This window comes from Melanotaenia boesemani, chromosome 21 (genome assembly GCF_017639745.1).
Source record: "Melanotaenia boesemani isolate fMelBoe1 chromosome 21, fMelBoe1.pri, whole genome shotgun sequence".
Lineage (NCBI taxonomy): Eukaryota > Metazoa > Chordata > Actinopteri > Atheriniformes > Melanotaeniidae > Melanotaenia > Melanotaenia boesemani.
Window position 1 is genome coordinate 25,002,521 of NC_055702.1, and position 63,255 is coordinate 25,065,775.

Sequence of the window (63,255 nt, forward strand, 5' to 3'; positions counted from 1 at the left end):
TTGACTATTTCTTCTTTCCTAATGTAATGACATTTATTTCTCCATAAAAATTTTAATATAGTATCATTAATTTTCTTAATTGTAATCTTGGAGACAGGCAAAGATGACGCTGAGTAGATCAGGCTAGAGAGACCCTCCATTTTTGACAAAAGTACTCTTCCAAATAGTGAGATGTCTCTCCTTAACCAACTATTCAATACTGATTTACAGTTTTTTAGCCTTCTGCACAAAATGAAGATCTTGACTTATGGTCTTGTCCTTAAAAATAGTAACACCCAAATATTTAACCTCTGCTTCAACACTGATGTTATATAAGGATCGCAGTGGCAAGTTAAGCAATGTCAGTAATTCACATTTATTTAGGTTAAATTTCAAGCCTGAGCTAACTGAAAATTGGCTTACAACCTCTAATGCAATAGGGATTTGTTTTTCATTGTTTAGAAACAGGGTTGTATCATCCGCTAGTTGACAGATTTTAATATGTTTATCCATCACTGTAATACCTTCCATGTCACTCCTCTGAACCAGAAGAGATAATATTTCTGCAACAAGAATAAACAATAAAGGGGAACATCTGCATCCTTGACATATACCTTTCTCAATACTGAACCTACAACAAGTAGTTACCAAAAGTGACTGAGTGTTTAAATCTTTGTATAGAATTGCAACTGACTTAATAAATTTCCCACAAAATCCAAAATGTTTCAGGGTTTCAAGAATGAAGAAATGCTCCACAGAATTGAATGCTTTATAGAAATCTAAAAACAGAATGAGCCCTCTTGTATCAGTTCCTTGTACTCTATTAAATCCAAGACTAATCTAATATTGTTATGTATTGATCTTCCCTTTAGAAAGCCAAATTGAGATTCTCCAATTAAAGCTGGGAGACCTTTTATAAGTCTGGCAGCAATAGTTCCCGAGGACATTTTATAATCTGTATTTAACAAAGTTATTGGTCTCAAATGATCTAATATCTTACCGTCTTTACCGGATTTAGGGATTAAGGTGATAAGACCTTGTTTCATACTTGCTGTCAGTTCCTCATTTTCAACACATTCTTGAATAACTTTTAAAAGGATTCCTCTTACATCACCCCAGAAATGCTGATAAAAGTTAGTTGTAAGACAGTCTGTTCCTGGGCTTTTGTTTAGGGTCATTCTGCTAATAGTTGCATCTAATTCTTCAATCATGAAGTCCGCTTCACAGGATTCTTTAAAGGATGTGTCAATTTCAGGAATAGACTCTGCAATTTGGTTGAATAACGAATCGTTACCATTCAACTTAACACTAGAACCATAGAGGGTAGAGTTAAAACGGTAAATCTCCCTTTCAGTCTCTTGGGGATCATTACTGTTCTGTTAATCATGAGATGAGTTACTGATTTTCTTTGCTGTCTGCTCTTTTCAAGACTACAGAAATACAACAAATTTTTCCCCCTCTTCTAGCCATCTTGCTTTGGATCTAATGAAGGCACCTCTTGCTTTATCCAGATAAAGGCTATCCAACTTTTTTTGCAGATGCATTAGTTTAGTTTTATTTTGGTCATTATTATCTAGTGAACTACATCATTGAATAATTTCCTGAAGTATCCTGCTTTCCTCCTCTCTTCTTTTCCCCTGAAGTTCTTTGCTGAAATTAATGGAGAACTCCCTAATTTTGTATTCAATAATCTATAATAGTAATCCATAAAAATAATCTATTTATATAGTTTCCGATTGTCTCATCATTTCCAAAGAGCTTGATCATTTCCCAAATTTTTTCACAATAGTCTTCATTAGTCAGTAGATTTGCATTAAATTTCCAGTAGCTCTTGTTAGTGTATATTCTTTAGGAAGGTTCTAGTAAAACAGTGATCTGAGAGCAGTGCTTTAGAAATGGTTGCAGTTGAAACATGTCTGGATATTTCAGAACTCACAAGCCAATAATCGATTCTAGATTTATTGCTACCATTTGGTTTGAACAATGTGTATTCCTTTTTATCTGGGTTTATGCTTTATCTCCATAAAGTTACAAATAATATCATTATATTTTGCTCTACCCATTCTTGAGGGCCATCTATCATCTATTCATAGATAGATAGATAGATAGATAGATAGATAGATAGATAGATAGATAGATAGATAGATAGATAGATAGATAGATAAATAGATAGATAGATAGATAGATAGATAGATAGATAGATAGATAGATAGATAGATAGATAAATAGATAGATCACATTTGAATAGTATATATTTTTATTTTCTCATATCATGTTTTATGTAGGAATATGATGTATATGATATGATATTCCCATTTATCATACAATAAAGTGCAGAGAAAAGTCAGCAGGTGAGGCAAACAGTACTCTGCCTCACCTCAAGGGGGCGCACTCACACACAAACATGGTGTGTGAGTGTTGCCAACTTAGCAACCTGTTTTTGTTTGTTTTTTTAAAGCGACTAGCGACAAATTTAGCGACTTTTTCAGTATTGGAGACTTTTGTAGACTGACGTATATGAAAGTAGTTTAATCTTCTCAGTGAGGAGTGGGTGCTGCTGCGCAGGCCCCTTCCCTGTCCTAAAGCAATCAGAAGAGGCTTCTGGCAGCAGCAGCAGCTGCATTCAGAGCAGGAGATGATCACCTGTTTCATGACCAGGCTGAAAATGAAATATTCAAAGCTGGTGCAGGATAATTTCGCGCTGGCTTACCGTCAGATATTAATGTCTATTAATGAAGAGTGTGGAGGAAAACAAGTGTTGTGAAATGTTGCAGCCTCCTTATTAGAAAACAACCTACACTTAATAAAATTAAAGTAGAATAAAAGAAAATATTAACCAAAGAATTTGTTTTATTTTTAGTAGTTTTGGCTTTTTAAACATTTTTAGCTTGTCCTTTCGTCCATTTTTGCCTTTCCCATGACATTCCTCTCCACAGCAGCCTCCATCTACCAGGCTATTATGCACATTAGATGATCATCAGCCATGACCCAGACAAGATAAATGACACGTTTAGAAGCTTCTATAAAACATTATATGAATCACAGATTAATCCAACAGATGAACATATTGAACAATTTTTAAACAACATTAATCTACCAAAACTAAAAAATGAAAATAAAATAAATTTAGATGCACCTATTACTGTAGATGAACTCCACGAAGCTCTCCAACATATGCCCAACAATAAAGCCCCGGGTCCAGATGGTTACTCAGCAGAATTTTACAAGGAATTCTGGACAACGCTAGCTCCTACATTTTATAATATGTTGTTAGAAATACAGGAAAAACAAAAAATACCGCAAAATATGAACTTAGCTAATATAACACTATTGCTAAAACCAGGCAAAGACCCCACACTTCCATGCAGTTACCGTCCCATATCTTTAATAAATCTAGACCTGAAAATAATTAGTAAAGCTCTTGCCAGAAGGATAGAAAAAATAACCCCTCTTATAATACATCCGGACCAGACAGGTTTTATAAAAGGTCGACATTCATCTACTAACATGCGTAGACTAATTAACCTCATAGATTACTCTACTTTACATAATCTAGAATCCACAATCATTTCTCTAGATGCAGAAAAAGCCTTCAACAGGGTAAACTGGAAGTTTCTATTTGCAACACTAGACAAATTTGGGTTTGGGCCTTCTTTCATAGAGAGGATTAAAATATTATATAATAACCCAAATGCATGTGTGAAAACCAACGATCAAACTTCTCCAAGCTTCCGCTTACAGAGAGGCACCAGACAGGGCTGCCCACTCTCCCCCTCACTTTTTGCCATTTTCATAGAGCCGTTAGCAGCTGCTATTAGACAAAATATAGAAATTAAAGGAATCCAGGGCAAAAATATAGAACATAAAATAAGTCTTTATGCAGATGATGTATTACTCTTCCTTCAGAACTCACAAACATCACTCTCTCAGACAATCACGGTTATTAATAAGTTCTCATCAATATCTGATTATTCTATTAACTGGGCTAAGACTACAGCCATGTCCATCAACTGTGACCTACAAAACATCCCTAATATCAAAATACAGACAGGAAACATTAGATATTTAGGTATAAATATTTCCCCCAGATTATCAGATTTAACCAAATTAAACTATGTTCAGCTACTAAAAACAATAGAAGATGATCTCTTACGGTGGAGGCGCTTACCCATCTCACTAATGGGGAGAGTTGCCACCATTAAGATGATGATCCTACCTAAAGTTAATTACTTATTTTCAATGATACCCACTAAACCCTCCACCAGTTGGTTTAAATCTCTGGACTCTTTCATATCCAAGTTTCTTTGGAAAAACAAGCCGTCACGTATCAGTCTTAAAACCTTACAGCAGACTAAAGATAGAGGAGGACTGGACTTACCAAACTTTAATCACTACTTTATAGCTAACAGGCTGCAGTACATCTCCAAGTGGCTCAAACCCAGTTATCTGGATGAGCCGTGGCTAGATGTGGAGCAGGCTTTGTGTGAGGACTTAGTCATCTCTGACCTGCCGTTCATCAGCTCAACCATTAAACCATATAAGTGCTTTAAAAGCCTTAACATCTGTTTTTCCTTAATGGCTTGGTGGGAATTCTGTAAGATAACCAGATCTTCCCTCTTTCCATGTAGACTTACACCCATCTGGAACAACCCTGACATCCTGCAGAACAAAAAGATGATAAACTTCACTCAATGGAAGACTAAAGGAATACAACAGTTAGGACAGATAATAGAAAATGGAAACTTGGTATCTTTCAGCACAATAATCTCACAGTATGGAATCATTAGTAATAAATTCTTAGAGTACCACCAACTAAAATCAATTATATATAAGAAGTATACCCCTGTACAGTTAGACTTGCAGCTTCCTGTCAGAATAGCAGAATTCTTGAATCTTAATACTCCAAAATTATTATCAAAAATATATAGATTACTTGCAAAGCTAGAAGACAGGATATCTCTCCCAACTTCAAAATGGGAAGATGATTTATCTAATAACTTTGATCAGAAAAGATGGTCACAAATATGTTTAAACACGTTTAAAATGACTCAGAATTCAAATATACAACTAATACAATTCAAAATTCTCCATAGAACCCATTATACAGGACACAGGATGTTCAGGATGGGCCTTTCACCAACAGATATCTGCCCACACTGCTCTGAGAACACTTCTGATAGCTACATCCATGCGCTGTGGTCCTGCACACCTGTCCAAAGGTTCTGGATTAAGGTGTGTGAAGATCTCTCAAAATGGTTTAAAACCAGTTTTTCTGCAAACCCCACACTTTGCCTACTGGGCGACCTGGGTGACACCAACATAGGAATACACTCCATAAACTTGGTCCTCGCAGTCTTATGCATCGCAAAGAAAACTATTCTTGTGAACTGGAAAGATAAGAATAATTTGTCTATCCAGCAGTTTAGAAATCTCCTGTTAGATCACATCAGCATTGAGACAATGTCTGCCTCCTCCAGGAACCAATCAGATGACTTTCATTCCCTCTGGTCCCCTGTGACTGGCTACATCACTTAATGTAGGTGGAGGATTGCGGCTTCGCTGGGATGACGGTGGATGTGGGTGGGGGGTCCCTGGTGGCTTCGGGTCTCCGGTTGTCTCCTGGGTGGGGATCTCGGCTGCTCCACTGTTGGGTCGGCTGGGGGTTCCGATCTGGGCGGGCGGCATTGGGTGGGCTCCGGGGTGGGGCCGCCTCGTGGCGGTGGGGGGTGGCTGCCGGGGTGCCTGGGTCGGTGTCCGTCGGCCCCTGGCCGGGTGGCCAGTCAGGCCCGGGGTGGGCTGGGTGGGGGCCCCGGGCTCTGGGGCGTCGGGTCTCCCCCCTCTCCTGGGGGTGGGGGGGTCTGCCGCTGCTGGGGGGGGCTGGGCCCGTCCGGATGTGCTGTGCCGGGGGCTGGTTGGTCCGTGCCCTGGTGCTTGGTCGCAGCCCCAGAACCTGGGTGGGGGTGTGTGTGTATATAGGTGGGTGTGTGTGTGTGTGTCTGTAGGTATGCTTGTGTGTGGGTGGGTGTAGAGGGATGTGTGTGCTGTACGTGTGTGTAGGTGTGTATGAAGGTCTGGGTGTGTGCGTCTATGTGTGTGTGTGTGAGGGGTGTGCGGGTGTATATGTGGAGGTCTATGTGGGATGTATGTGTGTGTGTGAAGGTGTGTATATGTGAGTGGGTGAATGTGGAGGTCGATGTGTGTGTGGAGGAGTGAAGGTGTGGGTGAAGGCGTGAGTATGTATGGAGGTGTTTGTGTGTATATGCAGGTATGTATGTGAGTGTGTGTGTAGTGGTGTATGTGTATGGAGGGGTATGAGAGTGTGTGTGTATGTGGGCGTGTGTGTATGAAAGTTTCCATGTGTGTGTATGGAGGCACCGGTGTGTGTGTTTATAGGTATGTGCCTGAGGTGTGTGTGTGGAGGTATGTGCACGTTTCGAGGTGTTTGTGTATAGAGGTGTGTGAGAGGGTGTGTGAGTGGCTGGAGGGAAAAAAAAAAAAAAAAAAGGGTGTGTATGTTTGCAGGGGTTAGGACGTGTCCTCTGGGGGGCGCCCTGGCCGGGTGTCGGGGGCGTGGGCCTGGGGTTCCCTTCCTTCGCCTCGCCCCCCTCCCACTCAGAAAGAGGAAAGTGGCCCCTTGGGCTGGTGGCTGGCCCCTGGGGGGGTTCGTGGCGTGCCTGGGTTGGGTGGCTGCTCCGGGCCTGTGACGCCCTTCGGGGCCGGCGGAGAACGGGCTGGCGGGTCGTCTTCCAGGGGGGAGGTTTACTCCCCTCTGGACCTACATCTCCTGACCCCTCCCCCCCCCCACTCTTCACTACATACACAGGTAGGGCTGTGGGAGGTGTGCTTGTTGTGCTGGGCGGGGCAGGGGGGGTCATCATAGTGGCCCCATGGCTTCGCCAAGCGGCAGCATGCCTCCCAGCTTTTAATTCCACTTAGTCACTGAGCACAAATAACATTTGCAACATACAAACACGTTTTGGGGGGCGGAACATGCGAGGTCAGGTGGGTGGGACTGCTCAGGTGGCCCCACCCCCTCCTCAATGCAGTTACTGCCCCCCAATTTTAACTCTTTTAATTGCAAACAGCACATAATATATTCCCTCACTGGTGGGGGAGGGAAGGGGGATGGGGTCTTTAAGCGCCCCTTTCTCCATGGATGGCCCGGGGGCGGGGCGGGCCGGGTGGCCTGTCACATTGGCCTGGGGCGTGGGCGGGCTGTCCCGGGGGATTCTGGCTGCTGGCCCTGGGGGGAAGGTGCTGTTTTGGGGGTGGGGAGTGGGGGGCTGGGGCGGGGTGGGGGGGTGGGGGCCTGGCTCATGTCTCCTCGCCTCCTGGCTGAGGCTGTCCCCCCGGGACATAAGGTGGTGGGAGGATGATGGTGAAAGGATGGTGTTTGTGTGGGAGGAAGGTGTATGTGAGGGAGGATGGTGTATGGGTAGGAGAATGGTGTGAGGATGGGTAGTGGAAGGATAGTGTGTGTGTGTGTGGGAGGATGGGGTATGTGTGGGAGGATGAATGGTGGAAGGATGATGTATGTGTGGGAGGATGGGGTATGTGTGGGAGGATGGATGGTGGAAGGATGGTGTGTGTGTGGGAGGATGGATGGTGTATGAGAGGGAGGATGGTGTATGTGTAGGAGAATGGTGTATGTGTGGGAGGATGGGTAGTGGAAGGATAGTGTGTGTGTGGGTGGGAGAATGGGGTATGTGAAGGTGGATGTATGGTGTAGAAGAGGGAGGATGGTGTATGTGTGGGAGAATGGTGTATGTGTGGGAGGATGGGTAGTGGAAGGATAGTGTGTGTGTGTGTGTGGGAGGATGGGGTATGTGAAGGTGGATGTATGGTGTATGAGAGGGAGGATGGTGTATGTGTGGGAGGACGAATGGTGGAAGGATGATGTATGTGTGGGAGGATGGGGTATGTGTGGGAGAATGTATGGTGGAAGGATGGTGTGTGTGTGGGAGGATGGATGGTGGAAGGATGGTGTGTGTGTGGGAGGAAAGAGTATGTGAGGGATGGATGGTGTATGCGTGGGAGGATGAATGGAGGAGTGGAAGGAGAGTGTGTGTGTGTGTGTTTGTGTGTGTGTGTGTGGGAGGATGGGGTATGTGAAGGTGGATGTATGGTGTATGAGAGGGAGGATGGTGTATGTGTGGGAGGACGAATGGTGGAAGGATGATGTATGTGTGGGAGGATGGGGTATGTGTGGGAGAATGTATGGTGGAAGGATGGTGTGTGTGTGGGAGGATGGATGGTGGAAGGATGGTGTGTGTGTGGGAGGAAAGAGTATGTGAGGGATGGATGGTGTATGCGTGGGAGGATGAATGGAGGAGTGGAAGGAGAGTGTGTGTGTGTGTGTTTGTTTGTGTGTGTGTTGGTCTGGGGGGGGGCAGGATTAGTTCTCGGGGTGTGCGGCTGGGCACTGGGGTGTGGGGCTGGCCTCTGGCGGTGGCCGTCTGGGCGGGCCGGGTCCCCCCGGGAGGCGTGCTGGCCCTCGGTCTGTGGGGGTGGGGGGTGTCCCTGCGCTCCTGGGCCCGGGCCCTCTGCCCCGTCTGTCCCGGGCGGCCGGTGCTCGGGGGGGGTTGGGGACTGCTGGCCTCGGCCTGCCGGGGCCGGTGCCCTGTGTCCGCGGGGGGGCTCCTGCTGGGGTCTCCTGCTGCTGTCTTCCTGGGCGGGCGAGTGGTCGTCTCTGTGGACCGGTCGGGGTCTGTTACCTACGGGGGGGCTGGTGGCCTGGGTCTCGGGACCGCTGGCCTGACTCTGGCCTCTGTTCAGGTGAGGTGGCATCTGCATGATCACTCTGCATGGTCACTCCTTCCTGAACGTCTCCACTCCGTATATTCGGTATGTTGACACAGTCTCTGCGTCGCCGTGTAGCCGAGTCCTCCAGCACATCCACACAGGTTTCTCTGCGCGTGTTCTTGAATACAGCAGTTTCACTTATATCTATTATGACTTCAATATACCTTTTCTCTCTATTTTCTCTCTATTCTTATAATTATTCTTAAAATTTTATTATTATTTCTGTTATTATTATTATTATTATTATTATTACTCTTATTATTATTATTATTACTATTATTATTATTATTATTATTATTATTATTGTGATTATTATTATTGTTACTATTATCAACTAGTTGTGTAATGACCTACTGGCTAGGATGATCTTAGCTATATATGTTGTAAGTAGTATGGATTACATGGTCTTTTGTATGATGTCTGAAGTCCCCACCTGCACTCCCCACACCCTTTCTGTCCCTCTCCCTCCCCTCCCTCTTCTCTCTCCCTTCTTTTCTCTCTCTCTCTCTCTGTCCCCTCCGGTCGAGTCCAGCATTAAGAGTTTGATTTAATAAAGTTTTTCATATCATCAAGAGGGACTTTATACATGTAGTATAAATCCCTGCTTGATAGAGTAAAATTGCCCGGCACCAGACGGCAGCCAGACATTCACTCTGTTTGCAACGATGCTGGACAAGACAGGTGAAAAAAAAAAAAAAAAAAAAAAAGATGATGTCTTTTACTGATTTCTAGTAACTTTTAGGACAGCCAGTAGCTACTTTTCTCACTGAAGAGTTAGTAACACTGGGTGTGTGAGTGTAAATGAAAGAGGAATGCTGATAGGATATGAAGCATTACCAGTAGTTGCATGCTGTTGAATGAATACTGAAATAAGATGTTCTTTTCAGTTCTTAAAATTGTATATCAGTGCCTCACCAACCATAAACTTCACCGCACGTCACTGAATATATATATATATATATATATATATATATATATATATATACCAGAATCTTATATTAGCAATTACTATTAAATACGCTAAATCATTTGTTCTGAGTCGTAATTACATGTGCGAAACTTGGACCAAAACGGACAAAAATGCTTGATCAAAGTGGGTACCGGTCCAAGACGGCGGCACTACGGCTCGTCAGGGCTAGTAGCAGTATTGACAATCGCGGGGACTTCCGGCAATATGGTGAAGCGGGTACATGCGAGGTCCTGAGCTCCGTTCACGAAGCCCAAATTAGACTCTAAAACCACCCTTAACAAACTACTGTGCCCTTAAGGAAGACCCGTACAACTACACCGACACATAGTAAGTGATAAAAAGAAGTTGTGAAGAATGTTAACAGCGATAGAAAGTGACTTTCCGCCCTTGAAGAGTGCTAATGCTAATATAGCCTCCAAACTAGAGATGCACAACTACGCCACATCAGTTAAGGCTACCGGCAGCACTGTAACCCCGATGGACACCTCGAAAAATGCCAGAAGACAGTTGAATACAACCCCATCGAAACTTCCACCTGCTAAATAACAGGCGACTGAGACTGAGGTGTCCCTAGCTGCTGTTTTAACTGCAATCCAAAATCTGGATAGCAAAGTGGATGATTTTGGTTGAAAGTAAGCTCAGAAATGTTTGCCCGCGTCACGCAGCGAATCGAACAAAACTCACTTGGTATTGCTGAATGCAAATCTAAAACGGAAGGCCTCGAGCAAGAGATCATTACTGTTCAAAAAGAAAACAACGACCTGAAAGAAAGACTCCTGGAAGCAGAGAGATATAAACGCAGATGGAACCTAAGACTATCAGGTCTCAGGGAACAAGATGCCGAACAACTCAGAGAAAATGTGGAAAATCTTCTTTCATAGATCGCATCTCACTGGACAGACCATATCCAGGTCGTGGTCAATACAGTCCACCGTGTGGGAAGGAAGGAGGACGGAAGGAGTCGTCAAGTCATCTTGCAGTTCACGCGCAGACACCACAGAGACACGGTCTGGAAAATGACGAAGAACTCGTCGGTGTGCAAAGAACAAGGCCTCCGTTTTACCCAAGATTTCATCAAAGAAGAAGGACAAGCGCGAGAGGAATTGTGGCCAAAAATAAAAAGCGCCAGAGCCCAGGGGAAGGTGGCCTTCTACAGAGGTCATGTCGCAGTTATAGATGGTTGTGTGATCAAAAGCTCACCCCCCTTCTGATACAGTGATGTCGTTCTTGGGTAGGATTTAAGCTCTCCACCTCAGAACCCACATAGTATATAGTAACATAGAGTGGGTATACATTAAAATTCTGCTCATACTTTGAAATAACTTTAATGTTCTCCTAGATGTTACCATACTTCTTTACTCACATACAAGGATAATTAAAATAAAGAATCGGTTTAATTAAGAATGTTGTTGTAGGGTTCTCAGATTTCCATGTTGTTATGTTAAGGGTAATCAAAAAATAATAAATAAAATTTCCAGGGGCTTGCTTTAAGTTCATCCTGGTTAATAAGCTTAGTGTTTAACACTTCCTAACTCCTAAATTTCCACTTTCTTCTTTACCCTCCCCTTTTTATGTTCTTTAAAACAAATCTTAAATTTTTGGCACTTAATGTAAGGGGCCTAAGAGATAATATTAAAAGAAAGGCAATGTTTCTCTACTGTAAAAACCACATTGTATTTTTCTTCAGGAAACTCATTCCATTACTGAGGATGAAAAATTCTGGTCAAACCAATGGGGAGACAGAATAATTTACTCACATGGTACTTCTAAATCAGCAGGAGTGGCAATCCTTTTAAATAATCTTCCAGGAAAAACTGTATCAACTAGACAAAGCGATGACGGTCACTGGATTCTTTTTGTATTACTTATCGAAGAATCAATAATGATCCTAGGTAACATCTATGGATACTGTAGTATATCCAAAAATAAAGCTCTTCTCACAAATTTAGAACAAGAACTTCAACTACTAAAACAAAGATTCCCCACTGACCACATCCTAATATGGGGAGTTTGGAACATGGTTATGAATGAAAGTCTTGATAGACACCCCAATAAGTATACAGACTCCCATCCAAATAATTCTTTATCTGAATTCTGTAATAATCTTGGGCTTATTGACCTATGGAGAGAAAAACACCCTAACGGAAAACAATTCTCCTGGTATAAACCTGATGCTTCTAGCAGATCTAGAATAGATTTTTGGTTAGGAACAGAAGAACTTCCCAAAAATACATCAATTTGTAATATTTCCCCAACCCCTCTTACCGACCACTGTAGCATCACCCTGTCCATTACACCTTCACCGGAAAATATGAGGAATAGGGGATATTGGAAATTTAATGCAAACCTCTTGAAGCATGACTTATTTTGTCAAGAAATAAAAGAGCTAGTTAAAAAGATTTTGCAAGATGATAATCTCTTATCCCCTACTAAAAAATGGGAATACTTGAAATACAAAATACGGGCTCACTGTATATCCTTCAGCAAACACCTTAAAAAACTCATTACCATGGAAGAAGAAAAAATAGTTAGAGAACTGAATTCAATTTATACTAAACAAACGCCTATCGATGATGATGATAAAGCTAACCTAGTGACCCTACAATCTAAATTAGATGGGATGTATGAAAGAAAAGCTCACGGTGCTTTTATCGGATCAAGAGCCAAATGGATTGAGGAGGGAGAAAGAAACTCTGCATATTTCTGCGGTCTGGAAAAAAGGAGACAGCAAAAAAACTACATAAATTCCCTGATCATTGATGGCACAGAATGTACAGACCAAAAATTAATTGCTAAAGAAATCAACCGCTTTTATCAAAACCTCTACAGCTCTACCTTCTCAACTGAAGACTGTGATCTCCTCATAGACCAAATCAAGAATTATGTCCCACAAATCTCTGAAGATTTCAGAGAAGAATGTGATAAAGAGATTACTATAGAGGAGCTCGATAATGCCGTGATGTGTCTAAAAGCTGATAAATCTCCAGGCCCGGATGGCTTAACTGCCAACTTTTACAGGCATTTCTGGAAATATCTTAGAGAGTTCTTATTTAAGGTATTTGAAGAGATAATTAGTAACTACTCGCTTCCAGAAAGTATGAAACAAGGTATCGTTACTCTTATACCAAAGCCAGAAAAAGATAAGATTTTAGAAAACTACCATCCAATATCCCTTTTAAATTGTGATTATAAATTACTGACGTACGTTTACTCTAACAGACTAAAAATGGGTCTTAAGGATGTTATCTCTGAGACACAAACTGGCTTTGTGAGTAAGAGATCCATTCATAATAACATCAGACTGGTGCTAGATTTACTGGCATACAGTGACTGGATTGAAGACATAGGCTTTATTATGTTCCTTGACTTCTACAAAGCCTTTGACATGCTGGAGCATCAATTTCTCTTCAAAATCTTGCATACTTATGGATTTGGACAAAATTTCTGTAAAGTAGTAGAGTCTTTATAACAATACAAGTTCAGTTGCGCTTCCACATGGTACCTCTCCACGATTTACTATTAACAGAGGTGTAAAACAAGGCTGTAACATTTCTCCATTTCTATTCATTCTAGCGGTTGAGGTTATGGCAATCTTAATTAAAAACTCAGAATTACAAAAATTAAAGGTATTTGATGAACAAATTATAATTAGTCAACTTGCTGATGACACAACTTATTTTTCTAAAAAACTTGGAACAAATCCCCTGCGTTCTTAAATTAATCGACACATTTTCCAAAGCATCAGGATTGACACTAAACCTTCAAAAATGTGAACTAATGGCAATACATGATACAGAAATTACAGAAGCTTACGAAATACCAATTAAATCCTCAGTCAAATATCTTGGAATCCATATAACTAAAGATATCAAGACAGGACAAAATCTTAATATAGAAAATAAAATCAAAACCTGCAAATCTCAGTTAAATAAATGGCTTCAGAGAGACCTGACACTCTTCGGCAGAACCTACTTAACCAAAATGGAGTCAGTGGCAAGATGTATTTACCCTGCTTACTCAGGGGCCATACCAAACAAATATATTAAAGCTATAAATCTGATAAACTTCAACTTTATCTGGAAAAACCGAGCCCATTATATAAAGAAGGACTTTAAAGATGGGGGGCTACAAGCAATTGACTTTGAATGCTTAAATGCAGTCCTAAAAGTAAACTGGTTGAAATAATTTTTGTTAAATCAAAACAGCATTTGGTATTGTCTCCCCAAAGGTTTGTTCCAAAAGATGGATGGTATTGACTTTGTCCTCAAATGTGACTTTTGTGTGGATAAACTTCCTGTGAAACTATCCTCATTTCACAAGCAGACACTGCTATGCTGGAAACTCATGTACACGCACAACTTTTCTCCTCATCGATCCCCTATATGGAACAATAGATATGTTCTGCACAGAAATAGATCTCTGTTTTTGGTCCACTGGATGGAAAAAAATGTATGGTCTGTAAGACATTTATTGAATGACCATGGTGATTGGCTCTCATATGAAAACTTTTGCATGAAGTACAACATTAACTGCACATGTGCTCAATTTGACAAAGTTATAAAAGCCATTCCTTCTTCAGTCAAGATGCTTGTTCAAAATATGAACATTCAAATCTCAGAACTTCGACTACCTGTATTTCAATTACATAGAGCTGATTTCTTAGATAAATGTAACTCCGACAAACTAACTCGCCGGTACATAACGGATCAACTTTTCCCCACCCGACCGAATCATAGCTAGTCATAGCTAAGCTGATCTTATATTCACATAAGTTTTATTTGAGGAATAAAATTCTACAGAAGAGGACAAAAAGATAGATATAGAATTCACACATATTTCTTTCAAAGATCTTATTAGGAGAGTACAGAAACTCACTTGTCAAAATGCTAACTTGGACAAGAAAATAGCACATATAACCAAAGAAAAAGATGATGAAATTGATAGTTTGAAGACACAGCTTTTTCAAGAAAAAGACATCAATCAACGCTACAATCAACGCTTCGATAGTCAGTCGACAGAGCACCAACACACGATCGCTGACTATAAATCAAAGCTGTCTGCTGCAGAAAACAGTCTCAAAAACGCTGAAATTGAATATGAAAAGCTGAAGAAAAATAACAAAAAACTAATTAATGATTTTAAGACACAAGATCGAGATCAGAAATCACTGGAATGTGAAAATGATCATCTTAAAATACAGATTATTCAGAAAGAGCAAAAGAGGAAAGACCTGAAGAAAATGCCGTTTCCACATCTTGATGAACTAAACGACACAAAGAAAATCTTGAAAAGGACTGAATCTGAAAATAAGCAGCTCACCAGGGAAGCACAAGACTGCAGAGAGACGATTATAAAATATGAGAGAAGATTAAATGATACAATTCGTGTCTTAAGAGAGGAGATCAAAAGACAGATGCCATTAACTACAGAAATGCAGGAGTAGGAGGAACCATTGATGGTTGAAAGAGAAAACATCTGTGCAGGATGTATTGAATAATACTGAAGGTAACAAAACTACTGGTAATGCCACAGGCAATTCAAACCATGTGAAAACGTAGGGAAGCAAATACACACCACAATAAAGTGAATTGTGTCCTACATCCTCCCTGCCATTGTTTAACAGTGCAACAGTGACTCGGTAGCTATCACGTGACAAATGATCAAGAGACCGAGCTGAGAGCGAACGTACTGCTGAGCTTGATACAGCTTGAGCTGTGAACGAACGAAGGAAGACCCGTTCAGAGACCGAGTTGCCTGTCAGGTGACAGAGAGAAGCACTAGAGAGACCAATCCGAGAGCGAACGTACTGCTGGCCAAACAGCCTGAATGATGAACGAGAACGAGACCGTGAAGCCCGAGCTGTCTGTCACAAATGCCTGAGCAGCCTGGCTGTCACGTGACAAAAGAATGAGGACCTGAGGACGGACCTGAGCGAGTCCTGAACGAATCATTTCTGTTTCCTGTCCTGACCTACTGACTGAGTTTATGCAGCTGCCTGCCATGTGGCGAGAGGAGGTACCGCATGAAAATGAACGAATCGCTCACTGAGAGGACCCGTTACTCCCGAGTTATATAAAGGATTAGTTCATACTGAACGAATCGTTCGTGACTGACACATCACTAGTCTTGACAAAAACGATCTTGTTCAGTTGCAACAATTCAAGATCCGCTGTTCTGAACATTTGAAATCATTCCTCCTCCAACGAAGTATACTGCTGGAAGAGAAAGATGCCCAAATTTCAAAACTGAAAAGTGAGAATGAAAACCTGGAAGTAAAACTTTCCCGGCGGCCTGACAAAGTGGTGGGGAGACTCCAACGGGCTATGCTGGATATAAAAGTATATCAGGAGGATTTAAAGAAAAAAACCCATATACTTGATGGATTCAGGAGCCAGAAGAAGAACTTTCAAGAAGAGAAAGCTGAGCTGGAAGAGGAGGTGAGACGGCTCAAACTGGAAAATAAATTACTGTCAAACCGCCTTACACCCATTTCTAAACGAACCACATCTGTACAAACACCCAACAAAGACGAGGTGACACACATATTACAGCAGATGAGAAATTAAAGCCAAATATCACTCTGGCCCTTACCATACGCCCCCAATCTGACCAAACACCCAAGAAACACAAGGTGGGAAATATTAGATCAGATAGGAAATTTACACCAAATATCGCTCCAGCCCTTACCATATGCTCCCTATCTAACCAAACACCCAAGAAACACGAGGTGGGACACATTAGATCAGATAGGAAATTAAAGCCAAACCGCCTTACACCCATTTCTGAATCTGAACACACATCGAACTCCGAGGATCAGACTGAGACTGGGAGACTTTCAAGATTCACACAGAAAAAAACAAACCGCATAGTCCTGGACAGCAGAAGGCAAACACTTTGAGGGACTCTTACCACTAATCATTAGCCTCGATCAGAGGGGGTTTACAAGCTCAAGATATTAATTAATGGTTATTCTGTCACGGCTGTTGTACCTCTTTCAGTCCCTTCCACCAGATGTACCTGACCAGCAGTTCCAGGAGTGGGGCTTAAACCAAAGAACTAAATCAAAACTTCACAGGGGTCTGCAACAAAGGGAAAGTAACTCACTCCATGTGAAACAGATATGGGAAATGCATATGGGAACACTTACGTGACATACAAAAGAAAACCTCAAATTCAACACAATAGAAGGAGTTTTGCTGCAAAGACTTTATTAGATTTTTCATCACTCCAGTTCAGAAAAGACACCAACTCATCGGTATGTTGGAGACAGTGTAGAGACAAACCATTGTCACATCTTCTGGTATTGTTCCTTTTTTGGCAGAAGGTGTATAAAACATTGATTTTCCATTTGAGTTTACATCTCTATACTTAGGAATTCTCCAGCAAAAAAAATTCATCTCAATGATAAAGATTTAAAGATTTAACCTACAACGGATGAGTGGATTGACATCATTTATGATCTACGCAAGATGGACAAATACCCTAAAGGAGCACAACAGGCTGTGTTTCTAAAAAGACAAGAACCACCAGGAAAAGATTTTGTGTCTGTGAGGTCACAAAATCCCTGACCCTTGCTAAGGCAACGGTCAGGGAGCAGAGGCCCTTATCTCGACAGATAACTCACACCTGCCTGGAAACCACCGCTTTTGCTCTCAGTGTGTGAAGAAGGGAGAGAAGTTTAATAAAGTTTGAATCTATGACACGCATGATGTGAGATGATGTTTATAATCAAAAGACTGAGTTTATGGACTGCCTGATCAATACTCAGTTATGTTTTTCTATGTGTTATGCATTACCTATTCACATTTCATATATTCCTGTTTGCTTGCTTATTTACATTATTATCCTTAGATTTTAGTGATGTTCATTAGGTTTTGGTTTTTAACTCCTCAGGCCTATCTCCGCATGAGCAAACGATAATAATCAGGAATTCTAAAGGGGTAAAATTGCTTGTTCCCGCGCCAAAATAATCAAGGTGGAAAGGTTCGCCCATCACTTCACGACTGGAGTCTCACCGGTCGTTAAAGATCCAAGAGAGGAAGCAACAGGACGTGAGCCTGAAAGGTCAGTCAAAGAACTGGCAATAGGGTAAATATTCGTCAGCGGATTGGACACAGGCAATGACCACATAGCCACATATTTAAATCAATATATATAGACAGTGTGTTAGAACAGCACAGAAATGATATGGAATTAAGTATTATAATAAAGATTTAAAAGTATTATTATTGTTATCATTATTACTGCACAACGCCATCAGTGTAAATGATTATTGTGAGCTTATAAAGTAAAGAAACAATAATATATTATAACTTCAATATGGTATCACTAATATTATTGTTACTATTGTTGTTTATACTTGTTTGTCTGTTTGTGTTACAGACTTCAAATGGAAATGAACATAACGCTCAATCTGGTGCAGCCATGAATTAATGCTTTTTTTTTGCAAATATGTGCGAGTAACACAAGAAAGTAAACTGAAAGGCAAACAAAACAAATATAAATAATCAAAACAACAACAACAATAATAATATGAACCCAACATGTTGAAAAAGGATCAGTATGAAGCATAAGCTTTAATGAGATATTTATTATATATACTGAATACTGTTATTACCACCACTGTTATTGTAAGTAGTTAATGATGAATGTAATTATGGGATAATGACAAAAATTATTGTAGTTTACTGGGGTGTGATTAGAGAAGTTATACTTCCATTCACTCCTTTTGAACATGTGTGTTTTCTTTTTTATTTATATTTTGTCATCATGTTCAAATAAACTCTCAATCAACCAATCAAAAAGCAAAAAGCAACAAACCAAAAAATACACACACACATATATATATATATATATATATGTGTGTGTGTGTGTGTGTATGGTGGTTTTCATCCCAGTCGTGGAACAGTGGACCAGCTTTACACCCTCTTCAGGGTCTTGAAGGGGGCTTGGGAGTTTGCTCAACCATATATATGGTGGCCGGGCTCCTGTATATGTCAAGTCAAAATCAGTTGCACAATTATATAGATAAATATTTCATAAACCCAAATAATTTTTACACACTGCAATGTTAAATTTTTACATCCATATTTGACCTACTGTGTGGAGGTGTGGGGAAAGTTCATGAAAAAACACCCATCCAATATTTATTTTGTGGAAAGAGCAACAAGAATTATAAATAAATCCGTCCAACACAGAATGATCCAATGAATGAAAGAATATAATTTATTCATCCTAGAGGTAAATAGCAAAATTAATCACCTTATAAATGCTAAAATTAAAAACAACAATATTAATTTCCCTCAATATTCATAATTTGTTGAAACAAACGAAAACCTTATTTAGTTTGTGGAATAATTGCACAGAGACATTGAAAAACATTGTTCAACAATGCATATGTTCACAACTATTCATTCAATTAATCCATTAATTCAAGCACTATTAATAAAAACTGACTGGTACCAGTTCAGGAATCATCTGAATAAAATAAGGAGAAAACAATTATTGAGCTTAAATATTAGACATCACAATTACAAGTCATCACAAGATGCTCTCATGTTTAGTCTTAAGGCAACCATTCAGCAGGCGGACATAAACAACATTATGTGATGCAGCGTTTCTTAGTATGTGATATATGGAATTAATCTGTTATAAAACAAAAGGCTGATTACCCGTCTGGCTGTTGTGTCACGAATTTTATAACAGAATTTAGGATTTCTCTTGACACCTGGAAGAAAAACACACAACAAACTTTATGTTTAAGAAAATTACATCATAGAATTTAATCACCAGTTTCTGAAGATGTTTCACTGTGGGATTAGATTTATAGAGCGCTTTATCAAGGCACCCAAAGCTCTTTACGTTGTGTATCCCTTATTCATTCACACACTGATGGCGAAAGCTACCATGCAAGGCGCTCAACCACGACCCATCAGAAGGAATTAGGGGTTTGGTGTCTTGCTCAGGGCTCAACGGCTGGGGATCGAACCCTTGGGCTGCAGGCTGCTAAAAATGATTGAAAAGCCTGCCAATATATATACAATGTATATACACACACACACACACATATATATATATATATATATATAAATTACTCATAGGACACTCCAGTGAACGTTATTGCCGACCGTTAACGACAGAATTAAAAAAAAAAACACACACACACATAGTCTGAGGCTCTGTTGTTTTCCCGCAAGTACACACTATATATATATATATATATATATATATATATATATATATATATATATATATACATATATATATATATATGTGTGTATATATATATACACATATATACACACACGTATGTAGTATAGTGCGCAATGAATTCTGGGAGAAAAGAGGCCACCAAGAATGAATCACCTGCAGCTTTCATTTGAGGCCAAACAAAGTGCAGTTTGAAGGGTGGAGTTCCTCCGAAGTCTACACACTTCGAAGTCCACTTAACATTTGTGAAATGGGACAGCCTACCTAGTGAAGTTTTTCAATTGTTGGTTTTAAAATATTTGTTCACCCCCTGTAAATAAATCATCAGAAGGAAGAGTGTTCAAAAATCCACATTTTTAAAAGAAGGCAAAAACACCAGAGATTGAGTAGAACTGACAATTCTTTGTTGAGCCAGTAATAAGAAGCAATACATATCTCTCGAGGAGGTTCGTTAGCTTAGCTTCTGGTCCACTAATACACGAAGTGTCGGGACCCTTCGGTTCAGCCAAAAGATCCGCTTACCTAAATTATCCTCCTCATTTATACTGAAACAATGCATTGTGGCTATGTGCGTGCATGTGGTGCGCATTCATGTGAATGTGTATTTTGCAAGGTGGTCCCGCCTTCTTCCAGGAATTTGATTCCTCCAGGTCCTCCTTCTGGGGTACTCAGAGCTGAAAGGAAAGAAGATGCTTCGCTCTGCCCTGTTATCTGTCTGCCTCTCTGTGCTGACTCCCTTTTACCTGTTTCCACAGTTTTACACAAAGGCTTTTCTTTAATAATTTTTCTGAGTTACTAGGAAATTCCGCTCTGCTTGGAGTAAGTAGATAAGTAAGGGGATACAACAATATTCACAACAACTCCTTGCTGGACACAGAACAGTTTCAAGTTCCCTTGTTATTTTCCCAGTATTGAACTCAGTAATCCCTTTATGAGTTTGTGTCCTGTTTGTGAATGCATTATCTGTAAGCTGTATTGTTAGTTAAGCTGTCTGACCTCAGCATCACTATAATAATGTGGCTCTATTAATTAAAAGCAGAGCCTAATGAATGTTACTAAAATCTAAGGATAAAATGTAAATGAGTAAATGAATAAGAATGCTTAAATGAGTAAATGAATAATAAATGAGTAAAGGAATGAGAATGCTTATAAAATATTTGCAACACTAGCCAACAAGAATTTCCCATAGCAACAACATAGGATGTTGAATCACTTAAACCTCTGAAATTACTCATAGGACACTCCAGTATACGTTGTCACCAACCGGTAATGACAGCGTTAAAAAAAAATAAAATAAAACACAGTCTGAGGCTCTGTTGTTTTACCGCCACTACACACTTCATTAACCCCTTAACGTCTAACAGGGATCTCTCGATTTTTGGGCGAATCTTTCTTACAAAGTTGGAAAGTATTTCTAGGCTTATCTACCCAGTGCATTCTCTTTGCTTCTCACCCAAAGCTATTAAAACTATTAATCAAATTCATTTTAACTATATATGGAATAGGAAAGTACATTACATTAGAAAAGGGAAAGCGGTCCAAACCTATGAAGAAGGTGGTGTGCAAGTCATCGAATTCGCTTGTCTGAATGGTGCATTGAAAATAAACTGGCTAAAATCATTTAATAATTCAAATAGTCTTTGGTATCTCATACCAAACTACATCTTTCAGAAATTCGGTGGAATCAAGTTTTTTCTTAGATGTAATTTTGACTTAAAAAGATTACCAGCAAACTTATCCTCTTTTCATCAGCAAGTACCTACTGTACTGGAAACTGCTCTATTCCCATAATTATAGTCCACATAAAATTCCTATCAGGAACTGTAGACATGTCACTGTGAAAGGCAAGACCCTGTTTCATGGAAACTGTTTTGACAAAGGGATTTGGTCTGTGATGCATCTTCTAAACAGCAGAGTGGAACTCATATCTTATGAGTTTTGTTAAAAATTTGATTCGCCAATGACTCCAAAAGAATTCCACAATCTTTCCAAGGCAATCCCTACTAACATCATTATACAAGCATCCAATTTATCTCAAGATTCATCCTGCAATAATCCCATCCTCCCCAGTCTTCTGTTAAATGAATGTGATTTTGCAGGTCTCAAACTTCAGTATTAAGGAAATTTTTTGTTAATGCAATTCATGGCCGCTACTCTTCACAATGCTTGATTTCACAACATTTTTCAGGTGATGAAATCCGTAAAATGAGGACTAATTATTTCAAATATCCCATTTACCAGAAGGCTAAAGAGGTACACTTTAAAACTTTGTCAGCTATTTATCCCTCAGGAGACTTTCTAAGACGTTGCTTTGGTTTTGGCTCTAACTGTTGTGTATTTTGTAATAATGATATAGAATCTACAAAACATCTGTTCTTTCATTGTTTGCACAGTAAAACCTTTTGGGAGGACATTTACTACTGGCTTTTCCCCAAAATCATGGACTTGCCCGATTTTTCAACGAAGGACATAATCTTTGGTATTTCATTAATGGACAAAAACTACAGACTGGTTATTAACACCATCATAATCCCCGGGAAATTCTTCATAAATGCAAATGGAAAAAACCCGACCCTCAACCCATGCCTTCCATGGAGAACTTTGTCTTCCTCACTCCTCTCTCAATTTTATGAAAAAGAAATATGCCCTTAACCTTAAAAACTTAGCTTTGGACCTAAATCTCTATGAAAAACTCTAGCAGAATATATATATTTTAATGTTATTTGATTTCTTTTAGTTGTATTTTTTTTCTTGTCTTTTTCTTCCTTTCTATAAGTATGTTTGTGTATCTTGTCTTGTCTGGGCTTTAATCTTTTCATAAGACCTCATTTATTATGCCATTTTTCTTGTATTTGCTGTTCATGCAGTTCAAAAAAATAAATAAATAAATAGCAAGTTTAGCTAGTTATCGCCTTCATGCTAACAGTGGTTACATAAACTTACTTGATGACTTGCTCGAATTTCTTTTAGGAATATTATCTTCCATCCTGATTAATCTATGGTCGCGATTCCAGTAATGATTTCTCAATAGCAGCTGTAAGCGTTACAGAAATAAAAACGAATAATAATTCTAAAAAACGGTCTCGTGTTTTCCCTCCGTGTCGTTCCAAACATTTGCAGATGTTTCGTCCGACGGTCTATTTCGTCCGGGTTGTGCGACCCATAGACATAATAAATATAGTATAGGCTAATATTTGTGTGAATATTTGTATTCAGTGTTATTTCCTAACTGGACAGATCTCAAAAGTGGGAATGACCTACATGCTTATTTTGTATTCCCTTTAATTTCTTTAATTTTTTTAGTCATGTACTATCAGCCACAAACCCTTAAGGGCTCCTTACATGTATTACACTATCTTCCACCATCAAACTGCAGAGTTTATCCTTATAACATTTAAAGAACTCTACCGTAGCATGCAATATTTTTAGTGAATGTTATGCTGTGTGGTGAAAGAATCAAATTTACCCAAATGTTCCATCAACAGCTAATTAGAAAAACATGCATAAAAATAGCATTTATAAAATGAAAGCACAAAGTTAACTAGAAAAATTGATAATATATTTTGACTGGTGCCAATGCAGCTACTGCTCATACCCCAGTAATTTCTTTCCTTTATTTTTTTTTAAATATTGTAAAATAAAAATGAGCAGTGGTCTCAGTTCTCTTCTCCTGCTGGTCTTGTTGTCCTCATCATTTCACAAGACAATAGAGGACAAAGAGATGGTCCTGGAAATCTGTGTTCCTCAGTTTTTGCAGACTGTTTCTCTGTCCTCCTCTCCTGTAGGTTCTTTTGTGTCCAGACATTCTTTGTGAGCAGTGGCAGAGCGGTTTCATTCCAACCAGTCTGGTGTGTTCAAGGTGAAGTGGGAAATTTCAGGAATTGTCAAATGTTCTAAGTTTTGGTACTCCGGCTTCTTCTAGCAGTCCAAATATATACATGTTAAGTTGATTGATCATAGGACTCAATGGTAGTGGTTGTTTGTCTTACTGTGTTTGCCCTGTAATGGACTGCTAAGCTGTCCGGGGTGCACCCTGCCTCTCACCTGGGAAATGCTGGTAATTGGCTCCAACCCCGAGCATTGTGATAAACTGACTAGAAAATGAATGGATGGAAAGCAATCAATGAGAAGTGTGGTGCTTAGTCAAATGTGTACTGTGCACCCTCCCTTTGCCATCATACACTTCAAACTGGTCTTGAAATGACATTTTTATTCATTCTTTTAAACAAACACTGTAAACAATAGTTTCTTAAGCAGAACTGGTTGAAATATATGTATGTGTGTGTCTCTGTGTCTGTCTGTTCCTCTCTCCCTCTCCCTCTCGTTCCGTCTCTCCCTCTCTCTCTTGCTCTCTCTCGCTCTTTCTCTCTCCACCTCTCTCTCTCTTTCGCTCCGTCTGTGTCTCTGTGTCTCACCCTCTCTCTCACTCTGTCTCTCCCTCTCTCTCACTCCCCATCTGTGTCCAACCCTCTCTCTCACTCTGTCTCTCCCTCTCTCTGGCTCCATCTCTCCCTCTCTCTGTGTGTCTTTCTCTGGGTCTCTCTCTCTCTGTGTCTGTGTCCACAACATGTGTAAGATGATGCAAAAGGGGGAGCTCAGGATCCCCGCTATCAACATCAACTCTGTGTGTCTATTTGTTACAAGTACAGTACCAGTCAAACGGTTGGACACACCTTTCCATTAAATGTAATAAAAAGTGTGTCCAACCGTCTGACTGGTACTGTATGTGGAATATGAAATGTGCTGGCTTAATAACAAATGAACAAATACTGCAATAAGCAAAACATTCAGAAATTAAATTAAGTGTGGGCAGACGCTGCACATTTCTTATGGTTTCTCCACTGGCTGAATTCTTGTGACCTTCGCCCCCTCAATGATGGCATTAACATACAGGTCCGATTTAAACATAAGGTCTTCCAGGGGCGCCCAAAGCGACTCCTCAATGAAAAACTTCTCATTGTCGCTGGTGGCGATTTCTAGAAGACCATTTTGCCCTGTCTCCATTATCCCGATGATCTTGAAGACTGTGGCCTCCTGTTTCACGCTTGTTGTCTGTGAAACACAAAATACATTTTTTCCACCTTAATGTAAAATGTAATGTCTCTCTGTCTGTGTCTCTGTCTGTATGTGTGTCTTTGTCTGTGTGTCTCTCTCTGTATGTGTGTCTCTCTGTATGTGTGTCTTTGTCTGTGTGTGTCTCTCTGTATGTGTGTCTTTGTCTGTGTTTGTCTCTCTGTACGTGTGTCTCTCTGTATGTTTGTCTTTGTGTGTCTCTCTCTGTCTGTCTGTCTGTCTCTTTGTCTGTGTATCTTTCTCTCTATCTGTGTCTCTGTCTGGGTGTCTCTTTCACTCTGTGTGTCTGTCTGTGTGTCTCTGTTTGTGTGTGAGACTGTCTGTCGTTTCTCATTTTAAAAAATGCATATTTAAGGGAAATTATAGAAATTACCAGCAGCATTGTGTTGGCTGTTGCTGCTTTTGCTCAAGACCAGGTGGCTCAAGGAAACTTCCTTCCCATAGTCAACCTCCAGCAGAGCAGCCTCCCTCCAGAGCGAGACATCAACCTGGGTGTCCTCCTGTAACCATAAAACATAGCATTAATGTTTTTTTCATTGCACACTGTAAGAGGTGCCAAACACCTGCCTGACATACAGATATACATCAGGGGACTCAAACTCATTGTAGGGTTCTATCTTCAGGGCAATCTGATTTCCTGTTAGCCATACCAGTACAATAACAGCATAAATAACCTATAAATTATGAACTTCACATTTTTTGCTTTGTTCTTAGGAGAAAAAAAAAGCAAATGTACATTCCAAAGATGATTTATTCATTCATTCAAACATAAAGAACCAGGCATTTAAGAAAAATGAAGTGCTGAAATATTAATGTTTCTTTATTTACTGTATATTTTTCTAAATATTATAATCATTTTTATTTTTTGATAGATGATATAAGAATATCTATCAGAAAGGAAGTCTCATGTCTCCAGACCTTCCTTTCTGAGCAGCGGTGCAGCAGTTTCATTCCAACCTGTCCAGTGAGTTTATTGTGAAATGAGAAATTCCAGTAATTGATTGAAAATGCTCTGAAATGTGCTAAATATCAAGAAGAATAAATATCAAGTTTCTAATATATCAGACCTCTAAGTAACAATGTCTCAACAAAAATTAGATTTCCTTTTATTTAGCTAGTCTTACACAATATATTTTTTTTTTGTCCCAATTTCTGTGAAGACGATCTTTATTTTCTGCAACTCCTTGTCCACCTGGTTAATAGCGCTGATTGTGTCCCTCTGCACCGCCCACACAGCTGGAGCACCCAGCAGCTATAAAGAAATATTATGTAACACTAAATAAACTGCTATCAATCTCAGATGTATCTGTTCATATTTATTTTATAAATTAGAACAAATACTAAATTACCAGCATCATTACTGTCATTTAGCAGCTTTTCTCCAAAGGGATCCACCCCTGTGGGAATTGAACTTTGATCTCCTGCATGGCAGTTGGATGCTGAGATATTCAGCTGCTTTTTTCCTACACCAACCACCTGTAGTTTTCTTTGCTACGCACAGTTTGATAAATGAAGCTCCTGGTCATCTACTTTATTTCTAAAACATCGAGCACACTGTACTTTGTAATACACAACTCAACATATCAGTTTATTTCTGGAGCACAATGAAATCTCGTTATCAGCTACACTCAGTAAAAACAAAGATAAGGGCATCCTGTTTAATGTGATCCAGTGACTCCGTCCTTTTCTTCCTCACATTGACTCTACTTACCTGTTGCAGTTTTATGTTCTTTAGCGGGATTTCCTCCATCCTCAGCAGAATTTTTTTGGGAGCTGAACTCTAAATATAAAAATGAAGGTAAGCATGAATTACACCATTCATATCCAACTGTTTATCCAATTACACTATGCCAATCAGAGCTGATGAAGCAATAAAGCACTATTACAACAATCATTAAAAAAAACAAAACCAAATTGCTCATATCTTATTTGTACAATCATTTAATGAAATGGACAAAATACACCCGGCAATACTTGGAAATAGGAATTTTTGTAGTGAGAAAAGATTATAATATTTTAGGATATTACAAGACTTTAACACTTGGATACTTTTTCCTAAAACAACAGGTTATACAGTAGAAAGTGGTCAGTACTAACAGTTTTTTTCCAATGTTTTATGCTGAAGACTGATCTCACTGAAGTAGTTGGAATGTAGCCTGACCTTTGATGGTTGGTGAGGAGAACTCATGCAAAAGCATTTTGTATGTACAATGAAGTGTACAAATGTGGTCATTGCCCAATAAGCAGATAAATAGATAGAAGTTGTAATGTGGATTAAATTTATTGTACACAACTTTTTTCAATTGTGGTTTGAAAACTTACTTCAATGACCCTTCCTTCCACGGTCACATGACCCTGTACCTGCCCGAACTCCCTCAGGTGGATCTTCCTGGAGGGTGGGTCAATTAGAGCAGTCGCCTGATGCATCAAATGTTCAGGCACAGTCACTGGAGAGCTGCGCATGACCTGTGTTTTATTAGTAATTAAAATAGTGTATGGGGGGGGGTTCCTCTTAGGGAATATCCCCTCATGAGGTAGTTCCTGCCTTCAATTACTCTCCCTGAGAACTCCTCAAATAATACAATTTTGGTAATGATGTTGCCATCGCTGATCACAGCCAATTTGTTCATTTTAGTCACCATGGGAGTGACCGAGTCTTTGGAAAAGTCCCATGAAAGGACTCTGGATTGGGGTTTGGTTGCCACCACATTAATCTGAATAGGTGGCAGTCTGCTGTAGGGGACTGAAGCCTTTGTGTGTATTACAGTTTGCAATGCCATCCTGTAACGACATGAAGGTGATACACAGAAAAGAAACAAAATTAAAAGAATCGTTGATGAATCATTTTAAAAACAGATAGAGATTTGAAAGAGAGTTGGGAATTAAAGTTCAAGGTTCACAAACTGTTTTGTTTATAATGTGAAATAAAATATCCCTGGATATAATTGATGGCATTTTAGTGATAACAACTCTTTATGTTCGCCAAGTTTTGCCGTCTTGCCCAAAGCAGTGCGTCTCCACCATCTGTGACTAGACCAGGGGTCTGCAACCTGCGGTTCCAGAGCCATATGTGGGTCTCTGGACCTTCCACAATGGCTCCTAATACGTGGCAAAAAATACTGAAGAACTAATGTTTTTAATATAAATATAATAAATGCTGGTTTTGAGCAATTATTCAGTTTTCTTCATTTGATAGGTGCATTGAATTTCCACAACATAATGACACTGACATTATCAGTAATATATTTTAATTTGATTTTCTTGTAATTAGGTTGGAAACTATGGGCTTTTTATATTTATTTATTATTTTTAATAAATCATTTTCCACAAATATCTACATCCCATAGATGAAAGTCTGCCTATCGTCTTTTAGAAAGTTGTATGTTTTTTATTTTAAAACCTAAAAACAGAAATAAAAATGTGGCTCTTAAAAAAGTAACAATTCCTATAATAGATAGCATTCAAAAATTATAAGTTGTCATTTTTCAAAAGGTCGCCTAACATTTGCGGTTATAAATGAGCTGGACTAGACTGTATGGTCACCTTAGTGTGCCTCTAGAGAGAGAGTGGCGCCATCTCCGTTCACTGCAATGGTTCAGTTTTTTCACAGCAATGGCGGCGTATGGAGCCCCTCAAAAGTTCCCGGAAGTTAGCAAAAGCTAAGCGACGGTCAATGTATTTCAATGGAGCAGATTGTCGGAGCTACACTTCTTCAAGGTAAGATGTTTTAATAGTCATATTTCCATATCAGTTGTGCATCGAAATCAACTTGACAGGAGTAAATAAATATGTTGACGGATTGTCCCCGTCTAGATTAATATATTTAGAGATTATAAACCGATAAAAGTTTATGCTAGCACACTGATAGCAACAGATGCCACAGGCTGATGAATGTAAATTCTGTTCGTCAATATAAATTGATCCAACGCCGTTGATAGCGTGGTTAATGTGTAGGGAGAGCAATTGTAGTTACATTTTTATTTAATTTTAATGTATTTATAAGGCTGTGGAATAATGGACAAAGATATGAAAATGAATACACAGTATTAGATAGCACAATACTCTTAGTATATATGTTTACAATCTTTGCAACTATAAAACTTAACCTGTTAAATGTAACAAACATGTTAACCTTAAGAACTTAACAAAATATACAAATACAAAATAAGTGGCTGATTGTACTTGAATGCATTTGCTGCACTAGACAGCACTCAGTGTGCAGGATGAGAGCAGAGAAGCAGAGAGATGCTTAAGGGAAGTATATCACTCTTCCCTCGTGCAGCATTGTCCTGAAGAACTTTCAGCTGTTCTGGGGTTGCCTGACGTTAACTGGGATACTGTTCTTCTAAACCTTCCTGGTTTGGCCACTTTTAAGTGTTGTTTCCTGTCTTTTTTTTCTACATTCTGCAACCTCAACCATATAAATCTCTCTGTGATGTGTTCTCGGTGTTTAATTTAAAAATATTAAACTTCCCAATGATATGGTCTTTGAAAATGTGTAAATGCATTGTTTTAATATGATTACCTCACATATTTTTTTGTTTTTACAGTCCCTGATGGTGGTCAAATGTATCCTGCTGACTTTGGCCATCCATATTTTCCTTCTGTCCCTGTCTTTGGGGAAGCCATACATACGCACGCCTTTCTCTGAGCGATTGGAGCATCCCCATGCAGCACAGCATACCATGGTGAAGACTGTATTCAAGGATAGCAGAGAAAAGAAATGGCTAGACATGCTGATCTAGTCGAGTTTTATGCTATTGTAAAGGAATTCTTTTAGGTATTAAATGCATTTGGAAAACAAAGGGTGTTTGTCTGATTTATTATGTATATGTAGGGAGTAAGTCTTGGGATAGTTAACAAATAGTGATAGAAAGCCATGTATTTTCCATGAATTGAATTCAAAATTTTATTTATTTGCCATGGATTTTCTGTAAGAACACATTATATTGTGAGTCCAGACTTAGTTATCAGTCTGCCTCAGTCAAAATAAGTCTTAAGACTTAAAAGCAATTCACACAAGTAGATACTAATAAGTAAGAATAGATAACCCATTTATTTGAAATGAATTGGGATCTAAATTTTATTTATTGGATATAGATTTCCTGTAAGAACCGTTATCATTATGCTGTGAGCCTAGATTTATTGTGTAGTCACTTGGTAAACCATTGTCGTCACCTGTTGGTATGCCTCAGTCAAGTCTGAAAGATAAAGTTAAAAAAACAGAAAATATTACGATTTACATTGCTGTTGATGTCATACAGGTTTAGTAAACTTAACATGATTCATATCAATGAACACAACTATAAAAATATTGCAAAGCAAAGCCTTCATTGATTATTATTTACCGATTATCGTAGTTTTCTTATTATTTTGTATTGGCCGCCAAGCACTTCCTGGAACTTTTGGAGGCTACATGGACCACGTGATCGGCAAGCGTTTTAAGCTTCCGGTGGCGCCACTCTCTCTCTAGAGGCACACTAGGTCACCTAACCCTCTGTCTGAAAGAAGCAGGACACGAGCGGAGGATTGCTATAAATGACAGGAACCAGCAACCTATCAGTACACAGAGTTTTGAGACGTTAGAGCCAATCAGAAGCAGAGTAGGGCGGGCATTTGTAAAAACTCCGCTAGGAAAAAAGGTAAAGGAAACCAGAGCTCTGAAAGTGTCAGAAGGACCATCAGTCTGGACGAAGAAAGATGTCTCTGTCAAAGTTTATCAAGAAGAGAAAAGTGGACTAAGAAAACAGGGGGGTTAAAGAGAAAAAATTATAACAAGTAAAATATGACAAAGAAATATTTTATTATTTGTAATATTTTTGTATAACATATATTTTAGTTTGACAGATGTAACTTCTTGTCTCGCTATTCTCCATATTGTATCTTCATAATACTGAATATTAGTAATAATAATTATGATAATAACAGTAATAATAAAAATGATAATAATAATAGTATAGTTGGACCAACCGAGGTTCATCCCCTCTTATTGATGTCTCTCATCATCCGCAAGACGCTGAGACACTGCGCTTGCGCATTCTGATATGTTGATCCTGCAGTACGTCAGTCACGTGAGCTTCAGCTGATCCATACGTGATGTAGTAGTGACGCAACGTTTCGCGCATGCGCGTGCTTTGAAGAATCTTGACCTGTGGCGTCACCGAAAGAAAGCCTTTATTACCGAACTGACGACAGGACAAATCATTCTAAACCTTCCACTAGAAGTCAGAAGTTACCCAGTTATCCTGGTTTTATCAAGCTGAGCTTATATTCACATAAGTTTTATTTGAAGAAGAAAATTCTACAGAACAGGACAAAAAGATAGATATGGAATTCGAACATATTTCTTTCAAAGATCTTATTAGGAGAGTACAGAAACTCACTCGTCAAAATGCTAACTTGGACAAGAAAATAGCACATATAACCAAAGAAAAAGATGATGAAATTGATAGTTTGAAGACACAGCTTTTTCAAGAAAAAGAAATCAATCAACGCTACGATCAACGCTTCGATAGTCAGTCGACAGAGCACCAACGCACGATCGCTGACTATAAATCAAAGCTGTCTGCTGCAGAAAACAGTCTCAAAAACGCTGAAATTGAATATGAAAAGCTGAAGAAAATTAACAAAAAACTAATTTATGATTTTAAGACACAAGATCGAGATCAGGAATCACTGAAACGTGAAAACGATCATCTTAAAATACAGATTATTCAGAAAAAGCAGAAGATGAAAGACCTGAAGAAAATGCCGTTTCCACATCTTGATGAACTAAACAACACAAAGAGAATCTTGAAAAGGACTGAATCTGAAAATGAGGAGCTCACCAGGGAAGTACAAGACTGCAGAGAGACGATTATAAAATATGAGAGAAGATTAAATCAGCAATATGATACAATTCGTGTCTTAAGAGAGGAGATCAAAAGACAGATGCCATTAACTACAGAAATGCAGGAGGAGGAGGAACCATTGATGTTTGAAAGAGAAAACATCTGTGCAGGATGTCTTGAAAAAAACGATCTTATTCAGATGCAACAACTCAAGATCCGCTGTTCTGAACATTTGAAATCACTCCTCATCCAACGAAATATACTGCTGGGAGAGAAAGATGCCCAAATTTCAAAACTGAAAAGTGAGAATGAAAACCTGGAATTGAAACTTTCCCGGCGGCCTGACGAAACGGCGGGGAGACTCCAACGGGCTATGCTGGATATAAGAGTATATCAGAAGGATTTAAAGAGAAAAACCCATATAATTGATGGATTCAGGAGCGAGAAGATGAACTTTCAAGAAGAGAAAGCTGAACTGGAAGAGGAGGTGAGACGGCTCAAACTGGAAAATAAATTACTGTCAAACCGCCTTACACCCATTTCTAAACGAACCACATCTGTACAAACACCCAACAAAGACGAGGTGACACATATTACAGCAGATGAGAAATTAAAGCCAAATATCACTCTGGCCCTTACCATACGCCCCCAATCTGACCAAACACCCAAGAAACACGAGGTGGGACATATTAGATCAGATAAGAAATTAAAGCCAAACCGCCTTTCACCCATTTATGAAAATAAAACATCTGTACAAACATCCAACAAAGACGAGGTGACACATATTACAGCAGATGAGAAATTAAAGCCAAATATCACCCCAGCCCTTACCATATGCTCCCTATCTAACCAAACACCCAAGAAACACGAGGTGGGACACATTAGATCAGATAGGAAATTAAAGCCAAACCGCCTTCCACCAATTTCTGAAAATAAAACATCTGTACAAACATCCAACAAAGACGAGGTGGGACATATTAGAGCAGATAAGAAATTTACACCAAATATCGCTCCAGCCCTTACCATATGCTCCCTATCTAACCAAACACCCAAGAAACACGAGGTGGGACACATTAGATCAGATAGGAAATTAAAGCCAAACCGCCTTACACCCATTTCTGAATCTGAACACACATCGAACTCCGAGGATCAGACTGAGACTGGGAGACTTGCAAGATTCACACAGAAAAAAACAAACCGCATAGTCCTGGACAGCAGAAGGCAAACGCCTTGAGGGACTCTTACCACTAATCATTAGCCTCGATCAGACGGGGTTTACAAGCTCAAGATAACGCCAGAGCGACCCTGCAGGTAATTAATGGTTATTCTGTCACGGCTGTTGAACCTCTTTCAGTCCCTTCCACCAGATGTACCTGACCAGCAGTTCCAGGAGTGGGGCTTAAACCAAAGAACTAAATCAAAACTTCACAGGGGTCTGCAACAAAGGGACAGTAACTCACTCCATGTGAAACAGATATGGGAAATGCATATGGGAACACTTATGTGAGATACAAAAGAAAACCTCAAATTCAACACAATAGAAGGAGTTTTGCTGCAAAAACTTTATTAGATTTTTCATCACTCCAGTTCAGAAAAGACACCAACTCATCGGTATGTTGGAGACAGTGTAGAGACAAACCATTGTCACATCTTCTGGTATTGTTCCTTTTTTGGCAGAAGGTGTATAAAACATTGATTTTCCGTTTGAGTTTACATCTCTATACTTAGGAATTCTCCAGCAAAAAAAATTCATCTCAATGATAAAGATTTAACATTTAATTGGTGGAACACAGGCAATGACCACATAGCCACATATTTAAAATGAGCATAACGCTCAATCTGGTGCAGCCATGAATTAATGCCTTTTTTTGCAAATATGTGTGAGTAACACAAGAAAGCAACTGAAAGACAAACTAAACAAATATAAATAATCAAAACAACAACAACAATAATAATATGAACCCAACATGTTGAAAAAGGATCAGTATGAAGCATAAGCTTTAATGAGATAATGATTATATATACTGAATACTGTTATTACCACCACTGTTATTGTAAGTAGTTAATGATGAATGTAATTATGGGATAATGACAAAAATTATTGTAGTTTACTGGGGTGTGATTAGAGAAGTTATACTTTCATTCACTCCTTTTGAACATGTGTGTTTTCTATTTTATTTATATTTTGTCATCATGTTCAAATAAACTCTCAATCAACCAATCAAAAAGCAAAAAGCAACAAACCAAAAAATACACAGACACACACACACACACACATATATATATATATATACATATATATATATATATATACATACATATACACACATACACACATAGATAGATGTTTTCATCCCAGTCGTGGAACAGTGGACCAGCTTTACACCCTCTTCAGGGTCTTGAAGGGGGCTTGGGAGTTTGCTCAACCATATATATGGTGGCCGGGCTCCTGTATATGTCAAGTCAAAATCAGTTGCACAATTATATAGATAAACACTTCATAAACCTAAATAATTTGTACACACTGCAATGTTAAATTTTTACATCCATGTTTGACCTACTGTGTGGAGAAAGTCCTAAAAAAACACCCATTTGTTACACAGGACCCCTGGGAGACAAGGGCAGGTTAAACATCCTTTATTTAACAAACAGGATATGCATGAAGAGGTCTTATTATGACAGAACTGAAGCATAGATCAGAGGGCCAGGAACCATGGAATGGCATAGGGGTGAGTCCGCTGTGTGTAGGTTAAGGTCCGACAGGGAATGACTGTGGTGCTGGTGTATATAAAGGACTGGGGAACAAAGGAAGACAGGTGTGGCAGGTTGACTAGATTACTGATGAGTGGATCTGGAACTGCTGTGGAGGATCAGGGAAGTGAGGAGTGACTGGAGGAGCGGAAGAACAGGAGAGTGCTGGAGGAGTGGCAGGAAAGACTGTAACAACATTCAACATTTATTTTGTAGAAAGAGCAACAAGAATTATAAATAAATCCGTCCAACACAGAATGATCCAATGAATGAAAGAATATAATTTATTCATCCTAGAGGTAAATAGCAAAATTAATCACCTTATAAATGCTAAAATTAAAAACAACAATATTAATTTCCCTCAATATTCATAATTTGTTGAAACAAACGAAAACCTTATTTAGTTTGTGGAATAATTGCACAGAGACATTGAAAAACATTGTTCAACAATGCATATGTTCAAACAACTATTCATTCAATTAATCCATTAATTCAAGCACTATTAATAAAAACTGACTGGTACCAGTTCAGGAATCATCTGAATAAAATAAGGAGAAGACAATTATTGAGCTTAAACATTAGACATTACAATTACAAGTCATCACAAGATGCTCTCATGTTTAGTCTTAAGGCAACCATTCAGCAGGCGGACATAAACAACATTATGTGATGCAGCGTTTCTTAGTATGTGATATATGGAATTAATCTGTTATAAAACAAAAGGCTGATTACCCGTCTGGCTGTTGTGTCACGAATTTTATAACAGAATTTAGGATTTCTCTTGACACCTGGAAGAAAAACACACAACAAACTTTATGTTTAAGAAAATTACATCATAGAATTTAATCACCAGTTTCTGAAGATGTTTCACTGTGGGATTAGATTTATAGAGCGCTTTATCAAGGCACCCAAAGCTCTTTACGTTGTGTATCCCTTATTCATTCACACACTGATGGCGGAAGCTACCATGCAAGGCGCTCAACCACGACCCATCAGAAGGAATTAGGGGTTTGGTGTCTTGCTCAGGGCTCAACGGCTGGGGATCGAACCCTTGGGCTGCAGGATGACCACTCTACCCATTGAGCCATGCTGCCCCTAAGTGATTACCTCTGAAAATGTGCAGGTACAAGGGCTAAAAATGATTGAAAAGCCCGCCCATATATATAGTATGTATATATAAAAAATGTATACATAAAAATGCATATATATATATATATATATATATAAATTACTCATAGGACACTCCAGTATACGTTGTCACTGACCGGTAACGACAGCATTAAAAAAAAATAGAAATAAAACACTGTCTGAGGCTCTGTTGTTTTCCCGCCAGTACACACTTCATTAACCCCTTAAAAATCTACAAACGTCAAAGATTACAGAATTTTAATGTCACCATTCAACAAACATGTTTTAAATGTACTTGGTTTTGTTACGCTTCTACTTAACTAAAAATATATGTATATGTATATATATATATATATATATATATATATACATATATATATATACATATATATATATATATATGTATATATACGGACTACATCTCTCGGCTGGCCTGGAAACACCTCGGGATCCCCCCAGATGAGCTGTTGAATGTGGCCGGGGAGAGGGACGTCTGGGTGTCCCTGCTTAGGCAGCTGCCGACCAGTCTCCAGATAAGCGGCAGAAAATGGATGGATGGTTTAACATCAAAGTCAGAGTCTGCTCCTGCGGGGTCCTCAGGTTGGCCACGTGGGTCAGTAGCCACGGTTCAGTGGATATCCCCGATCACCTTCAGAAATGCTATAATAAACAAAATGAAGCACAGAAATTAATCTGAAATATAACACTCACCAATCAGCCAGCCATCCTCACAGCTCCTGCTTGGAGGCGCACACCCACAGAGCAGATCTGTAGAATAAACCAGACGTGCGTTCCTCCAGGCCACCGGGAAACAATGTTTAACAGAGACTTATGTGGATTGCAGAATAGTTGGACATTAACTGGATGAAAACTTTTCCTTTTCACGTTTCTGAATTCATTGTTTTAAGGTGCTTTTATTGAGATGGTTATGCAATCTATGGCTCCAGTTATGTTTGGAAATCCTGCAATGGCTGAACCCCTTGTTTAATTTTGGCTTCTTCGTGAGGTCTGTATGTGAAATGGATGTATGTTGAGGCCAGAGAAATGATCCAACACTGTCAGGACAAGTCTGCTTAGTGTTGGTTGCAAAATGCTGCATGTCTCCAATCTCCCGATGAAGTGTTCCGGAGGCCAAGAATCCCAGGGTAGACAGAGCGGGATGTACACTGGGATGGCTCTGGTGTCTCGCTCCAACATGGGTTGCAAATCGCAGCATCAATTAAACAGGATGCTTTTGGGGAAGCGGTACCTTAACAGATGAACGCGCTCCCTGCAGAGTGCACGGTGCTGCAAATGCTACAAAAGCGCAAGATAAGCAATGGCACATTAATTTTCTTTTCAGGTTGTTCTGTCACAGCTGTCTCTTATAACCTGGTACACCAGTTATTCAAATTATATACGACATCACTAATTCAGAACTTTTATTAGGTAACGTGAGGTTTCAGATTGCTGAACACTGTGACTCTCTCAGTGCGTTTTAGTTGTAGTGTTACCGTTCTACCACTAGGTTTTGTGCTTACGTATGGTAAGAACTGTGCCACGCACATTTTCCTAAGCACAAGTACAAGTTGATAAATCCCACACTTTGCGTGGAAATGTTCATACGCACACATTACGCACACTTCTGTGCTTACGAACAGTTGATAAATGAAGCCCCAGGAGTCTCAAATAAGGATGACTGTGATAGTTTCTGCAGCTGCTTCTTGCCTCCCTTTAAAGCCAGCTTCTCAGCCTCATCCAGACGGTGCTGCAGATCTCTCACAGACGCCTTCAGATTCTTCTTCATCCTTTCCAGGTGACTGCTGCTGGTGTCCTGTTCCTTCTTCAGTTCCTCCGCCATCATGGCTGCCTGCATGAGGACAGGAAGTTAAACTGATTCATGTGTGAGCCTCTGCATCTACAAACACAACATAACAAATATAATCAATAGTTGTGTGTAACATTAATCAGAATCAGGTTTATTGTCAAGTAAAATCAGACTGTGTGGTAATCATGTTTGCATAGTTTTTGGTTGGAAGTCATAAAAAAGGAGAGTGAATCAAGGACTTTTTGAGTAGATGTGGAAACAGTGGCTTGCAAACCATTTGTTGGGATAAGAAGGAGTCAAATCATGTCAGACTGATCAGCTGGTTAATTTACTTTTAGATTTATTTAAAAACTCCTAAAACTTTCCACCTTTTCATCTGTATTTTCATGTTGAAGTTCATCTGAAGCAGCAAGTAGTTAAAAATTAAAGTTATAAAATTAGTTTTTATTAGAATGTTTTATGATCCAACAATTCCAGATGTTGTTTTTACATATTGAACAGTTGTTGAGTAAAGAGACGGATGTGTGGGGAAATAATGAGGTGTAATATAGAGTCTGTTGGGCTCCTTTAAAAAAAAAATGGTCACCTCTTTACGCCTTCAGAGACAAGAGACGGGCCCAGTTGTGCCTGACTTACTGAGTCACACAGTGTTTATAGAAGATGAAAACAGCGGATTGGCGTCTTCAGTCTGTTCATTGAGCTGCATCTCTGCTCAGTGACCAGCAGTCTGCAGCAGAGAGCCTCGTTCTGGAGTTTCTCCATGCCTGACACAAGCTTTGCCTTGGCTCAGATGGTTACAGTGGATAGAAAAAGTGTTCAAATTCCAGGTTTTTGAAAGAAATGAAACCAGAATAAATGATTTAAAATGTTTTCCCACCTTTAATGTGAACAATAACCTGTACAATTCAACTTATAAACAAATCTGTCAGGCGAAAAATATGACAATAAAAAACAGTACAGTTAGCTGGCTGCATAAGTGTGGGCACCCTAAACCTTGATGCCTATTGTCACAAATCTGTGACAAACCACTTCTGGTCTTTATTTATAATTTCATTTAATTTGCTCTATTTTTTCATTTATTTCATATTCAGTTGTATATTATCGCATCCCAGTCGTTTTCTTTTTTGATTTTTCTTTAGCTTTTACTGGATTTATGTCTTTTTTATATCATTGTAAATAAATTTAGGCAGTAAAGGGTTAAACTACTAATTTGTTGAAGCATCTTTTAAATCCTATTAAGGTTCTTGTTTCCTCAAGTATTTCACAACCAGCAAGTTCTCCCATTGCTATCAACAGAGCGAATACTGGAGTAGTAATAAAAGCTCTGCTGCACACTCTTAAGGCCTTTGCCTGAATTACATCCAGCTTCTTTATCACTCACAGGGCAGCTGATCCTTACGCTACGCAGCCATAATTTAAGATGAACCTTACACTGGCTCTGTGTATCACTAACAATAACCCCATTCAGATCCTGCTAAAACACTGAAGGACATTAATAAGTCTTCCACATTTCACACAAAGTTTCTCAATATGAGTTTTTCAGGTCAGCTGCTCATCAGCCACATTCCCTACAATTATATGCTGCTTAACTCTCTCGCTCTCTTATCTAGTATTCTCTTTTATTCACAAATAACATGAATTTTGCTTTGTCCATAGAGATTTTGAAACACCAATCATTTGCCGATGCAATTATTTCCTCCAAAGCTTTTTGGATTGGATTGATATATGACAGATTCCTTCCTCTTATCCAGATGGCTCCATCATCTGCAAATAAGAATGTGAGGGACCAAGCTGGTGAAGGACAAGAACACAGCTGGTTTAAAAAAGAATGGGTTTTATTTACCCAAACAAAATACTCACAAAACATTTCAGGGCCCTTAAACGAGGTCAAATGAGCAAAACTAAACAAAAGGTATAACAATAACTCAGAAAAACTTTAACTGTTTAACATGTAACTGAAAGAAACCAAACTAACACAAGAACCAAACTGAGCTAACAAACATGAATCAAAGGGGAACTTAAATACTGGCTGATCATACCAGTCTAAACACATGAGGGGTTATCAAATACTAAGAAATACATTGAACAATGAGACAAAACCTAAACAGTTAGTTCAATTATTACTTAAACAAAAGAATGACCAAAATTAAACAAGAAAGCAATCTACTCAAAATCCAAAACAACTACTTTAAATATTTAAAGAATAAGGAGGAAATTGATCTCCCCTCTGGAAGGAGCCGTCTTATTACAGGCCCATGGCACTTCCTGTTCCTTGGCTTTGATGGTTGTGCTCACTTCTGTCCCCAAGCGTTCATATGGCTCCCCCAGCACCAGTAAGAGAAACGCGTACATGTTAAATAAGCAAAACTTAAACAGAGTTGAAAATACAATAGTGCTCTAATGTGCGCGCTAACAAAAAGAAAACTAAACACCAAATCGACGCGTTCCCTCCTGGAGCTCATTGTTGTGGACAGCTGACAGACATGTGTCTTTGTCTGTGTGTGTCTCTCTGTATGTGTGTCTCTCTGTATGTGTGTCTTTGTCTGTGTGTGTCTCTCTGTATGTGTGTCTCTCTGTGTGTTTGTCTTTGTGTGTCTCTCTCTGTCTGTCTGTCTGTCTCTTTGTCTGTGTATCTTTCTCTCTATCTGTGTCTCTGTCTGGGTGTCTCTTTCACTCTGTGTGTCTGTCTGTGTGTCTCTGTTTGTGTGTGAGACTGTCTGTCGTTTCTCATTTTAAAAAATGCATATTTAAGGGAAATTATAGAAATTACCAGCAGCATTGTGTTGGCTGTTGCTGCTTTTGCTTAAGACCAGGTGGCTCAAGGAAACTTCCTTCCCATAGTCAACCTCCAGCAGAGCAGCCTCCCTCCAGAGCGAGACATCAACCTGGGTGTCCTCCTGTAACCATAAAACATAGCATTAATGTTTTTTTCATTGCACACTGTAAGAGGTGCCAAACACCTGCCTGACATACAGATATACATCAGGGGAGTCAAACTCATTGTAGGGTTCTATCTTCAGGGCAATCTGATTTCCTGTTAGCCATACCAGTACAATAACAGCATAAATAACCTATAAATTATGAACTTCACATTTTTTGCTTTGTTCTTAGGAGAAAAAAAAAGCAAATGTACATTCCAAAGATGATTTATTCATTCATTCAAACATAAAGAACCAGGCATTTAAGAAAAATGAAGTGCTGAAATATTAATGTTTCTTTATTTACTGTATATTTTTCTAAATATTATAATCATTTTTATTTTTTGATAGATAAGAATATCTATCAGAAAGGAAGTCTCATGTCTCCAGACCTTCCTTTCTGAGCAGCGGTGCAGCAGTTTCATTCCAACCTGTCCAGTGAGTTTATTGTGAAATGAGAAATTCCAGTAATTGATTGAAAATGCTCTGAAATGTGCTAAATATCAAGAAGAATAAATATCAAGTTTCTAATATATCAGACCTCTAAGTAACAATGTCTCAACAAAAATTAGATTTCCTTTTATTTAGCTAGTCTTACACAATATTTTTTTTTTTGTCCCAATTTCTGTGAAGACGATCTTTATTTTCTGCAACTCCTTGTCCACCTGGTTAATAGCGCTGATTGTGTCCCTCTGCACCGCCCACCCAGCTGGAGCACCCAGCAACTATAAAGAAATATTATGTAACACTAAATAAACTGCTATCAATCTCAGATGTATCTGTTCATATTTATTTTATAAATTAGAACAAATACTAAATTACCAGCATCATTACTGTCATTTAGCAGCTTTTCTCCAAAGGGATCCACCCCTGTGGGAATTGAACTTTGATCTCCTGCATGGCAGTTGGATGCTGAGATATTCAGCTGCTTTTTTCCTACACCAACCACCTGTAGTTTTCTTTGCTACGCACAGTTTGATAAATGAAGCTCCTGGTCATCTACTTTATTTCTAAAACATCGAGCACACTGTACTTTGTAATACACAACTCAACATATCAGTTTATTTCTGGAGCACAATGAAATCTCGTTATCAGCTACACTCAGTAAAAACAAAGATAAGGGCATCCTGTTTAATGTGATCCAGTGACTCCGTCCTTTTCTTCCTCACATTGACTCTACTTACCTGTTGCAGTTTTATGTTCTTTAGCGGGATTTCCTCCATCCTCAGCAGAATTTTTTTGGGAGCTGAACTCTAAATATAAAAATGAAGGTAAGCATGAATTACACCATTCATATCCAACTGTTTATCCAATTACACTATGCCAATCAGAGCTGATGAAGCAATAAAGCACTATTACAACAATCATTAAAAAAAACAAAACCAAATTGCTCATATCTTATTTGTACAATCATTTAATGAAACGGACAAAATACACCCGGCAATACTTGGAAATAGGAATTTTTGTAGTGAGAAAAGATTATAATATTTTAGGATATTACAAGACTTTAACACTTGGATACTTTTTCCTAAAACAACAGGTTATACAGTAGAAAGTGGTCAGTACTAACAGTTTTTTTCCAATGTTTTATGCTGAAGACTGATCTCACTGAAGTAGTTGGAATGTAGCCTGACCTTTGATGGTTGGTGAGGAGAACTCATGCAAAAGCATTTTGTATGTACAATGAAGTGTACAAATGTGGTCATTGCCCAATAAGCAGATAAATAGATAGAAGTTGTAATGTGGATTAAATTTATTGTACACAACCTTTTTCAATTGTGGTTTGAAAACTTACTTCAATGACCCTTCCTTCCACGGTCACATGACCCTGTACCTGCCCGAACTCCCTCAGGTGGATCTTCCTGGAGGGTGGGTCAATTAGAGCAGTCGCCTGATGCATCAAATGTTCAGGCACAGTCACTGGAGAGCTGCGCATGAGCTGTGTTTTATTAGTAATTAAAATAGTGTATGGGGGGGGTTCCTCTTAGGGAATATCCCCTCATGAGGTAGTTCCTGCCTTCAATTACTCTCCCTGAGAACTCCTCAAATAATACAATTTTGGTAATGATGTTGCCATCGCTGATCACAGCCAATTTGTTCATTTTAGTCACCATGGGAGTGACCGAGTCTTTGGAAAAGTCCCATGAAAGGACTCTGGATTGGGGTTTGGTTGCCACCACATTAATCTGAATAGGTGGCAGTCTGCTGTAGAGGACTGAAGCCTTTGTGTGTATTACAGTTTGCAATGCCATCCTGTAACGACATGAAGGTGATACACAGAAAAGAAACAAAATTAAAAGAATCTTTGATGAATCATTTTAAAAACAGATAGAGATTTGAAAGAGAGTTGGGAATTAAAGTTCAAGGTTCACAAACTGTTTTGTTTATAATGTGAAATAAAATATCCCTGGATATAATTGACGACATTTTAGTGATAACAACTCTTTATGTTCGCCAAGTTTTGCCGTCTTGCCCAAAGCAGTGCGTCTCCACCATCTGTGACTAGACCAGGGGTCTGCAACCTGCGGTTCCAGAGCCATATGTGGGTCTCTGGAACTTCCACAATGGCTCCTAATACGTGGCAAAAAATACTGAAGAACTAATGTTTTTAATATAAATATAATAAATGCTGGTTTTGAGCAATTATTCAGTTTTCTTCATTTGATAGGTGCATTGAATTTCCACAACATAATGACACTGACATTATCAGTAATATATTTTAATTTGATTTTCTTGTAATTAGGTTGGAAACTATGGGCTTTTTATATTTATTTATTATTTTTAATAAATCATTTTCCACAAATATCTACATCCCATAGATGAAATCTTTTAGAAAGTTGTATGTTTTTTATTTTAAAACCTAAAAACAGAAATAAAAATGTGGCTCTTAAAAAAGTAACAATTCCTATAATAGATAGCATTCAAAAATTATAAGTTGTCATTTTTCAAAAGGTCGCCTAACATTTGCGGTTATAAATGAGCTGGACTAGACTGTATGGTCACCTAACCCTCTGTCTGAAAGAAGCAGGACACGAGCGGAGGATTGCTATAAATGACAGGAACCAGCAACCTATCAGTACACAGAGTTTTGAGACGTTAGAGCCAATCAGAAGCAGAGTAGGGCGGGCATTTGTAAAAACTCCGCTAGGAAAAAAGGTAAAGGAAACCAGAGCTCTGAAAGTGTCAGAAGGACCATCAGTCTGGACGAAGAACGATGTCTCTGTCAAAGTTTATCAAGAAGAGAAAAGTGGACTAAGAAAACAGGGGGGTTAAAGAGAAAAAATTATAACAAGTAAAATATGACAAAGAAATATTTTATTATTTGTAATATTTTTGTATAACATATATTTTAGTTTGACAGATGTAACTTCTTGTCTCGCTATTCTCCATATTGTATCTTCATAATACTGAATATTAGTAATAATAATTATGATAATAACAGTAATAATAAAAATGATAATAATAATAGTATAGTTGGACCAACCGAGGTTCATCCCCTCTTATTGATGTCTCTCATCATCCGCAAGACGCTGAGACACTGCGCTTGCGCATTCTGATATGTTGATCCTGCAGTACGTCAGTCACGTGAGCTTCAGCTGATCCATACGTGATGTAGTGGTGACGCAACGTTTCGCGCATGCGCGTGCTTTGAAGAATCTTGACCTGTGGCGTCACCGAAAGAAAGCCTTTATTACCGAACTGACGACAGGACAAATCATTCTAAACCTTCCACTAGAAGTCAGAAGTTACCCAGTTATCCTGGTTTTATCAAGCTGAGCTTATATTCACATAAGTTTTATTTGAAGAAGAAAATTCTACAGAACAGGACAAAAAGATAGATATGGAATTCGAACATATTTCTTTCAAAGATCTTATTAGGAGAGTACAGAAACTCACTCGTCAAAATGCTAACTTGGACAAGAAAATAGCACGTATAACCAAAGAAAAAGATGATGAAATTGATAGTTTGAAGACACAGCTTTTTCAAGAAAAAGACATCAATCAACGCTACGATCAACGCTTCGATAGTCAGTCGACAGAGCACCAACGCACGATCGCTGACTATAAATCAAAGCTGTCTGCTGCAGAAAACAGTCTCAAAAACGCTGAAATTGAATGTGAAAAGCTGAAGAAAATTAACACAAAACTAATTAATGATTTTAAGACACAAGATCGAGATCAGGAATCACTGAAACGTGAAAATGATCAGCTTAAAATACAGATTATTCAGAAAAAGCAGAAGATGAAAGACCTGAAGAAAATGCCGTTTCCACATCTTGATGAACTAAACAACACAAAGAGAATCTTGAAAAGGACTGAATCTGAAAATGAGGAGCTCACCAGGGAAGTACAAGACTGCAGAGAGACGATTATAAAATATGAGAGAAGATTAAATCAGCAATATGATACAATTCGTGTCTTAAGAGAGGAGATCAAAAGACAGATGCCATTAACTACAGAAATGCAGGAGGAGGAGGAACCATTGATGTTTGAAAGAGAAAACATCTGTGCAGGATGTCTTGAAAAAAACGATCTTATTCAGATGCAACAACTCAAGATCCGCTGTTCTGAACATTTGAAATCACTCCTCATCCAACGAAATATACTGCTGGGAGAGAAAGATGCCCAAATTTCAAAACTGAAAAGTGAGAATGAAAACCTGGAATTGAAACTTTCCCGGCGGCCTGACGAAACGGCGGGGAGACTCCAACGGGCTATGCTGGATATAAGAGTATATCAGAAGGATTTAAAGAGAAAAACCCATATAATTGATGGATTCAGGAGCGAGAAGATGAACTTTCAAGAAGAGAAAGCTGAACTGGAAGAGGAGGTGAGACGGCTCAAACTGGAAAATAAATTACTGTCAAACCGCCTTACACCCATTTCTAAACGAACCACATCTGTACAAACACCCAACAAAGACGAGGTGACACATATTACAGCAGATGAGAAATTAAAGCCAAATATCACTCTGGCCCTTACCATACGCCCCCAATCTGACCAAACACCCAAGAAACACGAGGTGGGACATATTAGATCAGATAAGAAATTAAAGCCAAACCGCCTTTCACCCATTTCTGAAAATAAAACATCTGTACAAACACCCAAAAAAGACGAGGTGACACATATTACAGCAGATGAGAAATTAAAGCCAAATATCACCCCAGCCCTTACCATATGCTCCCTATCTAACCAAACACCCAAGAAACACGAGGTGGGACACATTAGATCAGATAGGAAATTAACGCCAAACCGCCTTCCACCAATTTCTGAAAATAAAACATCTGTACAAACATCCAACAAAGACGAGGTGGGACATATTAGAGCAGATAAGAAATTTACACCAAATATCGCTCCAGCCCTTACCATATGCTCCCTATCTAACCAAACACCCAAGAAACACGAGGTGGGACACATTAGATCAGATAGGAAATTAAAGCCAAACCGCCTTACACCCATTTCTGAATCTGAACACACATCGAACTCCGAGGATCAGACTGAGACTGGGAGACTTGCAAGATTCACACAGAAAAAAACAAACCGCATAGTCCTGGACAGCAGAAGGCAAACGCCTTGAGGGACTCTTACCACTAATCATTAGCCTCGATCAGACGGGGTTTACAAGCTCAAGATAACGCCAGAGCGACCCTGCAGGTAATTAATGGTTATTCTGTCACGGCTGTTGTACCTCTTTCAGTCCCTTCCACCAGATGTACCTGACCAGCAGTTCCAGGAGTGGGGCTTAAACCAAAGAACTAAATCAAAACTTCACAGGGGTCTGCAACAAAGGGAAAGTAACTCACTCCATGTGAAACAGATATGGGAAATGCATATGGGAACACTTATGTGAGATACAAAAGAAAACCTCAAATTCAACACAATAGAAGGAGTTTTGCTGCAAAAACTTTATTAGATTTTTCATCACTCCAGTTCAGAAAAGACACCAACTCATCGGTATGTTGGAGACAGTGTAGAGACAAACCATTGTCACATCTTCTGGTATTGTTCCTTTTTTGGCAGAAGGTGTATAAAACATTGATTTTCCATTTGAGTTTACATCTCTATACTTAGGAATTCTCCAGCAAAAAAAATTCATCTCAATGATAAAGATTTAATTGGTGGAACACAGGCAATGACCACATAGCCACATATTTAAAATGAGCATAACGCTCAATCTGGTGCAGCCATGAATTAATGCTTTTTTTTGCAAATATGTGCGAGTAACACAAGAAAGCAACTGAAAGACAAACTAAACAAATATAAATAATCAAAACAACAACAACAATAATAATATGAACCCAACATGTTGAAAAAGGATCAGTATGAAGCATAAGCTTTAATGAGATAATGATTATATATACTGAATACTGTTATTACCACCACTGTTATTGTAAGTAGTTAATGATGAATGTAATTATGGGATAATGACAAAAATTATTGTAGTTTACTGGGGTGTGATTAGAGAAGTTATACTTTCATTCACTCCTTTTGAACATGTGTGTTTTCTATTTTATTTATATTTTGTCATCATGTTCAAATAAACTCTCAATCAACCAATCAAAAACAAAGCAAAAAATACACAGACACACACACACACACACACATATATATATATACATATATATATATATATATACATACATATACACACATACACACATAGATAGATGTTTTCATCCCAGTCGTGGAACAGTGGACCAGCTTTACACCCTCTTCAGGGTCTTGAAGGGGGCTTGGGAGTTTGCTCAACCATATATATGGTGGCCAGGCTCCTGTATATGTCAAGTCAAAATCAGTTGCACAATTATATAGATAAACACTTCATAAACCTAAATAATTTGTACACACTGCAATGTTAAATTTTTACATCCATGTTTGACCTACTGTGTGGAGAAAGTCCTAAAAAAACACCCATTTGTTACACAGGACCCCTGGGAGACAAGGGCAGGTTAAACATCCTTTATTTAACAAACAGGATATGCATGAAGAGGTCTTATTATGACAGAACTGAAGCATAGATCAGAGGGCCAGGAACCATGGAATGGCATAGGGGTGAGTCCGCTGTGTGTAGGTTAAGGTCCGACAGGGAATGACTGTGGTGCTGGTGTATATAAAGGACTGGGGAACAAAGGAAGACAGGTGTGGCAGGTTGACTAGATTACTGATGAGTGGATCTGGAACTGCTGTGGAGGATCAGGGAAGTGAGGAGTGACTGGAGGAGCGGAAGAACAGGAGAGTGCTGGAGGAGTGGCAGGAAAGACTGTAACAACATTCAACATTTATTTTGTAGAAAGAGCAACAAGAATTATAAATAAATCCGTCCAACACAGAATGATCCAATGAATGAAAGAATATAATTTATTCATCCTAGAGGTAAATAGCAAAATTAATCACCTTATAAATGCTAAAATTAAAAACAACAATATTAATTTCCCTCAATATTCATAATTTGTTGAAACAAACGAAAACCTTATTTAGTTTGTGGAATAATTGCACAGAGACATTGAAAAACATTGTTCAACAATGCATATGTTCAAACAACTATTCATTCAATTAATCCATTAATTCAAGCACTATTAATAAAAACTGACTGGTACCAGTTCAGGAATCATCTGAATAAAATAAGGAGAAGACAGTTATTGAGCTTAAACATTAGACATCACAATTACAAGTCATCACAAGATGCTCTCATGTTTAGTCTTAAGGCAACCATTCAGCAGGCGGACATAAACAACATTATGTGATGCAGCGTTTCTTAGTATGTGATATATGGAATTAATCTGTTATAAAACAAAAGGCTGATTACCCGTCTGGCTGTTGTGTCACGAATTTTATAACAGAATTTAGGATTTCTCTTGACACCTGGAAGAAAAACACACAACAAACTTTATGTTTAAGAAAATTACATCATAGAATTTAATCACCAGTTTCTGAAGATGTTTCACTGTGGGATTAGATTTATAGAGCGCTTTATCAAGGCACCCAAAGCTCTTTACGTTGTGTATCCCTTATTCATTCACACACTGATGGCGGAAGCTACCATGCAAGGCGCTCAACCACGACCCATCAGAAGGAATTAGGGGTTTGGTGTCTTGCTCAGGGCTCAACGGCTGGGGATCGAACCCTTGGGCTGCAGGATGACCACTCTACCCATTGAGCCATGCTGCCCCTAAGTGATTACCTCTGAAAATGTGCAGGTACAAGGGCTAAAAATGATTGAAAAGCCCGCCCATATATATAGTATGTATATATAAAAAATGTATACATAAAAATGCATATATATATATATATATATATATATATATAAATTACTCATAGGACACTCCAGTATACGTTGTCACTGACCGGTAACGACAGCATTAAAAAAAAATAGAAATAAAACACTGTCTGAGGCTCTGTTGTTTTCCCGCCAGTACACACTTCATTAACCCCTTAAAAATCTACAAACGTCAAAGATTACAGAATTTTAATGTCACCATTCAACAAACATGTTTTAAATGTACTTGGTTTTGTTACGCTTCTACTTAACTAAAAATATATGTATATGTATATATATATATATATATATACATATACATATATATATATATACATATATATATATATATATATGTATATATACGGACTACATCTCTCGGCTGGCCTGGAAACACCTCGGGATCCCCCCAGATGAGCTGTTGAATGTGGCCGGGGAGAGGGACGTCTGGGTGTCCCTGCTTAGGCAGCTGCCGACCAGTCTCCAGATAAGCGGCAGAAAATGGATGGATGGTTTAACATCAAAGTCAGAGTCTGCTCCTGCGGGGTCCTCAGGTTGGCCACGTGGGTCAGTAGCCACGGTTCAGTGGATATCCCCGATCACCTTCAGAAATGCTATAATAAACAAAATGAAGCACAGAAATTAATCTGAAATATAACACTCACCAATCAGCCAGCCATCCTCACAGCTCCTGCTTGGAGGCGCACACCCACAGAGCAGATCTGTAGAATAAACCAGACGTGCGTTCCTCCAGGCCACCGGGAAACAATGTTTAACAGAGACTTATGTGGATTGCAGAATAGTTGGACATTAACTGGATGAAAACTTTTCCTTTTCACGTTTCTGAATTCATTGTTTTAAGGTGCTTTTATTGAGATGGTTATGCAATCTATGGCTCCAGTTATGTTTGGAAATCCTGCAATGGCTGAACCCCTTGTTTAATTTTGGCTTCTTCGTGAGGTCTGTATGTGAAATGGATGTATGTTGAGGCCAGAGAATTGATCCAACACTGTCAGGACAAGTCTGCTTAGTGTTGGTTGCAAAATGCTGCATGTCTCCAATCTCCCGATAAAGTGTTCCGGAGGCCAAGAATCCCAGGGTAGACAGAGCGGGATGTACACTGGGATGGCTCTGGTGCGTTTTGTGTCTCGCTCTCTATCTGTGTCTCTGTCTGGGTGTCTCTTTCACTCTGTGTGTCTGTCTGTGTGTCTCTGTTTGTGTGTGAGACTGTCTGTCGTTTCTCATTTTAAAAAATGCATATTTAAGGGAAATTATAGAAATTACCAGCAGCATTGTGTTGGCTGTTGCTGCTTTTGCTTAAGACCAGGTGGCTCAAGGAAACTTCCTTCCCATAGTCAACCTCCAGCAGAGCAGCCTCCCTCCAGAGCGAGACATCAACCTGGGTGTCCTCCTGTAACCATAAAACATAGCATTAATGTTTTTTTCATTGCACACTGTAAGAGGTGCCAAACACCTGCCTGACATACAGATATACATCAGGGGAGTCAAACTCATTGTAGGGTTCTATCTTCAGGGCAATCTGATTTCCTGTTAGCCATACCAGTACAATAACAGCATAAATAACCTATAAATTATGAACTTCACATTTTTTGCTTTGTTCTTAGGAGAAAAAAAAAGCAAATGTACATTCCAGAGATGATTTATTCATTCATTCAAACATAAAGAACCAGGCATTTAAGAAAAATGAAGTGCTGAAATATTAATGTTTCTTTATTTACTGTATATTTTTCTAAATATTATAATCATTTTTATTTTTTGATAGATAAGAATATCTATCAGAAAGGAAGTCTCATGTCTCCAGACCTTCCTTTCTGAGCAGCGGTGCAGCAGTTTCATTCCAACCTGTCCAGTGAGTTTATTGTGAAATGAGAAATTCCGGTAATTGATTGAAAATGCTCTGAAATGTGCTAAATATCAAGAAGAATAAATATCAAGTTTCTAATATATCAGACCTCTAAGTAACAATGTCTCAACAAAAATTAGATTTCCTTTTATTTAGCTAGTCTTACACAATATTTTTTTTTTGTCCCAATTTCTGTGAAGACGATCTTTATTTTCTGCAACTCCTTGTCCACCTGGTTAATAGCGCTGATTGTGTCCCTCTGCACCGCCCACCCAGCTGGAGCACCCAGCAACTATAAAGAAATATTATGTAACACTAAATAAACTGCTATCAATCTCAGATGTATCTGTTCATATTTATTTTATAAATTAGAACAAATACTAAATTACCAGCATCATTACTGTCATTTAGCAGCTTTTCTCCAAAGGGATCCACCCCTGTGGGAATTGAACTTTGATCTCCTGCATGGCAGTTGGATGCTGAGATATTCAGCTGCTTTTTTCCTACACCAACCACCTGTAGTTTTCTTTGCTACGCACAGTTTGATAAATGAAGCTCCTGGTCATCTACTTTATTTCTAAAACATCGAGCACACTGTACTTTGTAATACACAACTCAACATATCAGTTTTTTTCTGGAGCACAATGAAATCTCGTTATCAGCTACACTCAGTAAAAACAAAGATAAGGGCATCCTGTTTAATGTGATCCAGTGACTCCGTCCTTTTCTTCCTCACATTGACTCTACTTACCTGTTGCAGTTTTATGTTCTTTAGCGGGATTTCCTCCATCCTCAGCAGAATTTTTTTGGGAGCTGAACTCTAAATATAAAAATGAAGGTAAGCATGAATTACACCATTCATATCCAACTGTTTATCCAATTACACTATGCCAATCAGAGCTGATGAAGCAATAAAGCACTATTACAACAATCATTAAAAAAAACAAAACCAAATTGCTCATATCTTATTTGTACAATCATTTAATGAAATGGACAAAATACACCCGGCAATACTTGGAAATAGGAATTTTTGTAGTGAGAAAAGATTATAATATTTTAGGATATTACAAGACTTTAACACTTGGATACTTTTTCCTAAAACAACAGGTTATACAGTAGAAAGTGGTCAGTACTAACAGTTTTTTTCCAATGTTTTATGCTGAAGACTGATCTCACTGAAGTAGTTGGAATGTAGCCTGACCTTTGATGGTTGGTGAGGAGAACTCATGCAAAAGCATTTTGTATGTACAATGAAGTGTACAAATGTGGTCATTGCCCAATAAGCAGATAAATAGATAGAAGTTGTAATGTGGATTAAATTTATTGTACACAACCTTTTTCAATTGTGGTTTGAAAACTTACTTCAATGACCCTTCCTTCCACGGTCACATGACCCTGTACCTGCCCGAACTCCCTCAGGTGGATCTTCCTGGAGGGTGGGTCAATTAGAGCAGTCGCCTGATGCATCAAATGTTCAGGCACAGTCACTGGAGAGCTGCGCATGACCTGTGTTTTATTAGTAATTAAAATAGTGTATGGGGGGGGTTCCTCTTAGGGAATATCCCCTCATGAGGTAGTTCCTGCCTTCAATTACTCTCCCTGAGAACTCCTCAAATAATACAATTTTGGTAATGATGTTGCCATCGCTGATCACAGCCAATTTGTTCATTTTAGTCACCATGGGAGTGACCGAGTCTTTGGAAAAGTCCCATGAAAGGACTCTGGATTGGGGTTTGGTTGCCACCACATTAATCTGAATAGGTGGCAGTCTGCTGTAGGGGACTGAAGCCTTTGTGTGTATTACAGTTTGCAATGCCATCCTGTAACAACATGAAGGTGATACACAGAAAAGAAACAAAATTAAAAGAATCTTTGATGAATCATTTTAAAAACAGATAGAGATTTGAAAGAGAGTTGGGAATTAAAGTTCAAGGTTCACAAACTGTTTTGTTTATAATGTGAAATAAAATATCCCTGGATATAATTGACGGCATTTTAGTGATAACAACTCTTTATGTTCGCCAAGTTTTGCCGTCTTGCCCAAAGCAGTGCGTCTCCACCATCTGTGACTAGACCAGGGGTCTGCAACCTGCGGTTCCAGAGCCATATGTGGGTCTCTGGAACTTCCACAATGGCTCCTAATACGTGGCAAAAAATACTGAAGAACTAATGTTTTTAATATAAATATAATAAATGCTGGTTTTGAGCAATTATTCAGTTTTCTTCATTTGATAGGTGCATTGAATTTCCACAACATAATGACACTGACATTATCAGTAATATATTTTAATTTGATTTTCTTGTAATTAGGTTGGAAACTATGGGCTTTATATATTTATTTATTATTTTTAATAAATCATTTTCCACAAATATCTACATCCCATAGATGAAAGTCTGCCTATCGTCTTTTAGAAAGTTGTATGTTTTTTATTTTAAAACCTAAAAACAGAAATAAAAATGTGGCTCTTAAAAAAGTAACAATTCCTATAATAGATAGCATTCAAAAATTATAAGTTGTCATTTTTCAAAAGGTCGCCTAACATTTGCGGTTATAAATGAGCTGGACTAGACTGTATGGTCACCTAACCCTCTGTCTGAAAGAAGCAGGACACGAGCGGAGGATTGCTATAAATGACAGGAACCAGCAACCTATCAGTACACAGAGTTTTGAGACGTTAGAGCCAATCAGAAGCAGAGTAGGGCGGGCATTTGTAAAAACTCCGCTAGGAAAAAAGGTAAAGGAAACCAGAGCTCTGAAAGTGTCAGAAGGACCATCAGTCTGGACGAAGAACGATGTCTCTGTCAAAGTTTATCAAGAAGAGAAAAGTGGACTAAGAAAACAGGGGGGTTAAAGAGAAAAAATTATAACAAGTAAAATATGACAAAGAAATATTTTATTATTTGTAATATTTTTGTATAACATATATTTTAGTTTGACAGATGTAACTTCTTGTCTCGCTATTCTCCATATTGTATCTTCATAATACTGAATATTAGTAATAATAATTATGATAATAACAGTAATAATAAAAATGATAATAATAATAGTATAGTTGGACCAACCGAGGTTCATCCCCTCTTATTGATGTCTCTCATCATCCGCAAGACGCTGAGACACTGCGCTTGCGCATTCTGATATGTTGATCCTGCAGTACGTCAGTCACGTGAGCTTCAGCTGATCCATACGTGATGTAGTGGTGACGCAACGTTTCGCGCATGCGCGTGCTTTGAAGAATCTTGACCTGTGGCGTCACCGAAAGAAAGCCTTTATTACCGAACTGACGACAGGACAAATCATTCTAAACCTTCCACTAGAAGTCAGAAGTTACCCAGTTATCCTGGTTTTATCAAGCTGAGCTTATATTCACATAAGTTTTATTTGAAGAAGAAAATTCTACAGAACAGGACAAAAAGATAGATATGGAATTCGAACATATTTCTTTCAAAGATCTTATTAGGAGAGTACAGAAACTCACTCGTCAAAATGCTAACTTGGACAAGAAAATAGCACGTATAACCAAAGAAAAAGATGATGAAATTGATAGTTTGAAGACACAGCTTTTTCAAGAAAAAGACATCAATCAACGCTACGATCAACGCTTCGATAGTCAGTCGACAGAGCACCAACGCACGATCGCTGACTATAAATCAAAGCTGTCTGCTGCAGAAAACAGTCTCAAAAACGCTGAAATTGAATGTGAAAAGCTGAAGAAAATTAACACAAAACTAATTAATGATTTTAAGACACAAGATCGAGATCAGGAATCACTGAAACGTGAAAATGATCATCTTAAAATACAGATTATTCAGAAAAAGCAGAAGATGAAAGACCTGAAGAAAATGCCGTTTCCACATCTTGATGAACTAAACAACACAAAGAGAATCTTGAAAAGGACTGAATCTGAAAATGAGGAGCTCACCAGGGAAGTACAAGACTGCAGAGAGACGATTATAAAATATAAGAGAAGATTAAATCAGCAATATGATACAATTCGTGTCTTAAGAGAGGAGATCAAAAGACAGATGCCATTAACTACAGAAATGCAGGAGGAGGAGGAACCATTGATGTTTGAAAGAGAAAACATCTGTGCAGGATGTCTTGAAAAAAACGATCTTATTCAGATGCAACAACTCAAGATCCGCTGTTCTGAACATTTGAAATCACTCCTCATCCAACGAAATATACTGCTGGGAGAGAAAGATGCCCAAATTTCAAAACTGAAAAGTGAGAATGAAAACCTGGAATTGAAACTTTCCCGGCGGCCTGACGAAACGGCGGGGAGACTCCAACGGGCTATGCTGGATATAAGAGTATATCAGAAGGATTTAAAGAGAAAAACCCATATAATTGATGGATTCAGGAGCGAGAAGATGAACTTTCAAGAAGAGAAAGCTGAACTGGAAGAGGAGGTGAGACGGCTCAAACTGGAAAATAAATTACTGTCAAACCGCCTTACACCCATTTCTAAACGAACCACATCTGTACAAACACCCAACAAAGACGAGGTGACACATATTACAGCAGATGAGAAATTAAAGCCAAATATCACCCCAGCCCTTACCATATGCTCCCTATCTAACCAAACACCCAAGAAACACGAGGTGGGACACATTAGATCAGATAGGAAATTAACGCCAAACCGCCTTCCACCAATTTCTGAAAATAAAACATCTGTACAAACATCCAACAAAGACGAGGTGGGACATATTAGAGCAGATAAGAAATTTACACCAAATATCGCTCCAGCCCTTACCATATGCTCCCTATCTAACCAAACACCTAAGAAACACGAGGTGGGACACATTAGATCAGATAGGAAATTAAAGCCAAACCGCCTTACACCCATTTCTGAATCTGAACACACATCGGACTCCGAGGATCAGACTGAGACTGGGAGACTTGCAAGATTCACACAGAAAAAAACAAACCGCATAGTCCTGGACAGCAGAAGGCAAACGCCTTGAGGGACTCTTACCACTAATCATTAGCCTCGATCAGACGGGGTTTACAAGCTCAAGATAACGCCAGAGCGACCCTGCAGGTAATTAATGGTTATTCTGTCACGGCTGTTGTACCTCTTTCAGTCCCTTCCACCAGATGTACCTGACCAGCAGTTCCAGGAGTGGGGCTTAAACCAAAGAACTAAATCAAAACTTCACAGGGGTCTGCAACAAAGGGAAAGTAACTCACTCCATGTGAAACAGATATGGGAAATGCATATGGGAACACTTACGTGAGATACAAAAGAAAACCTCAAATTCAACACAATAGAAGGAGTTTTGCTGCAAAAACTTTATTAGATTTTTCATCACTCCAGTTCAGAAAAGACACCAACTCATCGGTATGTTGGAGACAGTGTAGAGACAAACCATTGTCACATCTTCTGGTATTGTTCCTTTTTTGGCAGAAGGTGTATAAAACATTGATTTTCCGTTTGAGTTTACATCTCTATACTTAGGAATTCTCCAGCAAAAAAAATTCATCTCAATGATAAAGATTTAACATTTAATTGGTGGAACACAGGCAATGACCACATAGCCACATATTTAAAATGAGCATAACGCTCAATCTGGTGCAGCCATGAATTAATGCTTTTTTTTGCAAATATGTGTGAGTAGCACAAGAAAGCAACTGAAAGACAAACTAAACAAATATAAATAATCAAAACAACAACAACAATAATAATATGAACCCAACATGTTGAAAAAGGATCAGTATGAAGCATAAGCTTTAATGAGATAATTATTATATATACTGAATACTGTTATTACCACCACTGTTATTGTAAGTAGTTAATGATGAATGTAATTATGGGATAATGACAAAAATTATTGTAGTTTACTGGGGTGTGATTAGAGAAGTTATACTTTCATTCACTCCTTTTGAACATGTGTGTTTTCTATTTTATTTATATTTTGTCATCATGTTCAAATAAACTCTCAATCAACCAATCAAAAACAAAGCAAAAAATACACAGACACACACACACACACATATATATATATACATATATATATATATATATATACATACATATACACACATACACACATAGATAGATGTTTTCATCCCAGTCGTGGAACAGTGGACCAGCTTTACACCCTCTTCAGGGTCTTGAAGGGGGCTTGGGAGTTTGCTCAACCATATATATGGTGACCAGGCTCCTGTATATGTCAAGTCAAAATCAGTTGCACAATTATATAGATAAACACTTCATAAACCTAAATAATTTGTACACACTGCAATGTTAAATTTTTACATCCATGTTTGACCTACTGTGTGGCGAAAGTCCTAAAAAAACACCCATTTGTTACACAGGACCCCTGGGAGACAAGGGCAGGTTAAACATCCTTTATTTAACAAACAGGATATGCATGAAGAGGTCTTATTATGACAGAACTGAAGCATAGATCAGAGGGCCAGGAACCATGGAATGGCATAGGGGTGAGTCCGCTGTGTGTAGGTTAAGGTCCGACAGGGAATGACTGTGGTGCTGGTGTATATAAAGGACTGGGGAACAAAGGAAGACAGGTGTGGCAGGTTGACTAGATTACTGATGAGTGGATCTGGAACTGCTGTGGAGGATCAGGGAAGTGAGGAGTGACTGGAGGAGCGGAAGAACAGGAGAGTGCTGGAGGAGTGGCAGGAAAGACTGTAACAACATTCAACATTTATTTTGTAGAAAGAGCAACAAGAATTATAAATAAATCCGTCCAACACAGAATGATCCAATGAATGAAAGAATATAATTTATTCATCCTAGAGGTAAATAGCAAAATTAATCACCTTATAAATGCTAAAATTAAAAACAACAATATTAATTTCCCTCAATATTCATAATTTGTTGAAACAAACGAAAACCTTATTTAGTTTGTGGAATAATTGCACAGAGACATTGAAAAACATTGTTCAACAATGCATATGTTCAAACAACTATTCATTCAATTAATCCATTAATTCAAGCACTATTAATAAAAACTGACTGGTACCAGTTCAGGAATCATCTGAATAAAATAAGGAGAAGACAATTATTGAGCTTAAACATTAGACATTACAATTACAAGTCATCACAAGATGCTCTCATGTTTAGTCTTAAGGCAACCATTCAGCAGGCGGACATAAACAACATTATGTGATGCAGCGTTTCTTAGTATGTGATATATGGAATTAATCTGTTATAAAACAAAAGGCTGATTACCCGTCTGGCTGTTGTGTCACGAATTTTATAACAGAATTTAGGATTTCTCTTGACACCTGGAAGAAAAACACACAACAAACTTTATGTTTAAGAAAATTACATCATAGAATTTAATCACCAGTTTCTGAAGATGTTTCACTGTGGGATTAGATTTATAGAGCGCTTTATCAAGGCACCCAAAGCTCTTTACGTTGTGTATCCCTTATTCATTCACACACTGATGGCGGAAGCTACCATGCAAGGCGCTCAACCACGACCCATCAGAAGGAATTAGGGGTTTGGTGTCTTGCTCAGGGCTCAACGGCTGGGGATCGAACCCTTGGGCTGCAGGATGACCACTCTACCCATTGAGCCATGCTGCCCCTAAGTGATTACCTCTGAAAATGTGCAGGTACAAGGGCTAAAAATGATTGAAAAGCCCGCCCATATATATAGTATGTATATATAAAAAATGTATACATAAAAATGCATATATATATATATATATATATATATATATAAATTACTCATAGGACACTCCAGTATACGTTGTCACTGACCGGTAACGACAGCATTAAAAAAAAATAGAAATAAAACACTGTCTGAGGCTCTGTTGTTTTCCCGCCAGTACACACTTCATTAACCCCTTAAAAATCTACAAACGTCAAAGATTACAGAATTTTAATGTCACCATTCAACAAACATGTTTTAAATGTACTTGGTTTTGTTACGCTTCTACTTAACTAAAAATATATGTATATGTATATATATATATATATATATATATACATATACATATATATATATATATACATATATATATATATATATGTATATATACGGACTACATCTCTCGGCTGGCCTGGAAACACCTCGGGATCCCCCCAGATGAGCTGTTGAATGTGGCCGGGGAGAGGGACGTCTGGGTGTCCCTGCTTAGGCAGCTGCCGACCAGTCTCCAGATAAGCGGCAGAAAATGGATGGATGGTTTAACATCAAAGTCAGAGTCTGCTCCTGCGGGGTCCTCAGGTTGGCCACGTGGGTCAGTAGCCACGGTTCAGTGGATATCCCCGATCACCTTCAGAAATGCTATAATAAACAAAATGAAGCACAGAAATTAATCTGAAATATAACACTCACCAATCAGCCAGCCATCCTCACAGCTCCTGCTTGGAGGCGCACACCCACAGAGCAGATCTGTAGAATAAACCAGACGTGCGTTCCTCCAGGCCACCGGGAAACAATGTTTAACAGAGACTTATGTGGATTGCAGAATAGTTGGACATTAACTGGATGAAAACTTTTCCTTTTCACGTTTCTGAATTCATTGTTTTAAGGTGCTTTTATTGAGATGGTTATGCAATCTATGGCTCCAGTTATGTTTGGAAATCCAGCAATGGCTGAACCCCTTGTTTAATTTTGGCTTCTTCGTGAGGTCTGTATGTGAAATGGATGTATGTTGAGGCCAGAGAAATGATCCAACACTGTCAGGACAAGTCTGCTTAGTGTTGGTTGCAAAATGCTGCATGTCTCCAATCTCCCGATGAAGTGTTCCGGAGGCCAACAATCCCAGGGTAGACAGAGCGGGATGTACACTGGGATGGCTCTGGTGCGTTTTGTGTCTCGCTCCAACATGGGTTGCAAATCGCAGCATCAATTAAACAGGATGCTTTTGGGGAAGCGGTACCTTAACAGATGAACGCGCTCCCTGCAGAGTGCACGGTGCTGCAAATGCTACAAAAGCGCAAGATAAGCAATGGCACATTAATTTTCTTTTCAGGTTGTTCTGTCACAGCTGTCTCTTATAACCTGGTACACCAGTTATTCAAATTATATACGACATCACTAATTCAGAACTTTTATTAGGTAACGTGAGGTTTCAGATTGCTGAACACTGTGACTCTCTCAGTGCGTTTTAGTTGTAGTGTTACCGTTCTACCACTAGGTTTTGTGCTTACGTATGGTAAGAACTGTGCCACGCACATTTTCCTAAGCACAAGTACAAGTTGATAAATCCCACACTTTACGTGGAAATGTTCATACGCACACATTACGCACACTTCTGTGCTTACGAACAGTTGATAAATGAAGCCCCAGGAGTCTCAAATAAGGATGACTGTGATAGTTTCTGCAGCTGCTTCTTGCCTCCCTTTAAAGCCAGCTTCTCAGCCTCATCCAGACAGTGCTGCAGATCTCTCACAGACGCCTTCAGGTTCTTCTTCATCCTTTCCAGGTGACTGCTGCTGGTGTCCTGTTCCTTCTTCAGTTCCTCCGCCATCATGGCTGCCTGCATGAGGACAGGAAGTTAAACTGATTCATGTGTGAGCCTCTGCATCTACAAACACAACATAACAAATATAATCAATAGTTGTGTGTAACATTAATCAGAATCAGGTTTATTGCCAAGTAAAATCAGACTGTGTGGTAATCATGTTTGCATAGTTTTTGGTTGGAAGTCATAAAAAAGGAGAGTGAATCAAGGACTTTTTGAGTAGATGTGGAAACAGTGGCTTGCAAACCATTTGTTGGGATAAGAAGGAGTCAAATCATGTCAGACTGATCAGCTGGTTAATTTACTTTTAGATTTATTTAAAAACTCCTAAAACTTTCCACCTTTTCATCTGTATTTTCATGTTGAAGTTCATCTGAAGCAGCAAGTAGTTAAAAATTAAAGTTATAAAATTAGTTTTTATTAGAATGTTTTATGATCCAACAATTCCAGATGTTGTTTTTACATATTGAACAGTTGTTGAGTAAAGAGACGGATGTGTGGGGAAATAATGAGGTGTAATATAGAGTCTGTTGGGCTCCTTTAAAAAAAAAATGGTCACCTCTTTACGCCTTCAGAGACAAGAGACGGGCCCAGTTGTGCCTGACTTACTGAGTCACACAGTGTTTATAGAAGATGAAAACAGCGGATTGGCGTCTTCAGTCTGTTCATTGAGCTGCATCTCTGCTCAGTGACCAGCAGTCTGCAGCAGAGAGCCTCGTTCTGGAGTTTCTCCATGCCTGACACAAGCTTTGCCTTGGCTCAGATGGTTACAGTGGATAGAAAAAGTGTTCAAATTCCAGGTTTTTGAAAGAAATGAAACCAGAATAAATGATTTAAAATGTTTTCCCACCTTTAATGTGAACAATAACCTGTACAATTCAACTTATAAACAAATCTGTCAGGCGAAAAATATGACAATAAAAAACAGTACAGTTAGCTGGCTGCATAAGTGTGGGCACCCTAAACCTTGATGCCTATTGTCACAAATCTGTGACAAACCACTTCTGGTCTTTATTTATAATTTCATTTAATTTGCTCTATTTTTTCATTTATTTCATATTCAGTTGTATATTATCGCATCCCAGTCGTTTTCTTTTTTGATTTTTCTTTAGCTTTTACTGGATTTATGTCTTTTTTATATCATTGTAAATAAATTTAGGCAGTAAAGGGTTAAACTACTAATTTGTTGAAGCATCTTTTAAATCCTATTAAGGTTCTTGTTTCCTCAAGTATTTCACAACCAGCAAGTTCTCCCATTGCTATCAACAGAGCGAATACTGGAGTAGTAATAAAAGCTCTGCTGCACACTCTTAAGGCCTTTGCCTGAATTACATCCAGCTTCTTTATCACTCACAGGGCAGCTGATCCTTACGCTACGCAGCCATAATTTAAGATGAACCTTACACTGGCTCTGTGTATCACTAACAATAACCCCATTCAGATCCTGCTAAAACACTGAAGGACATTAATAAGTCTTCCACATTTCACACAAAGTTTCTCAATATGAGTTTTTCAGGTCAGCTGCTCATCAGCCATATTCCCTACAATTATATGCTGCTTAACTCTCTCGCTCTCTTATCTAGTATTCTCTTTTATTCACAAATAACATGAATTTTGCTTTGTCCATAGAGATTTTGAATTACCAATCATTTGCCGATGCAATTATTTCCTCCAAAGCTTTTTGGATTGGATTGATATATGACAGATTCCTTCCTCTTATCCAGATGCCTCCATCATCTGCAAATTAGAATGTGAGGGACCAAGCTGGTGAAGGACAAGAACACAGCTGGTTTAAAAAAGAATGGGTTTTATTTACCCAAACAAAATACTCACAAAACATTTCAGGGCCCTTAAACGAGGTCAAATGAGCAAAACTAAACAAAAGGTATAACAATAACTCAGAAAAACTTTAACTGTTTAACATGTAACTGAAAGAAACCAAACTAACACAAGAACCAAACTGAGCTAACAAACATGAATCAAAGGGGAACTTAAATACTGGCTGATCATACCAGTCTAAACACATGAGGGGTTATCAAATACTAAGAAATACATTAAACAATGAGACAAAACCTAAACAGTTAGTTCAATTATTACTTAAACAAAAGAATGACCAAAATTAAACAAGAAAGCAATCTACTCAAAATCCAAAACAACTACTTTAAATATTTAAAGAATAAGGAGGAAATTGATCTCCCCTCTGGAAGGAGCCGTCTTATTACAGGCCCATGGCACTTCCTGTTCCTTGGCTTTGATGGTTGTGCTCACTTCTGTCCCCAAGCGTTCATATGGCTCCCCCAGCACCAGTAAGAGAAACGCGTACATGTTAAATAAGCAAAACTTAAACAGAGTTGAAAATACAATAGTGCTCTAATGTGCGCGCTAACAAAAAGAAAACTAAACACCAAATCGACGCGTTCCCTCCTGGAGCTCATTGTTGTGGACAGCTGACAGACATGTGTCTTTGTCTGTGTGTGTCTCTCTGTATGTGTGTCTCTCTGTATGTGTGTCTTTGTCTGTGTGTGTCTCTCTGTATGTGTGTCTTTGTCTGTGTTTGTCTCTCTGTATGTGTGTCTCTCTGTATGTTTGTCTTTGTGTGTCTCCCTCTGTCTGTCTGTCTGTCTCTTTGTCTGTGTATCTTTCTCTCTATCTGTGTCTCTGTCTGGGTGTCTCTTTCACTCTGTGTGTCTGTCTGTGTGTCTCTGTTTGTGTGTGAGACTGTCTGTCGTTTCTCATTTATTTTAAAAAATGCATATTTAAGGGAAATTATAGAAATTACCAGCAGCATTGTGTTGGCTGTTGCTGCTTTTGCTTAAGACCAGGTGGCTCAAGGAAACTTCCTTCCCATAGTCAACCTCCAGCAGAGCAGCCTCCCTCCAGAGCGAGACATCAACCTGGGTGTCCTCCTGTAACCATAAAACATAGCATTAATGTTTTTTTCATTGCACACTGTAAGAGGTGCCAAACACCTGCCTGACATACAGATATACATCAGGGGAGTCAAACTCATTGTAGGGTTCTATCTTCAGGGCAATCTGATTTCCTGTTAGCCATACCAGTACAATAACAGCATAAATAACCTATAAATTATGAACTTCACATTTTTTGCTTTGTTCTTAGGAGAAAAAAAAAGCAAATGTACATTCCAAAGATGATTTATTCATTCATTCAAACATAAAGAACCAGGCATTTAAGAAAAATGAAGTGCTGAAATATT

The 63,255-nt window shown here is 38.7% G+C and overlaps 1 long non-coding RNA gene across 1 annotated transcript; it reads right to left on the minus strand.

Annotated features, from left to right (window-relative positions):
• Positions 1 to 22,806: 22,806 nt before the first annotated feature.
• Positions 22,807 to 31,048, minus strand: LOC121632113. Its single transcript, XR_006008877.1, has 2 exons — positions 30,928 to 31,048; positions 22,807 to 23,147 (listed from the first exon to the last, which is right to left on the minus strand). It is a non-coding gene; the product is annotated as an uncharacterized LOC121632113 (long non-coding RNA).
• Positions 31,049 to 63,255: the final 32,207 nt, after the last annotated feature.